The sequence below is a fragment of the Chionomys nivalis genome, chromosome 7, assembly GCF_950005125.1.
Source record: "Chionomys nivalis chromosome 7, mChiNiv1.1, whole genome shotgun sequence".
Lineage (NCBI taxonomy): Eukaryota > Metazoa > Chordata > Mammalia > Rodentia > Cricetidae > Chionomys > Chionomys nivalis.
This window is the reverse complement of record NC_080092.1, coordinates 6,195,636-6,266,308: the sequence shown is the minus strand read 5'-3', so window position 1 is coordinate 6,266,308 and position 70,673 is coordinate 6,195,636. Positions and strand designations below refer to the sequence as shown.

The window sequence follows — 70,673 nt, the reverse complement described above, 5'->3', positions numbered from 1 at the left end:
TGGGGACCTTACTGCCCATCCACATTAAGACCACGGTGGCTCACTCTCGGTGAGAGAACCTACACCAGTAATCTCAACATCTGGGGACGAAACAAAATAAAACAAAAAAACCTGGAAAGCTGGAGATGCCACTCAGTCAGCAGAGCGCCCCTGCTTAGCATCCAGGAAGCCCATGGTTTGACCTTCAGTACCGCAGAAACTCTACGTGGAGGCGCAGGCCTGTGATAGGTAGAGGCAGAAAGGGTCAGATGTTCCCGGTGAGCCTAGGAGACACACACCTTATCTCAACTTCCTCCCTGCCACAGAAAGCATCGGGGCCTCGGATGGAGCTCACATATCCTGGCTTCAGAGCCTGCGCTGAGGTTAGATCCCTGCGTCTGATCAGAAACCTACCTCGTACTTACTTCCTGAGTGACCTCAGGCAAGGGTTTCAACCGTTCTGAACCTCATCTCCCCACCTGCGATATCCAGACAATGCTTCGTTGGTGAATTGGTGAATGGGGACATGGTGAAAGGTGTTACCTGTTTGGCACACAGTGTGACCCTAAGCCATGTCACACTTCAGATCGCTAACACTTCTCCTATGGACAAGGAGGGCAGAAGTGGAGTTAGAAGGGTCTGAGTTCAAACCCTGGCCCCTCCACCTCTGTCTGTATAACTGTGGGCAACTCTGCTCCTGGCAGCAGTGCTTGCCATGTGGTGTGGTGGCTCCACATGGCAAGCATGGGCCCTTGCTTCTTCTCTTTTTCAGACTCTCGGAGTTCCAAGGAACCACCTCCTTCTTACTCTCAGGGCACAGAAGCACAGGAGTTATCCCAGGCATACCCTGTGTATGCCCAAGTTCCATACACGACCCCATCCAGTAAGTGTCTGTCTCTCCTCCTCATATCGGGCTCTGGCTACCAGAAGGCTGCTTACTAAGGCCAGTGCAGACAGCACCTTCTCTGGTGAGCCCTCCTCCCACAGCCCAAAAGCTGAAGTTCCAAGGTTGTCTGGGCCTCACATTGCCCACATGGGGTTGGTGCAGTGCCAAGGGCTTCTGGGGCACCTTTTCTACTGTGCATTTCTTTTCTTTTGTTTGTTTTGTTGAGACAGAGTTTCTCTGTGTAGCTTTGGAGCCTGAGCTGGAACTAGCTCTGTAGACCAGCCTGGCCTCGAACTCACAGAGATCCGCCTGCCTCTGCCTCCCAAGTGGTGGGTTTAAAGGGGTGCGCCACCACCACTGCCCAGCTTACTGTGGAATTCTTGGGGATGGAGCTGACATACAAGAGGTGCTCAAGCAGTATTTATGAAATGAATACTGGCAAGCATAAGCACTTAGTGCACAGATGAGGAGGATGTAGAGTCCCTAAGGTGAACCAGGCCTTTGAGATTCTAAACCAGTGTCCCAAGGAATTCCCGGGCACTCAAGATTGACAGGTTAGACTGTGTGGGTCAGTTTCACCTTGCTATAACAAACCTGAGGCCATCCAAACTGGACCCCAGACGCCCCTTTCAGATCCCCAAAGCACACAGCATGTTTCTGTTGCTGTCTGCACTTGTCTTATTTATTGTCTTGTTAATATGGCGCTGGTGAAGGGGACACACTAGGCGAGCGCTCTATCACTGGGTTATATACCCAGCTCCTTCCAGAATTCTGTTTACATTTTTTTTTATTTTTTTTTACATATATGAGTGTTATGCCTGCATGTCTGTCTATATACTATATGCATGCCTGGTACACAAGAGCTAGGGAGGGGTTGGAGAGAGATGACTTAGAAGTTAAGAGGCTGCTCTTCCAGGGGTCCTGGGTTCAATGCCAGGCAACTCACATTTGTCTGTAACTCCAGTTCCAGGGGATCTGACACTCTCACACAGACATGCATACAAGCAAAACACCAATGAACATTAAAAAAAAAAAAAAAAAAAAAAAAAAAAAAGCAGGCAAGCTGTGCCAAATGAGGCAGGAAAGGTGAAGCGTATGTGTGTGTGCTTATGTGCATATATGTTCATTCTTTTCTTCTTTTCTTTCATGCACCAGCTTTAAGGGTGTTTTAACCACAGGGCCTGGAAAGGAGCTAATGTAAGGAGTAAAAGACAATGGGCTGGCTGAGTCTGGAAGGCTGTGCTAGGAACTCCCCAAGTGGAAGGGGCCATGCTTAGAAGCAGAAGGGCTCCACGGTTCCTAGGCCTAGTCCTTACTTTGGCTGGCTGGTTTTAATTAGGACAGATCATATGGCCGACGGGCAGGTATGAGGTGGCTTTGGGTGCATAGATGAGCACGGGGAAGATGAGTCATGACAGAAGAGGGGTGTCCAGGCAGAGGGTGCTGGAGAAAGGAGGAAGAGGGTCTGATCTGACCCATCCCTTCCACAGACATGTTCACTTCTGGGCCGAGGGTGACAACTTCCATGCCAATGCAGACTGTATGTCCCTACTGTGGGAAACACATCATCACGGTGACAACCCCTGTCCCAGGCATCCTCTCCTGGCTGCTATGCGGTGGCCTCTTTATATTTGGGTAAGTAGTAGGGACGGGTGGGACTGAGGTGCAGGTGGAGGCAGCTAGAGTAACAGAGAGAAGTTTGAACAGAGGGAGGCCCCAGACTGCGCTTGGAGAAGATGGCCCTCTGCCTCCTAAGCAGAGGATGGGAATGGGGATGGGCAATGCCTGCCTACTAGGCAAGTGGCCAGACAGGTTGGCATCACCACTACTGTCAGGAAAGAGAAGGCAAAGTATGGCTCTCAGCCCTGCTCTGCAGAACCACCCCAAGGAACTGAGGCCCATCCAGAGGTGTGAGAAGGGTGCAGGGCAGCTCAGGGACCTCTGCTCAGGGGTGATGAGGGTGCAGGTCAGCTCAGGTGAGCACACTGCTTCTGGGGCTGCAGGGGCTTCCTGGGCTGCTGCTTCCTCCCCTTCTTTGTGAGGAGCCTCATGGACGTGAGTCACTCCTGTCCCGTGTGCCAGCAGGAACTCTTCCACCACCATCGCCTGAAACTTGCACTATAAACAGCAATGAAATATCAGTGCATGTGTGCCTCTGCACACTCATCCAGTGTGTATACTCATCAGTGTGTATGTGTGCTATTGTACACTCATCCATGTGTATGTGTGCCTCTGCACACTCATCCAGTGTGTATACTCATCAGTGTGTATGTGTGCCCCTGCACACTCATCCAGTGTGTATACTCATCAGTGTGTATGTGTGCCCCTGCATGCTCAACCAGTGGTGTGTACTCATCAGTGTGTATGTGTGCCCCTGAACACTCATCCAGTGTGTATACTCATCAGTGTGTATGTGTGCCTCTGCACACTCATCCAGTGTGTATACTCATCAGTGTGTATGTGTGCCCCTGCACACTCATCCAGTGTGTATACTCATCAGTGTGTATGTGTGCCCCTGCATGCTCAACCAGTGGTGTGTACTCATCAGTGTGTATGTGTGCCCCTGCACACTCATCCAGTGTGTATACTCATCAGTGTGTATGTGTGCCTCTGCACACTCATCCAGTGTGTATGCTCATCAGTGTGTATGTGTGCTACTGTACACTCATCCAGTGTGTATACTCATCAGTGTGTATGTGTGCCCCTGCATGCTCAACCAGTGGTGTGTACTCATCAGTGTGTATGTGTGCCCCTGCACACTCATCCAGTGTGTATACTCATCAGTGTGTATGTGTGCCTCTGCACACTCATCCAGTGTGTATACTCATCAGTGTGTATGTGTGCCCCTGCACACTCATCCAGTGTGTATACTCATCAGTGTGTGTGCCTCTGCACACTCATCCAGTGTGTATACTCATCAGTGCATGTGTGCCTCTGCACACTCATCCAGTGTGTATACTCATCAGTGTGTATGTGTGCCCCTGCACACTCATCCAGTGTGTATACTCATCAGTGTGTATGTGTGCCTCTGCACACTCATCCAGTGTGTATGCTCATCAGTGTGTATGTGTGCTACTGTACACTCATCCAGTGTGTATGCTCATCAGTGTGTATGTGTGCCCCTGCACACTCATCCAGTGTGTATGCTCATCAGTGTGTATGTGTGCTATTGTACACTCATCCATGTGTATGTGTGCCCCTGCATGCTCAGCCAGTGGTGTGTACTCATCAGTGTGTATATGTGCCCCTGCACACTCATCCAGTGTGTATGCTCATCAGTGTGTATGTGTGCCCCTGCATGCTCAGCCAGTGGTGTGTATGTGTGCCCCTGCACACTCATCCAGCGGGCGGTGGGAGGAGTGGAAACATCCTCCACCCTCCTCTGTTCTGTCCATGGGTGACGGATGGTACCCGTGCATGCCTGGGTCCCAGCATGTGCTGGTTGATATCTTCCTGGAAAAGGGTGGAGGGCATACCCACCCATCTCCAGGTTTAGCCTCCTCTGAGTACAGATGCCACACCCCACAGCCATCTCTTTCCAGGCCCTTCCCATCAGTTCCAGCTTCTACCTCTTTGGGAAAACCTGTCACCACACCCTCATCTATATAACACCCAACCCAATGCAGGTTCACACCTGCTCTCCCTTTCCCCAGGAATCAGTGTGCTCCATCCCTTACTGTAATAAAGAGAGCATTGTCCTTTCTTCCCTGTCTGCAGTGGGTCTCTGCAGTCTGGATCCTCTGTGCCCCGTGGGCTGCAGAGGTCCTCTGGCCGCCTTCCAGCATTTTTCCTCAGTTTGCTTTGTCCTCAGTTTTTGTTCAAGGCTCCTTACCTCATCTCTCTAGGCTTCTGTCCTCCCCTCTGGTATCCCACAACCTTCTCCCCTAGATGCCTGAGGCATCCAGCAAAACCAGCATCTTGGGCTGGGGAGATGGCCCCATAATGAATAGAATTTGCCTCACAAATATAAGCACCAGAGTTTAGGATGGGCAACATGGTTCACCTGTAATTCCAGCCTCAGAAGTCACAGACAGAGGACTCCCAGAACAAGCTGGCTAGTGAGACCAGCCTTATTAGAAGGCTCTGGGTTTGAGACACCCTGCCTAAATGATGTGGGAGTCCCCTCTGTGTGCTGTGATTACCATTAATGAATAAAGAAACTGCCTTGGCCTGTTGATAGGGCAGAAGTAGGCAGGGAGGACTGGACTGAATGCTGGGAGAAAGAAGGGCGGAGTCAGAGAGATACCACCAAAGTCAGACATGCCGAATCTTTCCTGGTGTACAGATTAATAGCAATGGGTTAAATTAATGTAAGAGTTAGCCAATAAGAAGCTAGAGCTAGGGACTGGGGGGATGGCTCAGAGGTTAAGAGCACTGGCTGCTCTTCCAGAGGTCCTGAGTTCAATTCCCAGCAACCACATGGTGGCTCACAACCATCTGTAAAGAGATCTGGTGCCTTCTTCTGCCCTGTGGGCATACATGGAGGCAGAATGTTGTATACACAATAAATAAATCTTAAAAAAAGAAAAAAAAAAGCCAGGCGGTGGTGGCGCACGCCTTTAATCCCAGCACTCGGGAGGCAGAGGCAGGCGGATCTCTGTGAGTTCGAGACCAGCCTGGTCTACAAGAGCTAGTTCCAGGACAGGTTCTAAAACCACAGAGAAACCCTGTCTCGAAAAACCAAAAAAAAAAAAAAGAAAGAAAAAAAAAGCTATAGCGAATGGGCCAAGCAGTGATTTAATTAATACAGTTTCTGTGTGGTTATTTCTGTTCTGGGTGGCTGGGACAAACAAGCGGGCCCTCCTACTACACCCGAATAAGTCAGGTAGGTTTGAGATGATCGCTCACATCAGCCTTGGGCCTCCATATGCATGTGCATACATGTGCATGACCACTCACACAGGTGTACCCACATATTGTAATTATACATACAAAAACGAGGGTGGGGACCCGCAGTAGGTCTTGGAGGGGGTACATGTAGAAGGCATGGCCACCTCCTCTCTCCCAGACACCTCAGAGGCAGCCCTTGTTCTCTATCCTTTCCACACACTCAAAATCTGTTCCCCTCCTTGTCTCCTACTTGGCTCTGGGTCCTACTGCTCCTTCCATTCCTCACCATGGCTAACAGAGCGAAGTAATTAACATGGGTAAGAACTCACCACTTACTTGGGAGGCTGAGTCAGGAGGATTGCCAGTCTTACATAGTAAATACCTGTCTCTTAAAATGGTGTCAACTTGACAAAATACAGAACTGTGTGGGAGATGAGCCTTGCCGTGGGGGTTACAGCTGTTACCTACTAAGGCGGGGAGGGCCTGCCCTCCGTGGGAGGCGCCATTCCCTGGCTGGGATCTTGCAGAGAGAACTGGGCTGCAGCACACATTTGTCTTTCTCTGCTTCTGGATTGTGGGGTCATGTGACTAGCTCTCTCAGGCCACCGCTGCTCCACCTCCTCACCAGGAACTGTGAAATAAGACAAACCTGTTCTCTTCCCCTCCTTCCTGTGCACAGTTCCATCCACTTACCCCATCCACCTGGAGTTCACCTGAGGCCATCTGTGAGTTGCTTCCTGCCCCCTCTTGACTCCAGCCCTGTGCACCCTGGGACAGCCCACTGACCTATCCTTCCAGCAGGCCCGCCTGTCCGTCCAGTCTTCATTCTCCATCCTGTCATTTTCCCAGGCAGACTCATGAGCTTGGTCCAGTTTGACACCCTGGTGACCCTGAGGCAGGGTTATAGAAACTGGGAAGGGATGGGTCTTGTTGGGCCATTTCTGGAGCGGGCTCCCCAGTGAGCTTTATTCCTCACAGTGCACAAGGGGCAACGGGAAGGAAGCAGCTGTTAAAAGACCTCAAACTGCCCTGTGGATAAGACTTCTGGGTAAAACAAGGCCCACTGGGCAAGATCACAAAGGTGGTGTAGGGCAACCCAGTACCAGAGAGTCGGTTTGTGTCTCTGCAGTCCATGCTGAGGACTGCATCCGGAGCTTCGTGTCTCATCAGCGAGAGCTCTACCACTGAGCTACACCCCCAGCTCCCCTTTCATTTTGAGACAGGGATTCTCGGAATCTTCAGCTTGCTGTGTTATCTCAGGCAGGCTGGACATCACTACCTCCTGACTCAGCCCCTTGACTGCTGGTTTGACAGGTGTGTACCACCACACTGGAGCTCCATTTAATTTGAAAAATAAAATATTGTCCTGCCTATCATTGTTCAGATAGACATAAGGGGACTTGAGGAAGCATTTGAAGAAAAAGGGGAAACCGGAAGCAACAGGCACATAAAGGACATGAGCTGTGCTGAGGTTCCCTGTAATGTCCACACTCACCACAAGAGGGCAGTGTTGCACCAACCGATAGCGGTAGCAACCCAGGCCCAGGTTGTTCTGGTGACTATAAACAGATGAGAGAAGTCTGTCTCCCGGTAGCCCCTGCATTAGCATGACGTGAAAAGGTATACATGTGTGAGTAGGTACGCTGAGTGTAGGCTGGAGGTTTGGTGGGATGTTGGCATCTCCTGCCATTTCGGGCGGCAATTCCTGAAAAGGACACTGCTCCAGGCAAGCATGTTTCTCTAGAGCACAGGGAGGCCCTGAACTCCCTGTTGATGGGAGACTGACTTCAGAAATAAAATATACTGCAGCTGCAAGTCATGACTGTGTGACAGGACTGACATCAGCCCACACTACCAGTGACCGTTTGACACATAGGCTTCTGAGACGGGCCTCAGGACAGAACTTGCCTTGAGAGGGAAGCATCTTTACCTTGAACTACTCAACTCCAACCTTCTTCGTTCAGATCCCTCCCCTCCCCACTTACAAAGTGGCAACTGATCACAGCCTAGACCCCTCAAATCATCTCCTTCCACAAAGTGGAAGAAACCCCACTGAAAATGAAGTGTTCAGCTTCAAGTCAGTCTGTAGGTGTCCGCCATTGACTCAACACCGAGGGCTGTGCTGGTGTTCAATGTGGTGCTGCAGAGGCCGGTGAGGACACTGTTGGAGGCTTCTGTCTCTGGTCAACCCACCCTCTGGGCCAGAGCCAAGAGGATTCTGTAAGTCTAACCGCACTCGGCCTTGGCCTTATCGCAGAAGCAGACGGTGGGTGTGGTGTGGTCGCAGGCATGGCTCTGCTATCGGCCATCACCAAGGACGGCTTCTGTGCCTAATCCCAGGCCACTGCTGTCAGCTCGGCCCAGAACAAGTCCACCGCCTTGGAAATCTGCTATCCAGCTAGTCTAGGGACAGTGAGCAGATACCAGGGCAAGGGAGCGGTTGGTCGGCTTTTGATATGCTCTTAGCTCTAGTCCACACCACCGAGCTGGAAGGTTGACACTGTCCCTTCAACAGGGATGAATCTCAATGCACTCCCCCAAATGACCTTAGAATGTCCAAGAGTCCAGTGTTCCTGGCTGAGGGAAGATGTGTGAGCTAACCTCAGAAGCGAAGGGACTCCACGGAGACTGCTCTCCAAAGGTACAAGCTGGACCCTGCCATTTACCCCAACATCCAGCCAACACCATGTCTGTGGACCCCCCGCCCCCCGCAGGGACAGACTATCTCTCTCTCATACCCACACAGCTTTCCCTCAGAGTTGGGGACCCCAACTTGCAGGCCCCACTCAGAGATGAACAGGGCACAACTACCCATGTCCACCAACAGGGAGACTCGGTCCTGACGCAGTCTGTCCACCCAGGAAATGAACTCTCCTGGGGCTGTGCCACTCAACCCCTTGAGAACTGAGCGCCATTTCTGATGCTTCGCAGCCAGACTACAGAGCAGAGTGGACACAAGGCCTCTGCGACAACTATCCCGGCAGGGACAGCCTGGCAGGCCCCATGAGGGCCCCACTCCTGGAGACAGCTCTAGTGCCTACAAAAGAACCAGCTTTGTCCCTGATCACTTTCTTCCCCCTTAAGAGGCCGCTAGAGCCTTTCCTCAACCACATATGCCAGGATATTTCCGTTCTACCCAGGGTGCTGGCAAGTCCTGCAGAGACCTGTGGCAAGAAATAGCTCTAGGAGCCAAAACCCAACCACTCAGAGTTGGGGTTTTGGCACTGAAAACCACAAAGACCTGTGGCTCAAAAAGGCACCAATATTAACCGCCAGGGTTTTTGGGGACTGCCAACTCAAAAATCAGTGCCACAAAACTTATCCTTGAGAAATGTCTCCACACATCTTATTTTGACAACTTCATACAGCTTGAAGGCGCTAGAGCTTCCTACACTGAGAGTGGGGGCAGGGGGTGAGTGCCCATTCTCAGTGAACTACTTCAGGCAGGCCACTGCAGGTGAGGGCCTGAATCACAAGCAGGGAGCTAACTTTGTTGGGCAGCATCAGCCTCCAGAGGCTCCCATCCCAGGGAGCCTTATCCCACTGTGGTACATACCGGGTCTCACATCTGGGATCACCGCCCTCCCCATACCCCTTGTAGAGACTAACCATTGCTTTGATCAATGTATCTGGTCATTTTTCCTAACAAAAAAAAAGGATCCTCACCTTACTCTTTGCCAGATGCACTGGTCACAAGGGCAGCTGGCTCGATGCTCTTGAAGACCTCGTTAAGTGTCAGAGCAGATTCCCCAAGGAGCCACAGGGAACCTGCTAACATTGCCTTAATGCCACAAGGCTAAGAGCCAACACGCACAGATCCGCCACTGAAGACAACCCTTGTGGACAATGTACCTTCTGGATTATGCTCCTGTATTTTCAGACTGGGTCTCAGGTAATTCAGGCTATCCCACAATCTGCTATGCAACCAAGAATGGCTTTGAACTCACCATCTTCCGGTTTGCACTTCTTTAGTGATGGGATTCAGCTTCACGGTCCTGAGCACCACACGGCCACCATGGCTGCAAGCCCTCACCAGGGTCACACCGGCTCCCACTACAGGTAAGGCCTCCCCTACCTCAACAGTCACACACCACAGAACAAAGGACCCGGCATCTTCAGAGGATTAAAGGGAGCAGGCTGAAGACAACTGTTTCATAAATTTTAAAATGTCTGCTTCTTCCTTCCCCCAAATCAGGTAAACGAACTCAAGATGGATGGGAAATGAATGCGGCACACAAGAAACACTACAAGAAGTTCTTTGAAAAATAGTCATTTAATATTTAAGGGGGAATAGAAATTGTGGGTACCTAAGACTGACCAGCCCCAACAAGCCCTCAAACAGGAACCTTGGAGTTCAAAGGCCGACACTGGGTGAGCAGTCCTCACTGCCTTGCCTATGACTGCCAGTAACTTCTCATTTGTAAAAGGCCAAAGGGCACAGCAGGATCAAGGCCTACGGGGTCCCCCATGATCTGCTCCTTATCCCATTGATCTGTACAACACAAGTTATTGGAAGGCACACAATTCATAGTGCAAAAGGAAAATGGAAGTCAGCGTGCAGGTGGCTCAGAACCAGGCCAGTGGTACCCTCCCATGGACAGCTCAGCCAGAGACCTCCAATCTCCCCAGTCCCAGTGAGGACTCTTGGGTTTTCCTTAGATCCTGGGGGGATGAAGCCCAGGGGCCTTGCATACACCAGGCAAATACTTCACCATCAGTTACATCCCGAACTCTAGACAGGAGCTATGGAGCACAGGTTGACTGATACTCCTACCTCTGCTTCCTGACTGTTAGAACTAGATACCTTAACAAAAACCTTGCTTCTCAAGCTCAAATGTTAAGAGGCCAAAACCAAACTGAAGCCAGGGGTGGTGGTGCACACCTTTGAGCCCAGCATTTGGGAGGCAGAGGCAGGTGGATCTCTGAGTTCAAGACCAGTCTGGTCTACAGAGCATGTTCTAGGCCTGCAGTGCAAGACAAAAAACTGCCACCCAAAGGAAAAATCCAATATCTGAGAAAAATCCATAGTGGTTGAACCCCTAACTCAATGCAAGGCTCCCAGGCCTGTTTCCAGGGAGAGGACACTCGTCCTCGGCTTCCACAGCACTCACTGGATTATAATTTTTATAGAAAATTTTATTCAACATACAACATTTTCCAGCAAAAAGGCAATATACAGGAGAGTTGGTGTACACTGCTGCTACAGAAACAAACGGAAGTACTGGGGGGGGACAAGAAGTGTGGCTTGCTGATTCTATCTGCACTCAAAACTAGACACGCAGCTGGCATTAGCTCCAACAAAAGGACAAAGAGAGGACTCAAATAAAGCTACACACAGAGTGTCCAAGTCGGCCAAGTTCACTTGCACTCACCCAACAGAAAAGACCTCCTCCCAGGGGCAAATTGTACAGGTTTCATTCATTAAATATACAATTTAATTTTCCTTTTTTTTCCTGTTTTTCTTTTATCTTTTTTACAAAGTCAACAGCTTACTAACCACTAGCGAGCATGCGCTCTTGCTAAAAGGCGCTCTCCTTTGCTGCTCATCCACTCCGTCCTCACAGAAACCTAGAGTGATTCTTTCACCTGCTCAGATCATTGTTTGCCAAGAGGCAACAGAGTAAACCTTAATTGTATCTGACAATGTTCTCCATGTATAAAAAGACCCCTAGCTGTCAGGACTGAACTCAGTGTATCCACTTTGCCAATGGCTGACGAAGTGGGATGTTTATTAAAAACACCCCAGGCAGCTGAGGAGAGGAACCCCAGAGAGGGCCAGCAGCACACACAGTGAAGCAGAGTGCTTTGCGCAGGGTGGTTTCTCTGGTTTGCCTTTACAGATGTGCACAGGTCACTCAAAGTCTAACTGAAGGAAGAGTCGGACGAGCCTACACATCGGCCTGACTAGCTCTAACTGCAGAGCTGTGCAGGACCCGGGCAGGGGGCCAGGCTGCCTGCACCAACCGGACGCCTCTGCCAGGGACTCGCATCCTAGGGATCTTCTCCCATGATGCTGATGGTTGCCTTGCATTGTGGTTACCATAAAATAACTCTCATTGGCATCCAAGCTTTATAAAAACACCTTCATTTTGCTCAAAAAGGGCAGTCAATAGATACAGAGAAGCCAAACTGAACAGCCTCAACAAAATAAAATTAACATCAGCAGCAAATCCTCTTGCTGGAGACTTCGGCTAGAGTGCACGTGTACCAAAGTTCTACGGCTGTTAAAAAGGGCACACACCCACGAGCTGTCCCTCGCCTTGGACATGGGAAGGAAGTCAGTTGTGGATTTTAATTGCCTTTTCAAGGTAAGTGTAGCGACTCCTCTTTGGGGCTTTGTTGAAGTGGTCGAGCCCTAGCCAAGGCCGAGGATGAGACATGTTACCTGCAGGGACAGAGAACAAACCATTAAGACCCTTGGCAACCACCAGATCCAGTCTTCACCTCAGACCCTACTCATTCAGCTGGAGTTGGGCTGCTCACAACACAAGTTGATGCAAATCAAATGCTAAAACACAGCCCCAGGGGGAACTTGAAGCAGAATCACCCACTCCTCAGCCCATTAATGCACAGCAAAAGCTCTCATCCTTGGAAATGCAGAGGCCTGAGCTGTGGGAAACTCACTCAAAGCCAAGGGTGCTGCTGACTCTCAATGGCTGCACATGGTTCCAAGACCTACAGGCCAAATGAAGGCCTCTGTTGAGAGCCTCTTACCAGGTTGTGGCTCAAAGTCCTTCAAATTCACTTCATATTCATCTTCATTGATGTACTGGTGCCGGCCCATCATGACAATTGCAAATTTAAACTGGAAAACAAAAGATAAACTTCTCCATTATCCCTGCTGTTTTGCCCAAGAGGCTCAGCGGCCTCACTCAGCTTCAAGTGCTAGCCACTAAAGCCTAGCCAGGTTCCAAAGAGCACACACCTTCTCAAACTCCTTTTCCTGGATATCCAGCAGGCTCTGAATTCGCTTCATCACTTCTCTGAAATGCTCGCCCTGGAAGACAAACAGGTGTGCTTAGGCAGAATATGCCATCACCCAGTGTACTGCCATGTTGCCTGCCCCATCAGCTGAGATCAATAGTACTTCAAAGGCCCAGAGTTCAGACAGGACTCTTACCTGGTGTATCCTCAGCAAAAATGGAATTCCAAAAGTCCCAAACACCTCTTTGTGGAAATGCGCCACTGTGATTAGCATCTCATTCTCCTTATCTATGTCTACCTGGTCCAAAGGTATTTCCTGGAGACACATTTTAAACACAAAGACTTCCTCTAAGTGTGGTTATTATTTAAACTCTAACCTGACTCAATGGGTAAACTCCCATTTAGATGCAGATGAACCCAGACCTCAGGTGGTGTAAACAGGTGGGTGGATGGGCGGGGGAAGGGCAGAGTGAAAGGGGCTTCTGTTAGAGAATGTACTGGCAAACAAGGCCACTGTGAGCATTGCAAACTGTTCTTCTATTTAAGCTCATAAGCCTCGGGCAGTTTGTAATGTATGCTGCTGGCAGACATTTCTACCAAAAGGCCACACTCAGTTAACTCAGTCAAGACAGTTCAGGTTTCTTGGAAGAAACCAAAACATTTATAACCAGTTACTGTAGAAATAGCATTAGCTCTATTTCCACTACTGACCCAGAGTTTCTGCCCGGACGTGCTTTGTGCCCACATATCGAGTTACACATTATCAATTGATTTGTGTGTGTGTGCACACATGCCTGCCATGGTAGGCACGTCAAATCGGGGGGTCAAAGGACAACCCGCAGGAGCCAGTTGTCTTCATCTACCATGTGAGTCTAGGAGATCAAATTCGGGCCACCAAGCTGGGGTGAGGGGTGCGCCTTCACCAGCTGAGTCATTCTGTCTGCGCCCAAACTAATTTTTTTACTTGTATGTTTGGCCTAACTACGTAGCTCTGATTGGCCCAGAACTTGGAATATAGATCAGTCTGGCCTGTCTTTGCCTCCTGAGTACTGGAATCAAAGCTCTCAGCCAACAGTGGAGCTGGAGAGATGACTCAGTAGTTAAGCTCTTCCAAAGGAGCTGGGTTTCATTACCAGAACCCACAGTGGTTCACAAGCACCTGTAACTCCAGCTCCAGCAGATTTAACACCACCTTTTCTGGGCTCTGCGTGCATGAGGTACAGATATGTACACGCAGGCAATAATACCAAAGGAAAAAAGTGTGTTTCACCACACCTGGCCCAAACTTATAAAGACTTCCCTCACAAGGACACAAAAGCAGACAGCAGTACTTTGGGATGAACAGCTCTGGATAGAGGATGCTTAGAAGGCAACTGTGCTCAACACCATCAAGTACACACTGAATGGTGGCTGCATTATCTTACACTGTGTGTATTTTTTTCATAGTGCAGCATTTTTAAAGCCGGGATGAAATTCTATACAGCCCACCACAGTGGCACTGGTTCTGAGGCCGGCAGGCCACAGCTACCTCTATTCGAAACGTCCGACTCGTCGCAGGGGACAGGCACTCTAACAGCTCATCTTCCTGATGCACACCGATAATTTTGTAGCTCACAATTTCTAGCAGCCTGAAAGAAGGAAAACGGGGCAGTGACATATTGGCACTCACGGAAAGACACAAGAAAGGGGCATGATGACATGTATGTATGCTCAGGAGAAGGAACTCTGAGTGAGCATGACCATACGCTTGGCTTAATTATGCTTTATGTATTGTACTTTTATTATTAATTTTTTATAGGAAGACTAGTCACTGAGTATAATACAAGAGGCCAGCAGGCTGAGCAGAGTACAAAGATAGGTTTCCTATCGGATCTTGGTGGTCATAAAGGAGGAAGAGCACACTGAAGCTAGCGCCATGGCAATGTAATGTGCTATAGAGCACTGGGTCAGATTTATTCATGCCCGAGTTCTTATAACTGGAGTAATATGAGAATTACAGATGCCTCCAGGAGTTGTAGCACTGTACTTGGGTTTCTTTAGTGATTTATTTTTTAAAGCCATGTGACGAGTGAAGGGGCCATCATTTAAGATCTGATCTACAGTTTGTTGGGGGCGGGGAGACAAGGACCATCCTGGAAGCATGCAGAAGCTTTTGCTAATACTTTCTGATTTAGCCAGGCTCTGCCAGGAGGGCGCACACTGGTCTACAGAGGTAATTCTAGGACTGACAGCAAAGGCTACACAGAGAAGCCTGTCTTGAAAAAAAAAAAAAACAAGTGAAATGTTTTGTGATTTAACGTGATTGGTTCAATAAAGACTTTAGAAAGTAAAATAAATAAATAAATAAATAAGGAAGGATAAGAAAGAAAGAAAGAAAGAAAGAAAGAAAGAAAGAAAGAAAGAAAGAAAGAAAGAAAGAAAGAAAGTATTTTAGGGAACCAAACAGCCCCAAAGCCACCTGTCTATGAGGCATCCATAAGGCAAAAAAAAGGACTCATGCTCAGACTCATAAAAGCAGAATTTGGGACCTCACTTTATATCTGCACAGAGGCTACACAAGAAACTTCTTACCCACTGAAGATGTATGGACCCCCCCCCCCACACACACACACACAAGCGTGCGCACACTCCAAGCACCTTGGAACACACTGTTCCTTTGCTACTGGCATCACAGACATTTACTATAGTTAACAGCAGAAGGGAAGAGAGGCTTGGCCTCTCCAAAACAGCAACCGCAGAAGAAAGGCTATTTGATTTCCATTCAGTTTCGGAAGAGGCTGGCTGTCCCAACCTCCTGCAGCTCCGGAGATACTTGCCTAAGTCTCCCTGATGCTTTATCACCAAGCTCCACGGCCTTTTTACATTCTTCTAACAGGTCCCGGACACAGCCATGCTTGTCTGGGTATAGTGTTATTTCCTAGGTGATGACAGAGTGTTACAAGTGCTTTAAAGGAAACAGATTTCTGCTACAACAAACCCAAGAACTCACTAGTTCAAGCCGGGAAGAGAGGTGAGGAGCTGTCACTCAAAGTCCCACCCTAGCAGCCCCAATTATGGACTCATTCATGGTAGTAGGACCACCTCCTCCAAACCGGGAAGGACTGTAGATCAGAACAGTATCTAAGAAAGCATCCCTGGGTCACCCTAAGAGCATTCCTGTTCTCAGCACAGGAATACAGAGAGCTGGTCCTCAGGAAAGGCACCAGTAACTCAGGGGTTAGAGCCTCATCAACAATACAGAAAACACAGTATTTAGGTCTCAAGTCTCTCAATTCTGGTGGAGTTGGGAGGTAAAATGGCCTGGTAACCAAGCAAGTATGCTCTTCTTTGATGGATATGGCATAGGGGCACAGCCTGGTTGTGAGCATATCCTGACGGGTGATGAGCTAAGCTAGGTAGGCCAAGGCTGAGGCAGCTTGTGGTGGCCTGGCTCTAGGCCAGGGGGCCACTCCAAGCTCTCATTTCAGCTCTGCTAGCTCAGCCATGCTCTATCACATCCAGCCTTTAAAGGCCTCACTCCATGCCCGCACTGAAGGAGTGAGTGCTCTCATGCGCTTTAGTGATAAAGCTCCAAAGAGTGCCACCAGTGACAATCAGAAGAAACACTTACCTCTTCCCTAAACTGGCTGTTTAACCATATACACTTAAAACTTCTCCTGTTCTCAAAGTCTGTGATTTTCATCTTCAGCTATTGAGAAAAAGAGACGCTTGCTTAGACAGACTCCAGAGAAAACTCAAAGCTTCCTTTTATCACCTAGTCACACTGACTTGGATTCATACCTGCTGATAATAAAGTTTCTTAGGTTGTCTTGGCTTGAAGAATTGTAGAAGATCTCTTAGAGTACCTTCGTAATTATGTCTAAGAGGGTTACCAGGGCCATCTCTGTAACTACAAGAAAAGAGCGCATAAGAAAACAATAAGCAAATTGTTTACTGGTCTACAATACACACCAAGTGAGAATAAACAAACACAAACAGCTGGTTGTGTACTGTCTGAAACCTTGCTTGCACCTACCTAGCCCACTTCTGTTGCCCAGACCTCAATCTCTCAGCTTGTGTGGGGATAGCATACAGCTGCACAGGACCCAAAGAAGCAGGGCGGGTCAACCATTATCAAATATAACAGTAGAGGAGGTAAACCTTCATCACCTCAAAGTCATGTGGCTGAGGTATAAGTAAGAACACACGTGTATTTCAAACTAAGAAGTAGATGCAGGTGACCCCCATTATATAGTCAAGTGTTCCCACGATGCCTGGAGGAACTCAGACAGTACACAAGGAAGAATATCAGTGAGCAGCAGAGTGAGCCTCGCTTACCCTTGAGACTTGAAAAACTGCAGCAGCATGGGATCTGTGTTGAGTCTCTGTGCAACTGTCTTTGCAACCTAGGAGGCAGAGAAGGACCAGAAAGAGGTTGGCACTCCGGGGAAAGGTTGGACATGTGTTTATTAAATTTGGGGCTAATTACTTACATTTCCACAGAATGTGATCTACATGGTTAGCCTGAATTAAAATTCCCCAGAAATTTATTTTACTATTGCCCATAACAAAACAGCATTCCTAATGGTGTCCTCATGGAAGTGACCAACTTGTCTTTCCTGCTTAACTAACTGTATACAGTTATACGGTACAATGTCGACTGTTAACTGTATATAGTTATACAGTACAATGCCGACTGCTAAAAAGTAAATATAATGCGATAGGTTATATCAAAATTAGTATTTATCTCTTTAGATATATTAATCTTTAATATATCTTCTAACTCAACCAATTTTAACTTTTCAGCACTTTGAGGCTTCATGCTGTGTGGCCCAGGCTAGTCTTAAATCTGCTGTGGAGCCCAGGGAAGCGGGGAACTTGAAACCTCTGTCTGAGCCAAGTCCATACCAAGCAAGGCACTGTCTTCCTTCTTATTAAGAGCATCATACAGTTTCTTTCACAAATATATAGTGTGTCTTCTAGGAAGGATAAATAAAAGTGGCAAAGAGCAAATGTTCAATACCTGAAAATAATTCATCCTATTTGATAACGTAACCACAAACCCAGGGTCATTGGGGATTGTTTTATCACAGAAGATGACATCGACACGGTGGTAGAGATCTCTGAAATATTCTTTTGCAGTGGGTAATTCACTGTTATCGTTTTCAGGGTCATCCCTGGGGAGAAAAAAATGTTTGTGGACTGAATCGGGGGTAGCAAAAGGTACCGACCGTCATCTAGACACCAGCGACACAGATGGAAAGCAGTATGATGGAAGACAGAGTGCTCTCACTGAAAGCTGGAACATGGCACAAGAAAGACAAGCCTGTGCCTGGAGAAGTGGCTCAGCCATTAAAAGCACTTCCAGAGGACCTGGGCTCCACCCACAACACCCATATGTGGCTTTTAACAATCTGTAATTCCAGTCCCACGGGATCTTAATCCCCACTACTGGCTTCCACTGGCAGCAGACACACATTCTCACACACACACACAAATAAAATCCAGAAAGGCATGTACTTATGGAGCTCTACAGGAGACACTCAGTCCTGGCTGCTTCCCCAGTGACTGCATGACCAAACCCTCCCTAAAATAGGCTCCTTTGCAGCTCACTGCGTCCAGCCTGGGCTCTGGCTAGCGCTCCACACCTGCAGCTCTTGTCCATTATCAGGTTGCTGGACATTAGAGCCCCAGGAAACGCCTGCAGGTGTGGATGTAGGCAGTGAAGTGAACTGCCAGAGGGAGACTCTGATAAGGCCAACCTCAAGTATTTTCCTCTATAAAGACATCCCACTTTGGTCCCTACAGACATCTGTAGGACATCAGAGAACTTGGGTTTGGGAAACAGGCTCTCACAGAGCCCTGGATAATCTCAAACTTGCTATGCAGCTCCTAGAGCCTCCTGCCTCTTCTTCCCAAATTCTAGGATTACAGTGCTCACCACCATATCACCAAGAGAACTTTAAATAAGGCTAATTTTTACTGCCCCTAATATCAAAACCTGTAATTAGCTACTGTTGAGGTTAAGGACACTCAACTGCAGCTCACAGCATAGCACACATGGTTACAAAACTTGATATGCATACAAAAGAGATGGAAAATATCAACGATACATACTTCTGAAACACTATAATGTCACCATCCATCAGCTCATCAAGGGCTTTATCAAGAGATACATCGTAGTCCTGAATTCTCTCTGTTAAGTTCGGCTTAACTTCCTACAGGGAAGAGACAGCAAATGGTTACATTTAAGAATGTTATGAGCAAATTTTTTGGTTATTTATGCTTTCTCTGTATTCAAATCTATTCGTCTATATGTTATGTGTTTTAATCTGAGACAGGGTCTCCTTATTTCTTTAGGTTGACCCTGGATTCTGTGCTCATGCAACCCTCCAAACAGCCAGACTCCAAGCTCATGACCACACATTCTTATTAAAATACAAGTGGGAAAAACAAACCTAAAAGTATCTAATGAGTACCAATCCTAAACAGGTAAAAGCGACCTATTCTTAAATGTGCAACAGGCATGGTGGGATATACTTGTAATAACAACACTTTGGGGAAGTAGAGGCAGTAAGATTAGGAGGCCAAAGAAGTTATATATAAGCAAGTCTGAATCCAGCTTGGCTTACATGAGACCCTGTCTCAATAAACCACAAAAACAAAAACTGTAATTTCCAACTAACGAGCAAGTTCTAGAACAGCCAGGGCTGCAGAGAGACACTGTCTCAACCTCCTCCCACCCCACCTCCACACACAGAGCAGAGGACCGAAATAAACTACAGACTAAGTAATAATACATTTTCAAAGCAAGCAGAACAACCTCACCCCAAGCAGAAACAATGCAGTGATTGATTGTAGAGAAATGAAGGGGGGGGGGGGGGGGGGGAGGCAAACCTCATAGAGGATAAGGCTAGTATCCTGGATAAATCCTGCTCTGTCACACATAACTGGGAGTAAGTCACCTAGGGTGAAAAAAAATCTGTTAAATATACAGCTGTAAAGCAACTAGCAAACCCTAGTCAGAAAGAAGTGCAGGCAGGACTTACGTATTTTACAGGATATGGGTGTGTAGATATGTCCACAGTAATTCAAGCTCCGTGTTTTAGGATCATACATCTTCAAAAATAACATTACATCATCTACAAGTTGATGGACAGGCTGTTAGGAGGATCTTAACCCTTAGTATGTCTGAGAATGCTAACAAGTAACCTTGGGGTAAGAGACTACCTAATGACACTGAGAAGTCCCCTAGAAATAACAATGACACGAGGCTTCAGGAGGTTGCTCCAGTGATAACAAAGGTGTGTCCCACAAATCACATCTGGGTAAACCACTACAGGAGACAGTGAAGAGGATACCCAATGCAGTGAACTGAGACCCAGTGCTGACTAGCTGGACCAGTATTCCAGGGGGTGGGGGTGCTATATCTAGCAGCTGAGTGTCCTAGTGTGCGAGGCAGCCACATATTTAGTGGCACAGCCCTGACTAATTACTTAGAACTCCTTCACACAACACAGGCTGTGTGGTCCTAAGGGTAGACATCTGATAAGTGACCCAGCGCATGCCTGCAACCCTACCCTCAGACCAGAGTGAGGAGCACAAGCCAGAAGCCAGGACACCACAGCCTCACTGCCATCTGCTCCCTCTTACAGGAGGATCAAGTTGAGCCAGTCCCCTGCGGCTTCCCTAGGAGCCCTCAACACGGAAGGGACTGAATGAGTTAACATGGAGACACCAGGAGATTTTTCTTCAAGGGAACAAGGCTCAGACCTCTGCTGAGATCAGTTGAGGACTCCAAGCCTAGCGACTGCTCTAAAAGTAGCAGGCACCTCATGGGCACTTACGATCTTTATCAAACTTGGGCAATGTTGCTCCACTAGCAGCCAGCTCAGGATCAACAGTTTCCAGGAATATTGTCCAAGGGTTTTCATTATCACTCAGTTCAATCATCTATTTCCAAAAGAGACGGTGATTTTAGAAGGTGGCAATGGCCTAGGTGACAGGGCGACAGCTACACTTGAGCAGTGCAGAACATGTCCAGCTTTACTGAATGCAACCCACAAGGACACATGGCTGCTAACTGCAGGACAAGAGCCTCCCGCAGAGTTCCACGAGATACCCGAGGATCTACCAACAATATTTACTGTTTTATTGCCGTCAGCTTCATTATCTAACATTGCTGGTCGCTTTGTTCCATTACTCCTTGCTTGCATAGGCCATAATCGAATTTGATCTTGTGGAAACCCCTGAGAAAAATTCAAAAGTTAATTAAAAATAAGCATATATTTCCATCTTTATCAATTTAAGGCTTTTGAGAGTAAAGGTTAAGGGGGTTTGACCCAAAATTAAACTTTTGTCCCATGGCTTGGAAAATTTGTGCCTCTGACCTCACGAGGACCACGCGAGGGTCCAGCTCAGGAGCCTGTTTTACCAACCCCTGGTGGTAGTGGAAGAGCAGTCCACAGCCCCTCTGAGGTCTCTTACAAGGCTAGCTTTGGGGACTGAGAGAAGCAGATTCTGAGATTCAGCCTCTTTGGGCCAGGTCAGAGGAGCTCAGCTCAACATCGCCCTCACTTTCATGCAGGGCCTAGACACACTGACCACCCAAGGGAGCAAGCAGTCTCTCATGGTATATCAGTAGCCTGGATGTGAGCAGAGGAACTATACCCACCATGGTCTGTGAGAGGCTCTGAACAAACTCTGCGAGGGAGGAGTTCTTCAAAACCTTGAACACGGTGTACTTTACTTTCTCCTCATCGTACATGTCATTTCCTTGGTGGCCACAAAACTGGTCCTCTGCGACTATCTGAAGGCACACAGAGCCAAGCTTACAACCTGTGAGACGTTACCCTGAGCACACTCAAATCTCCAAAGGCCTCAACCACTTGCCTCACTGCCCACAGTGAACCCTGCAGATAGACCATATGTCCAGAATGCTCAGAAGGGACAGCAGAGACCTGTGGCATGCAGAGCCCACAAGCAGTCTCCAAGCCTGAGGCTGACCTGCACTTGCATGTAGAGATGGGCTTCCTGCCGTTCCTTCCGCTTCTGGGCCTCGATCCTTTTCTCTTCTTGCAATCGTTCCACCAACTGCTGAGGGATATCATGGTCGGTGACAGCTTGTAAGACTTCACCTGCAGGACAAACAATCTTTCACCTGGTTGATTCTGCTTTCCCGCCTTATAAGAATCTCATGTTATGTCTTCATTAATAAAATAATCTAGGAATGTGGAAGGTCTTGAGACCATGTCCACTTTGATGCCACAATCTCAAAGTAGTTTGCTTTTGGGGATAGAATGATGGAGATAGAAAGAATAAGGGGGGAGGGGTGTTTGGCCAGACAACATGGCTAGGTGCACTGCCCTTTATAGTACTGTATTGTACAAAGAGAACACTGAGGCAGTGAGGGGTTCTTCATACAACTATACAAGTTTGCCATGGTACAAGGATAACACAAGCCACTGGTACTCACTTAGCTTTGATTCCCTGATGTACACTAACATATAGGCATTTGTGCAGTGTCGAACAGATAGGTCATCATCGTGACCCCCATAATTGTGCTCAATAGCTTCTTCTTTAGTACACCTGGATACAACGTCATCATCAAATTTACACCACTAGAAGGAAAAGCAGAAAGATTTAAGAGTAGAGACACACACCCTCCTACAACACCCAGAGTGCTTCTGTCTTTCTTGTTCAGAATTTGAAAGAGGCACTATGTGCTCACTGGTACTGTTTTGTTAACTATTCAAATAGCCTGCTTCTGACTCTAGACCAATCGTTAGCACAGAGCTAATCCTTTGAAGAATTAAAGGCACAGAGTACAATTAAATCATACATTTTAATAGATTAACTCCATAATAACGTAATAGGCTTCTGACTTAAAATTACTTAACCTCCAATTCATCACTTTAAATGCTGAAGTACCTCAAAAAAAAAAAAAAAAAAAAGACCTATTCTGAAAACCTTTGCCAAGTGGCATCACACCAGGGATCCTGGAGGATGAACGTGTGAACAGGCCTGATTCAATGAAGCCTCCCTAACCAGCCAACGAGAACCACTGTTTTCAGTATTTGTCAGTTCGTGAGACAGAGGGTCTGTGAGGTACAATTCTTAACACAGAATATACCATTCACCTTTGCATTGTTGAAAATTAGACAAGAAAACAGAGCTTCAGTTAAAAAAAAAAAACAAAAAACAAAACAAAACAAAAAAAACATACAAACATTCAAAGGCTGGGAAGGAATCCAGTAATTTCATGAAGCATGAACAGAAGAGGCAGGTTTTTTGAACATCAACATCCAAGGCTAACACTTACTTTGCCATCCCCTTTGGGGTTTAGGTAAACCACGTAATGTCCACCATGATTATCTCCGCTGTGAACTAGGACTGCATGGAGAATATAATTTGCAGGGTCCTTAGGGTCTGTTTTTTGCAAAAATTCATCAAGTGGTAATTGTTCTGGAAACTCAAACCTATTCAAAAATATTTAAAAAAGAAGCTATTGATTTATATGCAAAGCATGAGATCCATTAGAACTTTATTGTAAATTCTTACAATTAACTGTCCATCTTTAATCATGAATTACAATGATTCTGAAGGCTCTTGAAGTTAACTTCTGAAAGAGCTCTTACTAGAAAAATTATTTGTCACTTTAAAGTTGAGGGAATATTCTCGGAGAAAACTTGGGTAACTAACAGGCTCATGTTCAAAAGCTTCACCCAACTGTCTTATAGCAAACTGACACTGAAGTCAGTTCTAGGGTGTATGTAAGCCTAGGGTAATCAGAGAACAAGCTGGCCAAATGTGTGTAAAAAGAACCTTACCCTTCTATTATATGAACATACTGTATTTGACACAGCTCTAAATTATCAGCTTCCTAATTTGTGATTTGCTAAATCTTATCAATGATAAATTAACCTGTACTCAAGTCTGGAATGGCAACTCAGTTGGTAGTGCCTGCCTAGCATGCATAAGGCATTGGGCTCTATCACCAGCATGGTATAGATAACGTATGTTGGCTGAGCTCACGAGGGTGAAGGCAAGATGATCCAAGTTTATAGTTCTGGTGAGTTGATGGCCAGCCTGAATTTAAAGTGTCTCAAAATTAAATACAGCCTTCAGAGACAGGAAGGAAAGCAATGCAAGGTGGAACAGAGCCCCAAAGAGTGTGTGTTTAGTGGCCAAAGGCTGTTTGGATCCAGCCCCACTACCTTGGGACTATGGCCCTATCTGCTAAAATGTGTGATCTGGAAATTCAAGAAAAATCTCACACTTTAAAACAATGACAAGAATTCCAATAAAAAACAAAAATGGGGTGCTAGAACACAGGCAGGTAAGCACATACTCAGTTTGTGAAAATAATTCAGCTACACTCTCCCCTCAAACATGAATGACCATCACCTGTCCTGTTCTATGTCGATGTTCAAACTAATCAGGATAAAACTGCAGACCAACTCAGATAAGTACGCAACATCACTCTTACAAGGGTTCGTCGACAAAGGCCAGGCTGACCTCAAACTCACTATGCATCTAAGAATCCTGAATTTCTAATGTTGCTGTCTCCACCTGCCCTATGCTGGATTACAGACATGCAACACCATGCCTGGACGAAACCCGGGGCCTTGTGTATGCTAGGCAAGCACTGTACCAATGGAACCACATTCCGACATCCTTAAATCTGTTGTCTTAAAAATATGGAAAGTAAACTGAACTGGGGTAGACATACATCATCATCTTTAAATTCAAGCACATTCTGGAAGCTAAAACAAAACCACTAATTTAGCCGGGTGGCACGTGCCTTTAATCCCAGCACTTGAGAGGCAGAGGCAAGGCAGACAAATAATAAATGTGAGTTTGAGGCCAGCCTGGTCTACAGAGCCAGTTCCAGGACAACCAGGGCTACAGAGAAAACCTGCCTTGAAAATATTGAAACATAAACAAACATACACACACATTCAGTCAAAATCAAAACAAAAAACATCAAAAAAAATCTACATTTATTCAAAATCTAAGCATTAGAAAAGCTAAAAACAAACTCTGTGACCAATTCAGAAAACCCTGTCCTTTGCCTTCAGTGTGGCACAGTAGAGGCTGGGGTCAGGGCAGGATCACTGACAAGACAATCAACTAAAAACGAGCACCCATTAGACGACGCCTCCAAGGCCCCATACACACAGCAGAGGCCACCCAAATCCCCCCCCACCCTCTGTTACCTATCGTTGATTTTGATGTTTTGGTCCGTCTGAGGGTCATACATAAACCTCATCAGTTGCAGGTGTAACACTGGTGGCAAAGTTAGGAATTTCACACCTTTCTCTGCTTCCTGGAAGTTGGGAAGAAATGGTGATTTTAGTCAGAGTCTCACTTTGTAAACTTCAAACTTCCAGTGACCTCCTACCTCTGCCTCCTCAGTTACCACACCAGGCTTTATCCATCTTTTGGGTTTTATGTGTGTGTGTAACAAAGTTTCACTAGGTTACTCTAGCTGGCCTAGAACTCACTATGTAGATCAGGTGGGCATGGATCTCAGAGATTCACATGTCTCTGCCTATCAAATACTGGGACTAACGGTACACCTCACCACATCCAACTTTACCTGTTTCTGGCCAGAGACATAGTTCATAGTCCCACAAACCCACACCAATGAGTCCACAAAATTGCCCTCTGACATCTAAACATGTCCCCATACACATGCTTACACATGCATATCATGTATATACACACATTAAATTAAAATAAACAGTCTGAGCACTAAGGGAGCACACACTGGGCAACGTCTGGTGGTAAAAGTGAGGACATCTGCAGGCTTGTTTAGAGATCCTTAAGATCTTCTGTAATGTGTGGAAGGTTACACCCTAACCTAGATGTGACCAGCAGGGGTTGTTTTAAAATCCACTGCTACCTACAATTTTAGCACCCAAACAATGTGGAAAATACAGAACCAGCACAGGTCTGCAGCAGGAAGGACTCCAGCCAGTCGGCCTTCTTTCCTGAGTGCTGGGGCACAGGTTGGTGCTGACAATGCTCAGCCCTGCTTCTCAGCAGCACACCTCAACTCCACTACCGGGGTCTTCACTTCCAACCCCTCTCCAGTTCACAGCTAAAAACCTGGAAACCCTATTTGGCGACATTCTTTATAATATGGAGTGACTAACGAGGGCTCTCTCAAGAAAGACAAAGAAAGGCCCAGGCACCTAGTCCATACCAACCAAGAACGAAGAAAAACCAAATACTGCGTCTCCACCCCTTCCCAATCAAGAGAGCACTCTCTGCACGATATGCTGCACAACCAGATACTAACTCCTCCTCCAAGGGGCAAAATGTCAACCACCATGCCTCTTAAGCACTGCTCAACACAACCCTTACTCTCGTGTGCAGCAAAGTCTCTGGCCCTGTGTCTGACCCAGCAAAGCAGAGTTGTGGGACCCTGAGTTACAAACTGGCAGGCCTGGTAAGCATTGTGATAGGCTCTGATAAAGTCATTGAGCCAGTGAGAGCCCAGCAATAAGCCTGAAAACAAGACCCAAGATTACTGCATGCAGCTGGCCAGCCTGCAGCAAAGCCCATCTCTCACTGCATCATGGACAGGTCACTTGTTCCAGCTCAGAGTCCCTTGGGGCCACACCCTAGAGCTCGGAGAAGTAAAACAATGGGAGGAGACAAACTAGGCATCCACAAATATAAAAGCTGGGTGTGGTAGTGCATGCCTTTAGTTCCAGCCAATCCACCAGGGAGGCGGAAGCCAGCCTGGTCTACCGAGTGCTGCTTCTGCCTGTAAAACACTGCACCTCCTCAATAAAATCCTCCCACCTGAGCAGACCACTCAAGACAGAGCCTTTAGGCTACAAATCTCAAAAGCAGAAGAACACAGCAGTGTTGGGGAGTACTGAGCACACGAGGTTACCTGCAGGCCATGTTCCCCAGCATCGTATTTGTTGTCACCGTCTAGTTGTTCTACGGCCACATAATCCACAAATGATTCAAATACTTTAAAAAGAAATAAAAGATAGGTCAACTGTCATATCAATAAAGCTCAAATACATAAGAGGGTCAAGCTGTGTGTAAATTATGGATATTAATGTGTTTAGGGCACCCAGTAGAGTACATGATTGCAGCTATGAACAGCAACTTCACCATCCAATGAATGCAGAAGCATAGGCCACTGCACCTTCACTGGTGTTCTTCGGGGCAGTAAAATGGCAGCATGAAAGGGAAACTCAAGTCCTTCATTTCAATCTTGCTGAGATATTTATAAAGCTTAAGACAGCATGGACAAGCAATGGGCCTAGAAACAGGATATAAAACTGAAGAGGATGAAGACACCAAACCAGGAGACTGAGGGCACAATGGATCTGCATGGGTCAGGGTGAGGTCAGCCCTGGTGATCTGACAAGCACCTGTTCTGGTTGGATTAGACACAACTACAAAAGTGACAAAAATAGAAGAGCAAAAATTAATTCAATTATCTCGTTAAAATTATCGTGTGCCACTAAACAAATAGTAGCATGAGGAGTAAGTTCAGTCAGGATGAAGTAACACAACTGGACAACAGTAAGGCTCTGGGTCCCACCCTCACCACCACCACTACCACCTGACGTGCAATGCTTAAGAGAATATCCAAGTGTCAATAAGGATCTAAAAAGGAGATGGAAACACAAACAGGAACTAAGCCTAAAGTCAATTCCACACTGGCACCACTGGAGCAGCACACCTGCAACAATAGCACAGGCTAACTTTCCACGGCTTTAAAATGAAATACATAGAATCACGTTTTATATTGGTTTTGGTTCTGTGAAAAAGCATGGACACTGATCACTGATCTTAAATAAATAATAACTGAGTTTGAGCCTTGTCATAAATCCAAGGAAAAAACAAAAAACAAGAAACAATGGCCTGAACCTGTAGATGAGAAAAACGTCAAGAGAATGGTCACTAAAATGGAACAACTGGGAACCGCAGCTCCTGTGAGACATGATTCACACATGATCGTGATGCTGAACAAAACTCATCAGACTGCACTAGCCTACATCGTTCCATAAACACACACCAAGTGTAGCTCGAGTTGCTGAAAGCTCAGAATGGTTTCCTCTGAGTAGTGACGGGGAGTCAGTAACTGGGCAGGCCACGCTGGGCGGGATGGGAAAGTTCTGGACAGCTTGACATAGTGTTCTGAGTTGGACAAAGTAGAAGCATACTTAAGTCACTCCCTGCATCTATTCTTTATTATAAAACAATCACTGAGCTAGAGCAACAATGATTAAAGGTTTATGCCCATCAAAATCCTTCAAAGACCTTGAAAGAACGGTATTCAACTTCATATGGAAAAGCAAAAAAACCCAGGATAGCCTAAACACTCCTGTACAATAAAAGAACTTCTGGAGGCATCACAATCCCTGACTTCAAACTCTACTACAGAGCTACAGTACTGAAAACAGCCTAGTATTGGCATAAGAACAGACAGGAGGACCAATGGAACCGAAAAGAAGACCTGGTTATCAATCCACACATCGAACACCTGATCTTTGATAAAGAAGCAGAAGATATCAAATGGAAAAAAGAAAGCATATTTAACAAGTGATGCTGGCATCAACATGTAGGTGCTGGTTATCAACATGTAGAAGAATGAAAATAGACCGATATCTATCACCATGCACAAAACTCAGTCCAAATGGATCAAAGACCTCAACATAAAGCCAGGCACACTGAACCTTATAGAAGAGAAAGTGGGAAGTACATTTGAACGCATCATCGGCACAGGGAACCACTTTCTAAACCACTTCAGCACAGACACTGAGAGAAACAATTAATAAATGGGACCTCCTGAAACTGAAAAGCATCTGTAAAGCAAAGGACACGGTCAACAAGACAAAATGTCAGCCTACAGAATAGGAAAAGATCTTCATTAACCCCACATCAGATAGAGGTCTGATCTCCAAAATATACAAAGAACCCAAGAAATTGGACACCAAAAGTCACATAATCCAATTAAAAAAAAAAAAAAAATGGAGTACAGACCTAACCAGAGAACTCTCAATAGAGGATTCTAAAATGGATGAAAAACACTTAAATGTTCAACATCCTAAGTCATCAGAGAAATGCAAATCAAAACAACTCTGAGATTCCATCTTACACCTGTAAGAATGGCCAAGATCAAAAACACTGATGACAACTTATGCTGGAGAGGTTGTGGGGGAAAAGGGAACACTTCTGCATTGCTGGTGGGAATGCAAGCTGGTACAGCCCCTTTGGATGTCAGTGTGGCGATTTCTCAGAAAATTAGGAAACAACCTTCCTCAAAACCCAGTAATACCATTTTTGGGTATATATTCAAAGGATGCTCAATCGTGCCACAAGGACATGTGCTCAACTATGTTCATAGCAACTTTGTCATAGCTAGAACCTGGAAACAACCTAAATGCTCCTTGATCGAAGAATGGATAAAGAAGATGTGGTGCATTTACACAATGTAGTACTACACAGCAGAAAAAAAATAACGACAGCTTGAATTTTGCAGGAAAATGGATGGAGCTAGAAAACATTTTGAGAGTCCAGCCTGGTCTACAAGAGCTAGTTCCAAGACAGGCTCCAAAACTACAGAGAAACCCTGTCTCGAACCCCCCCCCCCCCCCCAAAAAAAACCCAAAACCAAACAAATTATTTTGAGTGAGGTGACCCAGACACAGAAAGACAATTAACACATGTACTCATTCATAGAGCAAAGAAAACCAGCCTACAAACACAATCCCAGAGGATTTACAACATTGAGGACACTAAGAGAGACTTACATAGATCTAATCTACATGGGAAATAGAAAAAGATAAAATCTCCTGAGTAAATTGGGAGCATGGGGACCTTGGGGGAGGACAGAAGGGGGAAGGGGAGGGACAGGGAAGGGAGCAGAGAAAAATGTAGAGCTCAATAAATATCAATAAAAAAAGGAAACAAAAAAAAAAGAACAAAAACAAAAAGCTTATGAAGTATGTATGGAGACAAGACTTACTATTTTTCTTTCCTTTTATACTTAGCTGGATATCATAATAATCTTCTCTCCTATCGGAACGGTAGTCTACTTCTTTGCACTGAATGTAAGACTGTAAATAAACAGAAGGCAGCGTCAGCACTGGCCGTCAAATCTCCACTTATAAATCTTTCAAAACCACCCTTTAAAGCCAGTGCTCACATACCACCATTTTGCCTCTGAATAATTTTGGAATGGTGCCTTCTACACACGTGCCTTTCATCTTGTTTTCCACGTTATCGAGCAGCTGAAAGAGAAGGTTTGGGCATTAAAAACAAAACAAAAAAAAAACACCATTATACTTGACAATTTACGTGGAAGTACCAAGAGTCAAAGAATTTCTAAACTATAAAAATAATACCTTTGGCATGCAGTTATCCAAAACACATAAATTTTTCTTGGCTGGATTTTGTGGCTTTTACCAAAAAAATATCTACATGCAACAGTTGAGGTTAACCTCTTATACAGTCTTTGGAATGAATTAGTAGTCTGTAGTGCCTTTAGAAGCATTTTTTTATATCTATTTTACCTCTGTGGAAAAGCATGTAAACTGATCACTAAACTTAACTCATATTGGTCCACACCAAAGGTTAATGAGGTTGAGCCTGTCAACAGGATTGACTGGTTTGTCCATGGATATTTAATGAACTGATTCAATCCAGCTAGTGCTGCAAAAAAGAAAACACACCTTGCCCAGCCAATCACCTTGAACAACCATTCCACTTCTCCGTTACAGGAATCTGTCTTTCCTCAACCAGGAAGGAGAATGTACCAAGTGACTAATGAGCTTGAGGGGGTGGGTGCGGAGGATTTCTGACAGTAAATGCAGCTCCCTCGGCCAATATGCTTGTCCCTTGCTTTGTGACTCCTGTGCCACTCATCTGCTCAGTTCACTAGCAAGAAACCCACTCACTGCTCTATCTGTCCAGCCTTTCCCAACAAGTCGCCTTCTACTGAGTAGCACAATTCTTCCCACTGTTTAGAACTAGATGGGCCCTGAATTTACCAGGCACATGGTGCACATCTGGAATCCCAGCACTCTCTGCTCTGGCCTAAAACCTCAGTCCTAGATCAGTGTCAGTGGTCTGATTAGCTGTGAGGCTTTACTCATGAAGAACTCTAGCACTGCCTCAAACATTCACTCTAAGACCCCCAACAGTTACTGCTTGAAACTTACCACTCGACAAAGCTCTTGAACGTCGTGTTGCATGAAGCTATCTAACGTTTCCCACCTTTCAAGAGAAAATGAGTTTCTATATATCAAGGGAGCCAATTAAGAAGCAACCTAGATTATAAACTAAATTGAATCAGCCACTAGCCTCAAGTTTGGTGCTTTTTTTAAATTTGATTTTTATTGAGCTCTTTATTTTTCTCTGCTCTCCTCTCTGCCTTTCCCCTCCCGCCTTTGGTGCTTTTTTTGCGTGTAAAAGATTATCTTGGTGATTGTTGTAATTCAAAGAATTTTACCAGCAATCAGCAAAAAAAGTTAATATTTTCTAAAATCTTACCTAGAAGAGGTGGTATACAAGATAAATGTACATATACTTCAAAGCTACACACACGCTTTGCTGAAAAGCAAAGTGGTGACATTTAAGAAAAATCGGAAACAAAGCCTATTTCCTAAAAGGGAAGACAGTGCACAAATGCAGAGACAACTGTAAGCCTGCCTGAGTTGACTCGCACTTGACACGCGTCACAAGCCTCCACTCTTATCCCTTACACCGAAAGCAGAAGGGAGGTGGATTGCTGGTACACACCCGAATGACTTGGTGAGCTTCTTTGTTCCAACGGGCTTGTCGCTGTGCTGCAGCTCATAGAACACTCTCTGCAGAGCCAAGGGGACGCTTTTGGAGGAGTCATCACCCTCCGTCGGCATCATGTACACAGCCTGCAAGAAAACAGCTGTCAGCCAGGCGGTGGTGGTGTACACCTTTAATCCCAGCACTCGAGAGGCAAAGGCAGGTGGATCTCTGTGAGTTCGAGGCCAACCTAGTCTATAAGAGCTAGTTCCAGGACAGACTTCAAAGCTACAGAGAAACCCTGTCTCAAAATAAAACGAACAAAGAAAACAGTTGTCAGCTCTATTATGATAAGGAGAAAAGCAATGTGTTAGGGGGCTCTTAGCTATGTTGAGCTTTGAAAACCATCCAATTATCTGTAGAGACAATTTAGAAAACACAAAGGAAAATGAGAAAGTCACCTATAGCTTACCAACCAGGCAAAAAAAACTCGTTCATTTTACAGTACAAATTTAAATTTTCAATTATTTATGAACAACAACAACAAAGAGATGAAATGTAGATGACATACAAGCTACCACACACACAAACCCATCTCAGTCACCTGCCTGGCAGAGTGCAAATGAGATCCAGGAAGTCCCATCCAGAAGAGCCTTCTCCCTGTACTACTCCATGCTGTCTGCACGAACTCTCCCCATCAGAAAGCACCACCCCCCATCATTAGAGTCAGACTGCTCATTAGTCCATGTAAGCATAAGGTGCAGACCTACTTACTCCTGGTGATCCCAGCTATTATGAAGCTGAGGCAGGAGGATCTAAAGTCAGTCTAAGCAACTTGAGTAAGACCCTCCCCCTCCCCGGATGAGGCCCGGAGTGGTGTCACAATCTTTAATCCCAGCACTTTCTCCACAGCCCAGGCAGGGGAAGCTCTGGAAACAAACCGGTTCCAGGACAGCTAGTACTATACATAGAAGTCTCACCTCCAAATACATGGATAAGAGAGGGTATGGGGGGACCTGGGAATACAATTTAGATGTAGAAATATTAGTTCTAGGATCAATTCACTATTATTATTACGGTGTTTATATTTTTAAAGCTGATGGCACTAGGTCGGCTTCAACAGCAGGTGTCCCTGACTAGAGACTATAAAGGCAGCCTGGCAGGGCCTCCTCCCTCCCTGTGGAGAAAGGTCCGCAGTCCAGCGAGGGAGAACTTCTGCTGATGACTCTACTGGGCCTCTGACAGACCTCACAGAACAGAAGGCAGAAAGCTGGAGAGGAATAGATTTATTTACCTTTCTTAGTTGATTTGTGAAAAACAAAGTCTGCAGCAGGCTGTTCATGTAACACGTAGCCCCCTGATTCTTTAAGCCGACATAGCCCGTGTGCTTCTTTGAGTCCCACCTGAAAGAAGTCAAAGCTTGAAGGTCCACTGCACAGGACAGTTGGTTTCTAGTCACTGTGTCATGCCTCCACACAGCATTCCTCTAGCGCTACACTGTAAAACTGAGGCCTGACTTCACGTCACACATGTCTGTTCACTGACATGGCTATTTCAGCATTTGCCTGTCTGCTAACAGGACAGAGCACACTGGTAAAGATGAGCACTGACAAGACACTGGGGGTACCCTTTTACAATTATATCAAATGTGATTTCAGAGTTAGCTTATCTCACACACACATTAGGAATTCATATATGATCATCAGCAGGACATGTTAAGAGCTGAACACCCCACCCCATCCCTGCTGCCAATTCTGTAGAAACACATATGCAGGAGGAAGACAGGAATATATATTCTGAAGTTTTAGAATGCACTTCTAAGCACTGAGGACTTTTCCTTTTTAATAAGCTATTTTGGTGGCTACTTGGAGAAACTGGTCTGAGTTACGCCCCAGGTATCCTGGACCCATGCGGTAATGGAGCCAGAGGGGAAAAAAAAAATCTATCATACAACTTCCTTTAGCCAATCTAATCTCCCTCTTCCATACTAACAAGGAACGTGAACCACACTGTCAGTAAGAATGACAGCTACAGTGCAGTCCAAGAGCCCAGCCAATGGCTCACGTTCCCTGATTCCCCGCGACAAGTTTAGACATCTGTACACTCTTCAAAATAAAGGCAAATCCCCACTGCAGTGGCCATGGATGTAAGGACCTAGGGCTTCTCTGCTTGTTAAGACTGTGCCCTTACTAAGATTGCAAAACCATCTATCTAGTCTGCTGGCTGATTAAATTCAGAAAACTCACTGGTGAGCACAAAGGAACTGCCAACCAATCTGTTAAGAGAGGGTGTGAAGCAGGCAGCTATGATGTGTTGGGGCTTACTGGCTGAGCACACCTCTTCAACATATATATACCAATATAAATTCTCACTCAATACAGTACAGCAGTACCCAATTGAACAAAACTTACGCAACTCCATGGGGAGCATCCGCTTGTACAAAAACTTCAAAGGTGACTTTATCATCGTCTATAAATCCTTTCTCAGGATCAGTCACTTCCTATAAAATAAAAATATCCAACTTACATAAGAACATATATATTGAGTACTCTGCACTCAATAAAGCACTACTTCAGAACTGAATGGAGTACTTTAAAGTTCCCGCACAGTTGTGCTCCTGTGTGGAAGTGGTCCATTTTGTGTTAAGCATGAACCCAGGGAGCTCTGCAGGTGTTCAGGGTTAAGTGCCATGGCCTGGGTAAGATACCACCCACTGGCCACCACCACTGCAGAAAGGGGCCCTACCAAGGAAGGTCTTCCCTAGGAAGGTCAGGAAAAACTTCCATGTGCAATTACAAGTTCACACTTAGTGGACTGGACAAGCAGTGTAGTGCTCAGCAGGTCTGCTTACTCTATCACGAGAGCCAGAGTTTGGAGCCTAGTACCCACAACTCACAAATTCTCATCACTCTGACAGCCTAGCCAGGCCTCTGTGGGCACCCTCACACACACATACCCACATACACAGAGACATACACAGTTTTTTAAAGATATCTTAAAAGTTAATACTTGATGCTGCCAGGTGGTGGTGGCACACACCTTTAATCCCAGTACGTGGGAGGCAGAGGCAGGCGGATGAGAGTTCCAGGACAGCCATAGCTGTCCCCCCACACAATTACCCCCCCCAAAAGAAAAACAAAACAAAAGCATCTCATGCTTAAGTGGCCAGTGAGATGACAGTGCGTAGAGATACTTGTCATCTAAACTTGACTCGTGGACCTGAGTTCAATCCATGGAACACAGAGATTTGCCACACCATGGTTATGTGTGTGCCTACTCAGTATTTGCACACACAGATAATTAAGTTTGCATATATCAAACACACACAAGACAGTAAGTAAAATTTTAAGGGTTGCAACTTGAATGCCGAATGCCAGAAAGCCACAACTTCAGATACCTGCTCGACTCGAAAGCAAGATTTTTGAGAAATGAAAGAACAAGACTAGCAATAACAGTTGGGACGCTGAGACTAAATACTCTGTCACTTACACTCCATGCCATAAAATTAGAAAATCCCCAGTCATTCTCCTTGTGGAAGAACAAGTGACTGATTCGACGGCTGAATGATTTGTCATCGTCCCTGTAATTTATTATCTTCAACACTGCTTGTGCATGACAGGACCACGACCTATTGGAAGGGGAGGGAAAAAAATTCACCCAAGCTTTAGTTGACACATTTAACTGAAAGTCACACATTTTTAAAACATCAAAATCAGCAAACGAAAATCTACCTTGGATAGAGAAGAGGGATCTGAGGACACAGCTGCAGCGGCTAACTCAGATTTTATTATTTGGTGACAGTGCCTCACCATGTGACTCTAGCTGGGCTAGAACTCAGGGATTCCGCACCATGACGCCTGGCTTGTGATTTTATCTTTTAACCCGTAAAATGTTACAACTAAGTATAAAACACAAGTTCCTAGCTGGGCAGAGGTGGTGCATGCCTTTAATCCCAGCACTTGAAAGGCAGGGGCAGGCAGATCTGAGTTTGAATACAGCCTGGTCTACAAAGCAGGTCCCGGGACACATTCCAAAGCTATGGGAAAACTCTGTCTCAAAAATCAAAACACAAACAAGTTCCTGAGCTTTTAAGTATATTTTATAAAACTGTGGCTGGGCGAGGGGGTAACTCAGCAGTAGTGGTTTCATGGCATATACAAAAGCCCTGTGACAGGGGACACAAGAATAAAAAAAAGAGTTGATGAGCAAAATATGATAGCACACACACATAATCTCTAGCACAGGAAGCTGAGGCAAGAGGATTATTTCAAAGCTAGCCTGGACAACAAAGCCAACAAAAGTAGATACACCTCTGGGTTCTACCCCACAATGCACTTCTGTTCAGTAGAGCCTGTGCCTGTACCTTGGGGTTCCTGCACACTTGCCCTATGGATCAGGAAAAATCAGGCCAATGGGCACGCGAGAGGGTAACACCATAACTTCCAGTTATGCGGTCCAACCTAAGCACCAATTTACTGCCAGAGACAAGCTCAGTTGAAGGGAGAATGTACTCCATACTCTCTCATCAATTAGGCTCCTGGTGTAAACAAAGGGACAATGTACTCCATACTCCCTGCCAACCCTGTCCAGACTGTCCTTCTGGTGTGCGTGAGTTTAACACTGGCAATGCAGAATATGGGTTGAAGGGAGAGCTACAAACCTCTGAGAACAAAACACAGAGGTCAAGTTTGAAAGACCCATAGACTATGATACCTCTCTCTCTTTCATATCAATTGAAGGACCTCCAAGATTTTTCTTTGTTTCTTAGTTACTGGAATCCAGGCTGGCCTTGACCTGAATCTCCTGCCTCCACTTCCCAAATACAGGTATTAAAACAATTTTACAATAAACCTCCTTTTAAAAAGTTATGACCAAAACTTTCCCCCTAAAAAGGCCCAATCCATCTAAAGCGCTAACTAATTGCTGTTGACTTGTACTTTCCAAATAGGCACAGGCTATCAGGAGCAGACGGCTGTCAGGGTGACAGACACACTTAAGGCGTCTATCTGCTTACAGGGAGAATGATTACTCAGTGGCTGGCAGAGTCCAAGTGGCCCCAGCCTCTCCAGGCCCTGGGCTCTAGCACAAAGCCTAGTTTTACGGTACAGAATTACTGGCTTTAACCCAGTAATAGGTGATTATGTAACAAGACCCTAGGTTTCACCCCAGAGCAAAAGGAAAAGGGACTGCATAGAGTTATGGAGAAGCTGAAAATAAAATCGAGTAAGATGATGGAATTTGGCTTCCAGAAATCTGTGCATTTGTAGTTGCATCATTTAAACTCTTACGTGGAGTCAGATTCAGCATTGCACTGGAGAAAGAATCCTACGCTTTTTTGGTGAGGTCTGTCTGGATAAAAGCGTGGCATCACCATAATCTTCCATGGCAGATTTCGCACAAAACACGGAGGGCTAAGGACCGACTCACTCAGTCTGCTGAAGCGCTCGACAGTGAACTGAAAAGTTGCCTCGGAGCGCCAACTGGTGTCTGCAAGAAAACACGCCATCAATCACAGAGCCAGGGCATTAACCATAAGCGCACGAACACTGTAGTAAACTGCTCTACAATATCTCAGTCCAAGTGCTTCTGAAGCCTCTGGGGGAAATGATAGTGTCGTTTCCAATTTATGAAAAGGCTAATAAGGACAGTTTCTGCATGGCTGGACTCCTAACAGAGGAGCTCACTCACACACATCTGCCTTCCCTTGGAGAACCAAAGTTTAGGGGGTTGAACATCTACTTCAGTGTTCACTGGGCATCGAGGGGACAGAAAGGAAAGGAAAGGAGGGCGGGCTTGTATTTCTGTATATAAGCAATACTCAAGAAAAACGGAAGATATGAGCCTTGGACTGAGACCTGGGAGGAGGGCAGCGGAAGAGACCAGCCACTGTGCTAGGAGCACACAGCACATGGAGACAGCTAATACTGTCCCTCAGCTTTGACTTTTGTGAACATGCTGGATCCCTTATGGTAGCAATTTACTTATAAAGTAAAGTTCTTCCCAACATTAGAAAAGGAATAAAGGTTTCTGCCCTACAGTACCTCTGGTCAGGGGTTCAGTGTGTCAATCAAAAATGTATCAACTAAAATAAAGGCATCATTGACCCATCACTGGCCAGAAAGTTGATGCAGCCCCAGTAATGTCTGACTGTTTGCTTCCCGGGCTACAGCGAGGGAGCAGTCTTTCACAGCCCCTCTGCCAGTTGCTACTGACAAGCATCAGTGAAGCAAAACAAAAGCCACAGAAGACCAAGGGACTGCAGAAGTGTCTGAAGGCATCACTTTCTGTGCTTGCCTTTCTGTGGAGCGGGAACAGCTCCCCTCTCCAACCAATAGAATCAGATATTGACATCCCTGACTGCTGGGTCCCGGAGCATGACCACACTAGACTCATGAGGAGCATGTTAATCAACAGGGACACCCTGCCCCCTTACCTCCCAGATTGCTGAAGACCACCATAACAAAGTCCCACAACCCTTCCATCTCCAAACTGCACACAAAATGAGTTTGTGGAATCATCTACTTCTAGATACAGTTGCTAGAAGTTTGCAACTACCTGGGTCTGTTCTTAAGAAAACATGTCCATCAGTCCTCACAGAGGGTATTCTTTACAAAGGCTGTCAAGAGTCCACACTCTGCTTTCCCCACCCATTTGCACTATGCACATCCCGGCTCCCTCAGTCAGGGCAGGAGCACTAAAGCAAGAAGGGCGGCTACAGGAAGCTGCAACAGGGTGCTGATGACTGGCCTAAAACTACTGAGTCAGGTATTCCTACACCTCCTTGAAGGGGGAAGAATTCTGCCCATGACAATGCCTAAAAAAAACTCAGCAAAAAGTTTGCCACATGCTTTAGTGGACATACAAGGTGTACCTGAGCTGCATTAATTTCCACTTTATGGGTAAGGATACTGAGGCCTAGTGACATGAAGCATGTTACAAAGTGGCAGTGAGTCCTCAATAATGTCCACCACCTATGGCAACACCAAGGACCATGACAGTGCACTCTACAATAAAGCTAGCTAGCCTATTTCTGCAATTTAGACATATAGGGTTACACTCTATAGCCAGAAAAACTGAAACATACTGTGATTTGCATTTTGTTCTTCCATCCCACACATTTAAGTAAAATTTAAACAGTGGTGAAATTTACACTGACATGTTAATTCTTCTGACAAGGCAGCACCTGGCACCCACTTCACTAGTCTGCTTCATTGCATGCCACACTGGATTTCTGCATTATACTGAAGGCACATTCTTAGAACAGGCTAAGGAAGTTGAAACTTCTTATGAATAACTTGAAGGCTGGGGTACGGTCCAATTGTAGAGCATACAGCTGACACGGGCAAGCCCCTCGGTATTCACACCAACACACAAATGAGAATTTATACAAATGCCAAATGAGAAGCCTAAAAGAAATATGAAACCTATCTATGACAATAAGTCTGATTGCCCATCTATAGGGAATTATATGAGACTGATCGACAAAGGTCTTTACCCAACAATGGATGAAGTAGTATGTGGGTTCCAGATAATTTAAAAACAAAAACCAAGTCTGTGTGAGTCTAAGCATTTCAAAGTTTGTTTTTCACTGTTGTTTTAACACAAGGGATAATCAGCATAAAGGACATAATATTGGGTCCTATATGATCATTCAAACGGAGACAGCTGGTCTGCGTCCACTGTGTCCCTTTGATCACAGCTACAGCTTCCCTTTTCTCTTGAGCACACCAGACTCCTTGACAACCCACTAGCATCAACCCTGCCCCAGAAACTGGGGGTGCCGGATCCACTGCCTGTCCCAAAGCTCCATGCTCACCACTATCTTATCTGCCCAGAGCAAATGGCAATGGATTAGACTGGGCTTCAATTCTGCAGAGAAAGCAAGACAGGACATTTCAAGTTTTTAAAGGGACTAATTTCTCCAAAAGGTGGCTCTAAAGTGATGTTTTCTCAAACCTCTTACATATATCAGTCATTCTCATAAATGTTGTACATCAGCTCATCTGATGAAATGAGCTGTTTCCAGATACGTACAATTTAATCTAAGCTCCACAGAAATCTTCAGAGCCCACATTTGCTCTAGAACTTCTTAGTCATTTAAGGAAAACCATACTTGAGGGAGTAAGAATAGATAAGATGAAAAAGAACTTGACCATCTCATTGTTCTCTTCCTCACCTAAACCTGTTCTCTGCGTAGAAGTCTGAATGCCCAAGTCGCCGAAGTTCTTGCACAAGAGATGTCTCTTACTAAGAAGGACCCTCAGCACAGGGAAGTCAATCATTTGGTTACAAATTGGCCTAATTAAACCCAGTATTCTCTAAATCATATATCCTAGTTTGATGTGCTTTTAAAAGATTTAAGTGAAGGGGTTCAAAGCCAGAGTCTGCACTAAGAAACCCCCCTGTAGAAGCCAACTTAGGCCTGGGTGGCTGAGGCACGCATAATGCAGAGCTCCTCAAGGTTCTGACCCTTGCCACATGACATGTACAACTCTATCAGTATCACTTTACCTCCAGAAAAGGTCACCAGATGCAGAGCCCAACCCTCCTATGCCTTTGCCATGCTGTGAACAGGTTTAGGCCCTGAGTCATCCCTGAAGACAATTTCAACTCCAAGCCAAGAGGGCTGCTCTGCTTTCTCCATCTGAGACCCCAGACTCGGGGCTTCTACTTTCTGGTCTTTGTGAAACAGCCTGGGTATTTAGTGCTAAGAATCCAGTACTATTTGCCCCAAAGTAAGAGAATTCTGACTCATAACTTCTTAACCATGATTTTCAACCTAGGCCACCCCGGCCCCCAGGAGACACTTGGTTGTGTGTTTTGACTGCAGGTAGGAGGAAGGCAGTGTTCAGAGGTTAACTGTCCTCTTCTACTACACAGGATAACCCCATAGCTGCGTCTGTGTCTCCCAGACACTCCAAGTAAGAGAGGAATTGCTTAAAACAAATTGCACTGGGAGAGCTGATGGAGAGGGCTTGCTACTGGTCTACATACAACTCAAATTGACCCCAAATGCACACCTGGCGCCTCTGCCTGGCCACCTTCCCAAATGCACTCTCTGAACCACTCTTGGCATCTATGGTGTCCAAAGTGAAATCACCAAACGCCCAATAACCAATGAGACCACACCCACACCGTTGCCCTTCATCTACAGTGGAAAGCGCACTCCACGGGGAACAAAGCAGCGGGGTGTAGCCCACGCCTCTTTACCTTCCTCAGAAATTGCCTCAGCCAGCTGCCAGGGGTAAACCGCACTGTGAGAGAACTCTCAACTGCGGCTGCAGTTTCGCATGGAGGCTGAACTTTTGGCAGGAGGTCTGAACAGCAGTCCTTCTGGTGGTGCAGCCCGTGCCTGATGGTTTCTTTCAACTGCCCCGTTACTCCCCTGGGAAGGACACAACCCTCATGAGGATTGATGGACATGCTTGTACAGAACATGGTTTCAAATTACACTGCAAGATTCCAGGGGCTGCATAAAGCAATTACTGGCTGCTCCCTTCTCAGGACTTTGACTTGCAAATGTTACATCTCTTAAGATGATATAAAGAATTCTCAAAGAAAAAAGCAATTCCCTGACACAAAATGCCCATGCATATACATACGCATATGCTTTTCCACAGGGAAGCTACAGAGAAAAGTGAGTGGAAGAAGTATAGGGCCCAACGCTTGGCTCTCACTTCGCCTAACAGGAGTTGGGAGGTGTTCTCAATCGTAGTCGAATGATAAGACACTAAGGTGGGGATGCAGTAGAAAACCAAATCCCAATGCTGAAAAGTATCTTGCTGCAAACAAAGGGAAAGGAAAATACAGTCTACCTGGCACCCTGGATGCTAACAGTGGCTGGAAACCTGTGGGGATGAGCAGACACCCATTCACTATGATCCTCTGGATGTGAACCCCCTTGCCTAGGCTGAGAAGCAACTTACCTTGAAATTTTACACAATCTTGAAACCCAAAATAAAAAAAGATCCTAATTGCCCTCAGATGTAACTTCCTGAAAACTAACTACTCTAAAGACTAAAGTACTCAAGAAAAAAAATACAGATGGCTTGTGTTTCTGATAGCGCTCCACGGCTGTGAGTAAGTGAGCAGTACTTACCGTCCTCCATGTCTTCCTCCGCATTGCTGTGCCCATCACTCAGGGCTACATTCCCATTGATGACCGGGTTCTGAGTGATTCTTGGTGGGTCATCTGTATCTCCAGCTTTAAGAAAAATAAAAAATCTCATGAGTTGATCTACATAGTAGAACAAGATGTACAATATATTTACATTTTCGATAATTTATAATCAATAAATTCTAATTATAATGTAAATTTTCAAAGTGTGAAGACTGGCCACGTCACATGATACTCTGCTCCATCTGTGATTAATGGAAGGACTATTCTGTACACATAAAATGCTTATTTGCAGTGTTTCTTATTTACTCTTATTCTGTAATGACTAATGGCTTAGATTTAAGAACCTTTACATAATTGATATGAAGTCATTTTGCAGTAAGCTTCCTACTAATTAAAACTTAATCCTCTAGGGTAGGACTGTAGTTCTTTAGAATTCTTTCCTTGCATGCAAAACTTCCTGGATCCCATACTTAACACAAAAAATAAATAAAATAAAACAAAATTTTACCCAGGAATGTAGAGATGGCTCAGAGGTCCAGAGTATTCACTATTTTTGCAGAGGACCTGAGTTCAGTTCCCAAAACTAACATGGCAGCTCACAACTGCCTATAACTCTTAGTTCCTGGGGATACAATGTCTTCTAACTTTGTAGGTACCTGTACCCACATGTACACATATAACCCTGTCTATACACACACACAATAAAACACATTTTTGAATATAAACCTTAATCCCTACACAGACTACTTTCTTGGGTTCACTAAGGAGTAGGAAAACGATGAGCTGCTTTCAGGTTTGTCATCATCCTACCTCGTAAATGTTAAGACTACAGCTGGCACCACTGGTGGCCTACCGCAGGGTTAAAGCAGCCCATGTACACCATCCCAAAACAGACTGCAGAAGCAGCTCAGGTCCACAAAGGCTGCCCCAGGTTATCCAGGAGCTTGGAATTTTCCCTAAAACAGCAAATACCCCAGCAGGAAATGTACCTTACTACACGCAGGAGGCATGCTTTTCTGAACACCTAGGTAGCTGTGTGCTGGTTTAGACATGATTAAGACATGATCCCGAGTCTTAATGTTACTGGGATGGGCGACACCCCCCCCCCCCCGCACTGGTTCAGGACCACGGACAGAGCTGAAGTAGGTTTTGTTTGTTTTCCCCCAATTTGGCTCTCAAACTGCAATTCTCCATATGGAGCATGAAAATTCTCCAACTCCTGCATTAAATGATAACTCCCTGTCTCTGCATCTCAGAACTCAAAAACAAAAACTCAAAATAGAAAAAATAAATAAAACAAAAGAAACAAGCATTCCCGCCTACATTTGGACAAATTTGAGATCACCTCCAGAAAGCTAGTTCTAAAAACAAGCACTTAGGGGGCTGGAGAGATGGCTCAGAGGTTAAGAGCACTGCCTGCTCTTCGAAAGGTTCTGAGTTCAATTCCCAGCAACCACATGGTGGTTCACAACCATCTGTAATGGGGTCTGGTGCTCTCTTCTGCCCTGCAGGCATACGCACAGACAGAATATTGTATACAAAATAAATAAATATTAAAAAAAATAAAAACAAGCACTTAAAACCAGCCCTTTAATCTCTAAAATCCGCAATCCCTTGGACACGGGTTTATCTGGGGGTGCGGAACACTGGGAGTAAATAAAGGAGGTCTCCTGGCCAGCCTGGAGCTCACAGTCACTCCTGCCTTGACCCAACTGACAGGCTATAAAGCAATGAGGTTCTGAATGACCAAGTCTAACAAAGGCTGTGTGTGAGATACAGGGGAGGGGGTAAGATTCTTTTTCTGATTTTCCACTGAAGGCAAAAGTAATTCTGGGTAATTCAGAATTTTTCACCTACATTTATTCCCTTCATATGACAACAAACTACCCTTCAAAGTTTTATGGGGTAAACCATGACCAAGGCCTATAAGGTTTGACACCATAACTTTTCTGCATATACAGTTTATTAAAAAGTCAAAACCATCTGCTTTCCATGCAAATCTCTATAACTAAGCTGCGGCCAGTATGATGGCTCAGCACTGGTTAAAGTGTTTGCCACATGAGCCTCACAGTCTGAGTTCTGAGCTCCAGATACACATAGGCACACCCACTCAAGGTCTCCACTCCACCTGTCCCCTCAACCCCTCACAAAACAAAGTGCAAATTTGGCATGGTGGTATATGCTTTTAATCTCAGCAAGTGGATCTGAGGTCAGCCAGAGCTATATGTAGTGAGATCCTGTCTCAGAAATGAACATCAGCTATAAATGCTGGAAGAGTTGTGTGTTGGACTGGGCAGAGTGTGTCATTCACTTCTTTCACAAATTCTCGAGTGTGGGAGGACCTATTCCCATTGATTCTGTTCATCTTGGAGCCTCAGAAGGTTTAGGACAGACAGTGGCCAGTCTGTTGCACACACAAGTTTGGAAGTATCAGATCCTAAAGAAATTCTCTTCAATTACACCTGGCAGTAGGCCTGGCGCTATCACAAATGCCTTTGAACATGTTTTGTGTTAAAATGCCAAACCACTCTCAAAACATCCTTCTAAGCAATCATTCTCTCAACATTAGTAACTGAGAATGACAAAGGTTCTGCCTTTATTAGTTCCACTGAAATCCAAGTAAGAATCAAGTAAATTCAGACTGCAACTGAAAAAAGGAGTTTCCGTTTTGTGTTTGCTGGGATCAAGGTTGATGTTTGTTTATAAGTTGTACTAGGAAGAGTGCTTTTCCAGCAAAAGTTATGTTGATTATAAAAACTGAGTTCACAAGGTGATGGTGGTGCACACCTTTAATCCCAACACTCAGGAATCAAAGACAGGCAAATCTCTGAGTTCGAGGCCAGCCTGGTCTACAGAGTTAGTTACAGGATAGGCTCCAAAGCTACAAAGAAATCTTGTTTCAAAAAACCAAAAAGAAAAAAATGAACTCAAGTTCAAGAGAGCTATGGCCCCACACTCACACATCTTCTACATTGTCGGAATAAAAGTAAACCCGGGCCACGCAGCTTTTCAGCAGGAGAGTTTAACTGCAACGGTCTGACTGAGGAGAGGCATTTGTTCCACCAATAATGAAAGCTAGCGATCTACAGTTGACAGTTCTAAGAGGAAAAACGAGTAGAACCCTTCAGTTGAAACATTCTCCAGAGTTAACAGCCAAACTCTCACACCCAAATTAAGCCACCACACAGGTACAGAGCTGATGCTGGCTGCTATAAAATGTCACAAGGTCACAAGGACGAGTGCCAGAAATTCAACCATGAGAAGCTCCCAAACAACTGCCTGGGCAGCTCAAGTCTCCCAAAGGACAGAATATCAAGTTTGCAATGTTCTTCAAAAAAACAAGCTTATCTGCAAAGCATTTAAACCATAAGATGCAGTAGATTCCTAGGCCAGAGTAAGGACTGCACCAGAAGACGTCCCTTTATTGTCAAAGGCACACTGGAGGAACTGGTTTATGGCTTCATAAAAGCGGTTTAGCTCCTGGGGCTTTCTGTCCTACTGGGGGAGGTAGAAGCGTGAGAGTAGTCAGTCATTCATGTGTGTATAATGTAAAAGTAGACGCTGGTTCTCCTCTCACTGTCCACTTTGTATTTTCTGAGATGGGGACATAACTCTCACCTATTCCACTAGAACAGCTGGCCAAAGAGCCTGCAGGATCCACCTGCCCCAATTCACAGCCCTAAGCACTGGGGTTACAGAGGTGGGCTCCAAACTCAGATTCTCATGCTTGCTCAGCAAACAATTTACCTGCTGAGCTCTCTCCCCAGCCCCAGGTGGGAATTCTGTAAGTAATTTAGTTTGGCCAAACACAAACCCCAGTATTAACTTTCTGACGCATAGCTATCTCAAATAATGAAGACTCATCTAGCCAATAATGACAGTGTGCAATGGCTACAGTGGCTAGTTAAAAAGATGTCCCTGGGACTGGAAGTGTTGCTCAATGATCGAGCACTAGCCTAGCATGAGTGAAGGACTAGTTCAACTCTGAGCACTCCGTACCATCAACCTCTAAAAACTCAATCTTCAGATGCTCAGCATCTGTAGAAAATAAAGCAATCATCATTCTAATGTATGTCACTCAGATAAGGGTATCAGTTTTCGTTATGAGTATCAGAGGTATGATTTTATGTGTTTGGATGAAAAGGTTTAAAACCATCACAGCTGGTTGATCTAAACTTCCTCCTCCTCACTGAGGAGGCCTGTGCTTCCTCCCATCGACCTCCATTTGTGATGTCATAACAAGACTACCCAAGAACACTTGTCAATTGCTATGGAAATTGGTAGCACTAATTCATCACCTCAGTCTCAACTCTGGACAAGAGAAAAGAAAGCATCTCTTGCTGTAACCCCCACTATGGACTCAACTTGTGCTTACAACCTATTAACAACCACCCAATAGTATAAAGCAGAATACAGGGGCCAATTCTTGCGGTCTGGGCATATCATACAACACCTTAGAGCTGGGCATCTTCATCCCCATCTCCAATCAGGTCCAACCCCAACTCCAAGAGTATTATCAACATGGTTCCTTCTTACTCTTAACCCACTTTAAAGTCAATTCAGAATATTACTTAATACAGAGACTATATGTAACAAAGGAGTTGGGACAGAGCTGAGTGTTAGAGCCCTTGCCTAGAACATTCATGAGGCCTATGTTCAATCTCCAGTACCACAAAAAGGAGGAGAAGGAAGGTAGACGAGTGTGTGTGTGTGGGGGGGGGGACAGAAATAAAAGAGGGAGAAGAAAGAAGGGAGGAAGGGTATAGATCTATTGTTCTGCATATATATAATCTTAGACTGATACTACTTAAATCAACAACCCCAAATCATTTGAGGAGTAACTGAGCTATGCAGGTACTGGTCTAGAAGTCTTGAATCACCTTCTTGCCCAAGCCTGTAGTTCCCAGCCATGTCTCATGGCAGTGGCCCAGCAGTCTGGGGAACTGGAGAGGGAAGGTTCTGTTGTCCACAGCAGAGTGAATGCATAGAATCTCCGGGAGCTAGACACCTCAACATTCCTTTTTTTTTTTTTTTTTTTTTTAAGCATCCCGCAAAATTCCTGTTTTTACGACAAGAAGTCCTCAAATCTAAGGAGCAAGGCAAGAACTGATAGAAAAGTTTACCACCATGTGTTATACAGGGTATGTCTTTAGATCTCCAACAACTAAAGATTAAGGGTTAAAAGGGTTTTTAATATATAATTTTTATTAGTTATTTGTGTGTGGGTAGGTGGCACAAGCCATGTCAAACACATTTACAGTTCAGAGAACAACTTAAATGAGTTGATTCTCTCCTTTACACTGTGTGGAACTCCAGGATATAAGCAGGTCACATCTGGTAGCAAGGCCTACACCCACTGACACAGTGTGAGGATCCCCGAAACAAAGTTTCCCACACCAAGCAACAAGTACACAACAAGGGAGCAGGAACTGGGTGGGGATACGAACAGCAGGAGACATCTCGGAAGTGTGTGAAGTCCCAAGTGAATGTGTGTTGACGTGAGGGCCACATCGAGACTTCAGGCTCATGGGAACAAATGGCAAGCCACACACACACACATATGTAGTGAGGCTCAGATGGCAATGTGTGGTCCATGTGTGGATGTTATATATAGGATATGCAGACAAATGTCTAAAATACCCCACTTACAGCCTGAAGACAGCTCCCTTACCAAGATTAGCTAAGCCAGCCTCCTTGAGGCATTCAGCTTGTGTATACTTGTCTATACCCTGCCTCTCTGTATACAATAAACAGTATGTAACTTGGTGAGCTTCTGGGTCCGTGCATTATCTTTCCCTCCTTCCCTCACCACTCCATTCAGGTATGTGCCCAGCTGTACTGGATATGGTGGTGGGAGAGCATGTGTCTGGACTGGAGCAGGGGAAGGAAAATTCACAAGCATTTCACTAATCAAGATCACGGTGAAGCACCATGATGGCACTGGGGAGCAGAACAAACAAAACTCCAACTGAGACGGGCTGTGACTGAGCAGGCAAACACCAGCCTAGTATGAGCAAGGTTGAACTATTACGTCTCGGGCATGTAGGTTCTCAGTAACAATCACCAACCTCCAGAGTAATAAGCCCTTGTTTGCTGACAAAACTGTGGGCTGATGAAAGTCACTCTTGGACTAGTGAGGGGTGATGTCAGTCCTGATCAACAGGATAATCAGAAAAGGCTAATGAAGTGCTCTAAACAGGTATAAGTGCTTTGAAAATTGTGTACTGGACTGGGGCTCAGTTGGTAGAGTGCTTACCAAACATACATGGAGGCCTGGGTTCCACAACAGGAATCACATAACATGGTGTTGGGTGGTGGCCAGCACGGGGGAGGAGGGAGGGCATGCACAGACAAAGGAAGATGAGGGATCTTAGGCCAGCCTGGACTGTGAGATTTCCATCTCAAAAATAAACAATACAGAGAGACTATGTACTCTTCCTGGCTCTTTTTACTGCAAACAGCAAAACTAGGTCCTGTTCTATCTAGTCCAGAAATAATCCCACACAAGTCTCAGGATTTATGTCTACTATAGATGATGTGAACGTGCGTCTACTCTAGAGAAAGCAGAGAGTCCTTTAAATATATATATGTATATGTATATGTATATATGTATATACACATACACACACACACATATATATTTGTAGTATGTACTCCCTTCCCCCAGTCAGGACAGAATAGAAACGGCAGGCATATTCAGGTCCTCTGGAGAAGGAGCAAACCTCCATCAACTCCATCCTATATGTTGCCCTTTTACAAACACAACCCGGCACCACAATCCCTGGCAACCACAATCTCCTTCAATTTTAGGCCGGGCAAGGGAGTGCAGAGCTTTAATCCCAGCACTCAGGAGGCAGAGGCAGAAGGATGACTGAGTTCAAGGCCAGCCTGATGTACCTAGTGAGTTCCAGGACAGCCAGAGTTACATAGTGAGAGTTCTCTCTGTCGTTTCAACAAGACTGCATAAGTGCTACATACAGAATGTAACAATTTTTTTTACTGCCACACCAGGGGAAATGGGGAACACTGTGTGCCCATTCATCAGATCTATGGGAGTTTTTATAAATAAAGCTTCTGAGCATTTGAGATCTACTGTTTATTTTGGGATTTTGAAAGATGAATTCTTAGAAGTCAATATTAAGTTAGCAAGGCAACCAATGCTATCTGAAAAGGGATGTTCAATCCTAAGGTCAACAGCTACTGCTGGACCAGGTGCCCTCCAATAGCAGCTGTCCTTCAAGCTTTCTCAATGTTTGGTGAAATGAGCACTTTGATTGTTTTTTGTTTCTTTGTGACAGGGTTTCTCTGTGTATCTCTGGCTGTCCTGGAACTCACTACGTAGATCAAGCTGGCCTCAAACTCAGAGATCCGCCTGTCTCTGCTTCCGAGTGCTGAGAAGAAAGGTGTGCGCCACCACCGCCCGGTGTGTACTTTTTCTTAACATTCTCACACCATAGGTGAGTCACAGCTATCGGACATAGATGCAGGCAAGGACTCACTCTGAGGACAAGGGTATTGGCTTTTCTGGGTTGTATGCTTATAGTATCTGTTTTGTTTCTTTGGCCATGACTTGGAATGACGCAGCACACAGCCTGGTCGTGTGCTTTAGTCCTGTAGCACTCTAATGTTTCAATGCCAGCCAGTCTTTCTGGCTTCCAGAATCAGCCTTTTTCCAGTGGCACAACCGACCACACTGATATCCAGGACCAGAACTATAACCAAAAGGCTTGAACATTGACCACAGGACCACCCCTCCAGCACAAAAGTGACAAACGGCAATGGAGAACTTTGGGTTTAAAGTTATAGGACCTGGACTTAGCATATACTATCCAAAGCAAAGATCATGGGGAGATCACAAAATATGCAAACCCTGGTGAGAATATTCACAACAGGTGGATGGAGTAAACCACAAAAGGAACAAGAACAAGGGCTGTGCGAAAAAGCATCACAACATGGTGATGCAAAAGGCGGAAGGGAAACAGGACCACAGCCATGGCAGCCTTGACAACCAAGGTGTACTCAGTCCTCTGGTAGGCAGACCACTATGGACCTGACAGAGGAACCAACAGTCGAGAATGAAGTAGTGCCCAGTGTTTGGACTGTTGTCTGTCTTAGCCATCATAGGCAAGAGGATTCCTTCCAATCTACTAGTTCTGCAAAAGTCTTGATGAAGGGCTGGAGAGTTGACTCAGAAGTTAAGAGCACTAACTGCTTTTTTTTAGGTCCTGAGTTCAATTACCAGCAACCACGTGATGGCTCACAGATTATTATAAGAGACTTGAAGCCTTCTTCTGGCAACCAAGTATACAAACAGGCAGAACACTGTATACATAATAAAGATTTTTAAAAATATCTTGATGAATATTGACTAGCTTGCCTCTCCCTCTGTCAAGGTGAATCTATTTGATATAGACCCCAGTCATATGAATTCCTTTGATCATCTCACTGGCAGTAAGACTGTCTCTACTGATCTCATGAAGCTAAACTTGTCCTCCTGGGGCTTTTGCACTGGGTATGTAGCTCCAGACAGCTGGCCGATAAAGCAGGAAGCCCGCTTCAGGGACCAGTGCCCACACAGGTTTAAAGGCAGTGGAGCCTGAGAGCTAGAAATAGACCCCATTTTACAGAACAGATCTAAGGTCTAAAAGAACCCTGATTTACATTAGTTACATGAAAATGAAGCCCCAAGGAAAGACACACGCAATTTGCACTCCTTAAATAAAGCTGGGGCTTTCAGTTTAGCTTTATCATGTAAAAATATGTTCCCTGGAGATCCTCATTGTTGTAATCTGCATCTTCCAAACTCTGGTCTAAATGCTGCAATGGAAACTGAGGTGTATAAAATACTAAGGAGCTGTTTGGTGACCACATCTGCACTGCTTTCTCATTCATAACTATTCGCTTCCACAAAACCAAAAAAAAAAAAAATCTGCTCAATTGTGGTATGTAATCAACGGCTATGGGGAAAAAAAATCATAGCATGCACAGCAAACAGGGACACAGGAGCTTGACATCACCCACGGCAAGCAGTGGTCAAAGGAACAGTTTGCAGAGAAACATAAACTGACCTTGCAAAGACCGGGGGGGGGGGGGGGGGGGAGATAGACTGAAGGACCAAATTGCACTCTTGGCTCCCCGCTCTGGGCATTTTCAGTGAGTTCACAGTGCATCACTAAAAGCACAACTAAAATATTAGCTGAGGGCTGGAGAGATGGCTCAGAGGTTAAGAGCATTGCCTGCTCTTCCAAAGGTCCTGAGTTCAATTCACAGCAACCACATGGTGGCTCACAACCATCTGTAATGGGGTCTAGTGCCCTCTTCTGGCCTGCATGTATTACACACAGACAGAATATTGTATACATAATAAATAAATATTAAAAAAAATAAAAATAAAATAAAATATTAGCTGAAGCAAGACCCAGCTTGGGCAGCCTTTACAAACCGTATGAGGGACAGGGGCACAGCTGACATCCAGAGCTACCTGTAGCCTAGGTCTATTGACACCTTAGAAACAGCAACCTCCTTCCTTCAGTAGCGTTTCACGTCAAAGTCCCTCACAGATAGGCCCATGTGAGGATAGTGGTTGGTGGTCAGAGTAAGGTGGATATACATGAAACCTCCCCCAAAAGGACCTATAATGTGGATACTCATGAGGCTGAAGCAGAAGGGTAAATGATTCCAGACAATCATGAACCACACAGAGAAACCTGTCTCCAGAAGCAGCTTTCAGTCTGCTATAGTGGAACACTCCTTTAACCCCAGCACTCCATAGGACAGAGGCAAGCAGGTCTCTGTGAGTTCGAGGCCAGCCTGGTCTATAAATCACCAGAGCTTTTACCTATATAAACCCATCTCAAAAAACCAAAGCAAATAAAAATAAAAAAAATAAATGTTTCAAGTTATTTGGCTAAGACTCTTAACAGGAATTCTAAGTTCATTTCTTTCTTAACACTTTCATCACAGCACAGGATGCCTGTCCCATCTTTAGCCACCCAAATAGAACACTATGCCAGGTTACTCTCCTTAGAGACCCACCCAGCATCCTGTCTTTCACTTAAGGGCTGAAAACCTAGTGCCCAGAGGTACTGTGAAAATTTTACAGCAAAAGAAACCTGATTTTATTGTACAGTCAAAGAAGGCTATTTTGGGTAGCAATGACTGAACATACAAAAGCAATGGTGAACATATCACTGGCTGCCTCAGAACACATGAATATTGGACATACTTTTATAGCTTACTATTTTTATTTTATATGCATTGGTATTTTGCCTGCATGTATATCTGTATGAGGGCATTGGGTCCCGTAGAACTGAAGTTACAGTTATGGGTGTTTGAAATTGAACTCAGGTCCTCTGGAAAAGCAGCCAGTGCTCTTAACCACTGAGTCATCCCATCTCTCCACTCCGAACACTGGTCATTCTTGAGGTCAAATCACTATCACTGAGGAAAGTTTAAGTGCTCACAAATAGGAAGACTCAACATGGCAAACATGGTCTCCCAAATTAGATTTAAGCAGTGAGGACAACAAAGACTACATACACATTCTGTGAACAATGAATGTTGGGGCTCCTGTAATCTCAGCATGTGGGACAGAGGCAGGAGAACAAAGCTGTAGGCTGACCCGTGCTATGTGAAAGGCAGAAAAAAAAGACATCTAAGAATCTAGGCACTCTAATCCCAGTTTTCACATGGGGAGGAGACAAAAAGTTCACCAGCGCTTCATAGCTTGGAGCATCCATGAGAACATGCAAGAGCAGGTTCAAGGAGATGATGCCTCAACGGAAGAGACAGGATTATATATGCCCAAATAATACCACATAAAACCACAAAGTAGCAGGGCGATGGTGGCGCACGCCTTTAATCCCAGCACTCGGGAGGCAGAGGCAGGCGGATCTCTGTGAGTTCGAGACCAGCCTGGTCTACAGAGCTAGTTCCAGGACAGGCTCCAAAGCCAGAGAAACCCTGTCTTGAAAAACCAAAAAAAAAAAAAAAAAAAGTAATTCAAAAGTACACTTGAAAGAAAAAAAATGACTTTGCAACACAAACCCTGTCAAATTGGTTGGTGACTATTTCTACAGCTACAGGAAGCTGATTCTAATAGTCATATATAGCAAGCAGTAAAAACAGATAAGCAAAACTCCTTCACCCATTGCCAGGTTAACTGAGCAGCTGCAATAAGCAAGATGCATTGTTGACAAAGGGGGACCCTCGGTCCTGGAGAACATCAAGAACAGAAGGGAATCCAGATGCAGTCAGGACCACTGGGCTCTGACAAAGGCTCAACAACAAAGCACAGTGATGCATACCTGTGATCCTAACAGGTAAGATTCTGTTTGCAATTAACTAAAAGGGATAGATAGGTGGATGGAAGGATGGATGGTCAGAGACACTCAGCAAACAGAACTAAAAAAGAACAATCTCTTTAATGAATGATACAGAACAAGTGTTCTGTAGGTAGGTAAAGAAGATGGCTCAGCGGGCAAAGCCCTAGTATACAAAGTATAACTACCTCAGTTCAGATCCCCAAAACCGTGTGATGTTAGCTAAGCTCAGGAGCCCATCTGTAATTATGGTACTCGAGAGAGATGAGAAGATACAAGTAATACCCCAGACTTCCCAGGCCAGCTTGCCTGAAGTGGGCAAGGTGGCTGGAATAGAAACCACTTCTGGGTGTGGTGCTGCACACTTTAATCCCAGCACTAGGGAGACATAGTAGTGGATTCCAGAAGAGCCAAGGTCATAGGGAAACCCTGTCTGTAATTGGGACATGGGTGGAAACGGGACACCAACTCCCTATTATCAATCATCTCAACTCCACACATGTGCTGTGAATAGACTTTCTCTTTGGACCACAAAATGTTAATTTTCTAACATTTACACGTTTGTTGTGTTTGGGGTGCAGTATAGGTGGTTAAGGCATGGGGGTAGAGATCAGAGAAAACCTGCAGAAATTACTCTCTCCTGGGGGCAGGTAAGATAGCTCAGGTTGAGAGCACTGACTGTTCTTCCAGAGGTTCTGAGTTCAATTCCCAGCAACCACATGGTGGCTCAGAACCACCTATGATGAGATCTGATGCCCTCTTCTGGTATGCAGGGCAAAATGTAGACAGAACACTGTATACACAATAAATAAATTTTTTTAAAGATTTATTTATTGGGGCTGGAGAGATGGCTCAGAGGTTAAGAGCATTGCTTGCTCTTCCAAAGGTCCTGAGTTCAATTCCCAGCAACCACATGGTGGCTCACAACCATCTGTAATTGGGGTCTGGTGCCCTCTTCTGGCCTGCAGACATACACACAGACAGAATATTGTATACATAATAAATAAATTTTTAAAAAAAGATTTATTTATTATGTATACAACATTCTGCCTTGATGTATGCCCACACGTCAGAGGAGGGTGCCAGATCTCAGTACAGATGGTTGTGAGCCACCATGTGGTTGCTGGGAATTGAACTCAGGACCTCTGGAAGAGCAGCCAGTGCTCTTAACCTCTGAGCTATCTCTCCAGCCCCTAAATAAATTTTATTTTTTTTAAATTATTCTCTCCTTCCACCATGTGGGTCCTGAAGATCAAACTCATAATCTTCCTTGGTGGCTGTTAACAAGCCAGCCCCATAACGTTTTTAAAAATTTTTTGAGGGCTGGAGAGATGGCTCAGAGGTTAAGAGCATTGCTTGCTCTTCCAAAGGTCCTGAGTTCAATTCCCTGCAACCAATGGTAGCTCACAACTATCTGTAATGGGGTCTGGTGCCCTCTTCTGGCCTGCATGCATACACAGACAGAATATTGTATACATAATAAATATGAAAAAATAATAAAAATTTTTGAGGTAATGTCTTGCTATATAACACTGGCTAGCCTGGTCAAGAACTTGCTATACAGACCAAGTTATCGTCGAAAGCAAAGGTTTTCAAGATTTATTTTGTATTTTATGTGTATGGGTGTTTTGCCTGAATACATGTATTGCACCACACGAGTGATGGTGACCAGGGAGGCCAGAAACGGAGGAGAAATCCCCTGGAACTGGAGTCACAGATGTTTATGAGTTGTCATGTAGGTTCTAGACCCAAACCCAGGTCTTCTAGAAGAGCAAGTGTTCTTAACCACTTAGCCATATTTCTCTAGCCCCAGCAGTAAGTTTTTTAAAATATAACTAGAAATTTTTCCAATGGAGCTCATTCTCAGGAGTTCTTTCTCACGTTTCCTCTGCTCGCTCCCCCCCATCTCCTCCCCCCCCACACACACAGGCAGAAGTGTAGGCCAAATCTCACAGCACAGGAGACAGAAATATTCAGATCTCTTCGAGTTCCAGATCAGCCTGAACTATAATAGTGATTTGCAGACTAGCAAAGGGCTATGAAGTGGGACTGCCTCCAAAGAAAGAAAATGACGGAGAAATGAGAATGCATGGTCAATCACAGTGCAAATCCACAGATCTATTCTCTACTCAAAAGAACTAGGCGCCAACACCGTGCGGACACGATGCTAAGAAAAACTGACAAGAAGTCAAACTCCACGGCCCCATTTACTTGGAATGTTCAGCACAGGCAGGTCAGAATCCAATTGATGAACACTGAGGGCTAGGTGCATTGAGCAAGTGCTGAGTGCACAGTGTTTTCTGGAGATGAATGACACCCTAAAATTACGCTGCTATACCAGGTTGGGCAGTGGTGATGCACTTCCTTAATCCCAGCACTCAGAAAGCAGAGCTAGGAGGATCAAATCTCTGTGAGTTCCAGGACAGTCAAGGTTACACAAGAGAAACACAGTTTCAAAAGGGAGGGGTTTTGGGGGGCCCATTCAGTAAACTGTTTGCTATGTAGGTATGAATTCCAACCCTCAGCAACTACACGAATGGGCATTTTGGCATGTGCCTACAATCCTAAAATTGAAGACACAGAGACAGTATAATCCCTGAGGGTCCTGGCCAGCCAGTCTGGCTGGACCTGGGCTCGAGTTTAAGATTCTGCACCAAAAATGGAGGTGGGGGAATGAGTGTGTGACAGAAGACACCTGATGTCCTGCCTCTAAACACACATCCACAAGCACATGTACACAGACAGAGAAGCTGGTTTTTCTGAAATACTGACCACAACATATGTCCTTCAAAGAATATCTCCATATACAGCTACATAGATTCAGAATGGTTTCCTTTGGGGATGATTTATTTCCAATCAAAATCATATTCAAACACGTTTCTGATTACCAAAGAGTGATCAGACCATGGAAATGGCTCACTGGGTAAAGCATCCACAAGAGAAAACTGATTTGTAAAATTTGTTCTTTGACCGCCACATGTGTCATGGCGCACACATCACAGACAATAATGATAAAAAGCGATCTATCACAGTTTTGTGCTGTGCTTGGTATCTTTTGTTATCAGTGATCAAATTCCACCTGCTTCATTACAAGGATGGCCCAGGCCAATTTTGACATGAGCTAAATATTCAAGGTATGAAGTAAGTCATACAAAGTCAGCAAGTAGAAGAAAGGCTCATTGCAGTTTACCATTTTGGGGGTAATGAGGTAAGAAATCCAAGCAAAAGCCAAAGGGGTGTTTAAATGTAAGGCTATACTGACTACATATATGGCCAATGGTGTCTTGTGCCCAGCATGAATGGCAAATGGTCTAAATAACAACCCCACATCGTCTCCTGTGCTAGCTGAGGAACATTCTTTTACTTGCTCATTGCTGGGTTTTGTTATTTGTTTGGTACATGTGTGTGTCCATGCAGAGGTGAACATACAGATATGCACACATACAAGTGGAGGCCAGAAGTCAATACTTTCCTTTATCATTATCCATTTTATTTGTATTTTTATTCTGTATGTGCACATGATATTGTGGGAAGACATGAAGAAGGCAACTTTATAGAGTTTGTTCACTTCGTCCACCTTAACAAGGTTTATGATCAATCCAAGCCAACAAAATTGGGAAGCAAGTGCCTTTTGCCTTCTGGGCTATTCTCACTGTCCCAATTTTATTTTATTTTTATTTTTTGAGATAGGATTTGAATCTCTTGCTGAACCCAGAGCTTGCCAATTCAACAGAACTAATTGGCCTGGAAGTGCCTATGTCTACCTTCCCTGTACTGGGATCACAAGTGTACACAGCTGCAGTGAGCTTTTCAATTGGGTACTGGGGTGTGAACACAGATCCTCACTGCTTTGGGGACAAAAAGTGATGGAGTCCATCTCCCCAAACCCTCAGCCCCGATTTCTGTGTGATGCTTCACATGGGGAAAAGAGTACCTAATTTTCAGAGCTGTATGAGTGACTTTGCGTCCTCTGACCTACCACTGGTAGTATCCGGACTGTTCACGACACTGCGCTCAGTAAGCCTCAGAGAGCATTGTAGTCTCCAGGAATTGTATCCACTCAACATCCATGTACTGCTGCTGAGCCATCTAAGAACTTGCTAGTCTCCTTTCTGATGAACTAACTGCCCAAACTCCTAGGCCGTGTGCCTGCCTTTTCCAGCTTCCTAGAGCCACCTACACAGGGATATCTCTAAAGCTAGCAGAGTTGGTCACATTTCTTCCATCAGGTCAAATCAGTTCCACCACTCCTTTTGCATGCCAAGGACCCTGACAATCACACTGTCCACTGTGGACCCTGAATTTAATTACATCTGCAGAAGAAGTTTTGCCACATTGACAAGCTCACTCATTGGCTCTGTGGATTAAAATAGGAACATCTTTGGGGCTAGAGAAATAGCACAACAGTTAAGAGCACTGGGACTTCTTTGAGAATGGAAACATCTTGCTTATTATGAACTCTGAGCCCTAATGAGAGACTGGGAAATATGAATGCCTCCCATCTCTAGTCACATTAGCCCTTCTTTTTTAGAGTCATCTGTGCCACCACCAAACATGCCTGGTGGGGGGTGGGGTCCTTCCCTCTGAGGCTATCAAAGAGAGAAGGGGACACAACCAGCAGCTAGCACTGTGCCTGCCACCTATAATCATTCCCTCTAAACACATACTTTCTGTATTTGTTAATTATTTGAAGCAGTGTCTCTCTACATCCTGGATCTCACTATGAAGACCAGGCAGGCCTTGAGTTCACAGATCCTCATGCATTTGCCTCCCAAGTGATGGGATTAAATGCTGCACCACCATGCCCAACCTCATTTCTATATTTTTCCCAATTTGCTCATCCTGAATAAATGCTAAAGTATAATCTTAAATTTGCTTAACTTGTTAATAAACTGAAATTTTTATGTCTATGACCATTTTATTTACTGGCTGCATTATGTTCTAGACAGTATTATCCACAACAATGGCAAATAAACAAATCTTGACCCTTCACATTCTGATACACCATGTTCTACAAGATTCAGGAGAGAACCATTTGTCCATGAAATCCCATTGCTTTCATTCATTTTGTTTTTCTGGAATACAATGTATCTTTCTCAACATTCACTGTGTGTGACTTCAATGTCATCAGAAACACCTAAGCAAGAAACCAAACTCACCAAGTTGATTGTTTTGAAACTGGGCAATAAAGCTGTGTTAATAGTGTGTTCTGTATCTGCGTTCTCCATTACTCTGACACAGGTTGCCAACAGTTGGAAATCTCTAACTTTGATCACCATAAGGACTGCGCATAGCTGCCAGGTGTGTGGTTAGATTCTCAGTCTTTTTAGCCTTTAAGTCACATTCCCTTTGTCACCATATAAAATTGCAAACTGGGCGCTGTGGTGAATGTTTGTCCCAGATAAGTACCACAGGTTCAAGGCCTGCTTGGTCTACACAACAAGACCTGGTTTCAAAATTTAAAATGCACAGGCGGATCTCTGTGAGTTTGAGACCAGCCTGGTCTACAAGAGCTAGTTCCAGGACAGGCTCCAAAGCCACAGGGAAACCCTGTCTCGAAAAACCAAAAAAAAAAAAAATTAAAAAAAAAAAATTAAAATGCAAAGCCGAGTTTGTTTTCATCATTGGCAGCAACAAGGTGTAGAGCCAGCTAAGACCACTGCAATCCCCACTTTACTATCTACAAAAGGGCATTTTCAAGGTCAGCACCTAAACTTATTTCCTTTTACAAGGAAACAAGGGAGAAACTCCACATACCTAAGAAGGCTGTGCACCTACGGTGACACTGGTGTTGGTACAACCCTGTCATCTCAGCACTGAAGGCCCAAGTGGGAGGCTACTTCTACAGCCACTCTAATATGCTTGCCCCCAACATGATGCACACACAAAATAAAAATGTTAAAACATTAAATCAAGGCCAGCAAGGCAGCTCAATGGGTAAAGGCAAGTGCTACTACATACAAGCCTGGCATCCCAAGTTCCACCCACGTGAATGTGGGAAGAGAACCAATTCCATACATTTGTTCCCTGACATCATATGTGTGCCACAGTAAGCACACACATACTAGTTTTCAAATTCAAAAAACCAAACAAACAAACAAACAAAACAACAGGCATAGTGGCTTTAATCCCATAAGGCAGAAAGAAACAGGTAGGTCTCTCTCTCTCTCTCTCCTCTGTGTGTGTGTGTGCGCACGCGCGTGTGTGTGCGTGCGCGCACAAGCTTTAGGCCCATCTGGTCCACACAGCAAGTTTCAGGCCAGTCAGAGGCTACAGTGAAACTATGCCTAGGTGGGCAGTAGTAGTGCACGCCTTTAATCCCAGCACTCAGGAGGCAGAGGCAGGTGGCTCTCTGTGGGTTCGAGACCAGCCTGGTCTACAGAGTGAGTTCCAAGACTGACTCCACAGCCACTGAAAAATCCTGTCTCAAAAAACCAACCAAACAGGAAACTATGCCTAGATAGATAGGTAAGTAGGTCGATAGCAGCAGCAGCAGCTACACACACCCACACCCAGAGAGAGAGAGAGAGACAGAGACAGAGGCAGAGACAGAGAGCGCGCACAGCAATATGGACTTAGGAATTGTTTCCACTACCTCGGTTGGCTTTATGAAACAAGATTCCACTGTGAACTTTTGTGACCCAACAACTAGACTTAAGGACTTTCAAAGGAGACCCCCATACTCTAGAGGGGTGCTTGCCTAAGCTGGCAAACACATGCCAACCGCTACATGTTGTTTTAAAACAGAAATTGCTGGGATCAATTAAGAGTCTTCAAATGTTCCCCAAAGTGATACTGATGAAACATACTTGCAATCCAGGCAGTGGCCCACAGCCAATTTCTGGGGGCTGTAGGTTTGCTCAGTATACAGTACCATCACTGTTTTCAGTGATGCCCCCTTAACTGTTTCTGACAGAAGGGTCAGCTCACTATCCAAACACCTGTGGCTACATCTGGGGTGTATTATTATAGGAGAAGGAAGCCACCCTATAGAATTCATTCAGTACTCGTGAAGCAATGTGCCAGTTCATCAAAAACAGACCTTCCCAACTGTCCCAGGTAGAATATTCTGGGGCTGACACCTAATATAAGGCTCTGTCTTCCAGCACAGGATGTCAGAGAACCTCAGCCACTGGTAAGAGAACAAAACCAAGGACCCAGGTTTTACTATCTGCAGAAGTGTCTCACAGAACTGTCCTGCTTTCCACAAGGATGCTCCTTGATCTTTTACATTCTCATCACCCAAAAGAATTGAGACGAGAACCACATACAGGCTGGTTCCCAGGTTTCAAAAACCAGTGAATTTGAAGCACCTGTTAATTAGACAGCACAAGCTGTTGACAAGACACCTGGGCGTCTATCAACAACTGTGACTCGGCAGTCATCTCCACCCTTGGTACGCTGATCTAAGGATCTATTCACAAACTCAGAGAAAGCCCAGCTGAGACCCAGGCTGTTTTGGCAAGAGCTCACCTTGGCTTCAGCTATGCACTGGCCTTTTAGTACACATACTCTTATTTCTCAGGGCTTCTCTGAGACATCCATCCCTCTTCCCATCCCATTTGGGTAGCTGCTAGTCTCGCTGAGTGTCCATCACCTTGTTCCAGCCCCAAGGCAATGTACTGTCTTAACTTAGAAACTCTGTAGTAACTTTCCAGTAAACCTTCAGGCCTCAACCTTCTGCACACAGGTCTGCTTATCTTCCAACAATTTCAATTCCCCTGACTTCGGTTAGCCAAGAAATGCATCATTTCTAGAAAAACGGTAGGACTGCCCAGCCCCTGCATTGACACTTGAAAACTTTCTGCCAACTTTCTGAAGTCCAAATTAGTTCAGAACAAGTACTTTATGAAGCAGTGACATTCGATATTTGCCACTGGAAAGAAATACCCTGTTACAACCATGGGCTCTTTCTTCCCCTGCTTGGAGAATTAGCAGCAATATCCAGGTAAGTATTACTCTTCTAAAAACAACTGGAAACAGTAACTAAAGTAAACTTAGGAGGCACTCAACAGCAGCCTTCAGTAGACATTATGATGGTCTAGAAAAGCCCTGGTGGACCACTAACAGTGGCAGGAAAGGCCTGTTTCTTCTCTATGTACGTTCTAATAAAAGGCAGTAAGTGGAATCAGCAGCTAGCTATCACAGCATTATTGCTTACGACTCCAGCTCCCTCTTTCACAAGACCAGTGGCCAGCCCTCCACTTTTTTTTTTTTTTTTTTTTTTTTTTTTGGTTTTTCGAGACAGGGTTTCTCTGTGGCTTTGGAGCCTGTCCTGGAACTAGCTCTTGTAGACCAGGCTGGTCTCGAACTCACAGAGAGATCCGCCTGCCTCTGCCTCCCGAGTGCTGGGATTAAAGGCATGCGCCACCACCGCCCGGCGTCCACTTTCTGCACTACTGTCTAGCCTGAGTTCCTTGAAAACTGTAGTTCCTGTCCATATCCCATAACACAAGAAACAACACAGTGGTGCACAAATGGTTAATGAAGGCAGATAGAAGAAAAGGTCCCTGTAGCTCCTTTCCAAGGATGTGACAGAGATGACCTGCAAAGCTTTTAGGAACAATGACATCTAAATGGCTTGCGGTCTTGCTTGGTATTATATGGGAGACCAAGTGGAAATTTCAATGTGTAGCCCACGACTGCCTAGAACTTGTGGTTCTTCTACCTCTGCCTCCTAAGTGCTAGGTAGGATTACAAGAGCCACCTGCCCAGCGCTGATTTGTATTATTGGCTACTTTCCTGGAGTACCTATCCTTTCTTTCTTCTCTTAGAGCAGGGCAAACAATCCCATAGGTAGCCAGTTTTTGCAATAACAGACCAGAAAGAGAGCTACTCTAAAAGTCCCAACAAGGACCAATTTAAGATGCTGAGTGGGCTGGGTGGTGTTGGTGCGCACCTTTAATCCCAGCACTCAGGAGACAGAGACAGGCAGATCTCTGTGAGTTTGAGGCCAGCCTGGTGAGTTCCAGGACAGAGTGAGTTCCAGGACAGCCAGGGCCATAACAAAAAAATCCTGTCTTGAAAATGGGGGAAAAAAAAAAACTGATTGAAAAACCTGGTAACAGTATGTGGGGCCTACAAAACACGTAAGCCGGGAGGCCTGACGACTGTCTTCTTACCGCCACTGCCACCGCCCAGAGCTTACTCACTAAGAATGACACAAAAGTCAATCTGCGCACCTGTAAGGAGGCAGCCACAGATGACCAGGACATTCAGACCGAGCCTGTGCTGCCATTGGACCCTGACTCCAAGCAATGAAAAAGACACATAAATGGCCATCCAGCTGCTGGAGCTTCAAAATTCCAAAACAAATGTCCCCAGACACACCACATCTGCTCAGCTCCTGTCATTCTTTCAGTTTTCTCCTAATTTTTTACCATTAACTCTATATCCCTATTATGGGATATCAAAACCAGGAATTAACTGATCAAGGAGTCACACTCAGTAAGAATGGGACTGATCCATTCAGGGGTTCAGGAATAACAAAATCTGACTAAACTGATATTGGGTCATCACCGTCCCCCATTCTGCCAAGATATAATCACAAGCAGGCATTTCTGCACACTTTGCCTGTGGTGTTCTCACCCCCGCTGCAAAAGTCTGCCCACATAACTACAACATTGAGTGCACATCTGTGCCTCTATCTGGTGCCTGTCCGTGACATGACTGGTGACATGACTGGTTTCAGCACAACCTTGATATATATGGATGACCTTTTTCCTAGGATTCAGAAACTTGAGGCATTGATAGCTTAAGAACAAATTCTCAATAAAACCCTAGTCAATTCTGCCATGGTACTTCCCAACTGTGAACTAACTTAATGACTTCCCTGACCGAAGAACTAATTCAGAAGAAAGAACAGTAAAAGCAGCAAGGGAAAGATTCACGTTCTTTCCTGTCTATGCTGTTATCCTTGGACTGGGGAGGAGACACTAACCAACAGGCTGGCAGGCTGAGAAGACAGGCAGCTCGACATGCAAACCTGACTACCTGGCATCAAAGGGACAGGCTCTGGCTGCAGCCAATCTCACCTCTCCTGTAAGCTCCACCTGGAGATGGCTCAGCAGATAAGAGCTGCACTGGCAGCTCTTCCGGAGGACCTGGGTCAAATTCCAGCACCCACAAATCAACTCACAACTGTCCCTAACTCCAGTCCCAGAGGATCTGGCACCCTCACACAAACATACATGCAGGCAAAACACCATGTACATAAAATAAAAAAATGAAACTTTAAAACCTGCATAAGGAAGATACTAACCTCACTGGATCAGTCCACTGGCATACCCTTCTGCAAGGAACCTTACTTTAGGTATAAAGTCGCATAGCCAGTCTATGCTGGTGGGCACTGTGCAAGAACTCACCTTCTTACAAACTTGAAAGGCATGGTCAAGGCAAAAAAAAAAAAAAAAAAAGATGCCTTGAAGCTCTATCTATGCATACAAATGTGAAAGGGGCCCTCCACTACCAAAGCCCTCAGGATCAGCTCAAGATTTGCTCCCGACAAGAATCTACTGACCACTTACTTGACTCAGATATTACATTCCGAAAACAGTGCCAGTGGGGCATAACTGCCACCCCAGGGAACAGCACATTCTCCCGATAGCTAGCTACTAGGAGGCACAGGCAAAGCCTCAGAATTGCTTTTGTCCCCTCAACAGGAAGAATTGTCACCAATCTTATATGTAAGGCACCTCTTCAGATCATGGGCCTTATTAGCCACAGCAAACTAGACAGTAAATAAACTGTCAAATAAATCCATCCCTAGTCGGATCTAGTAGGTAGGGGGCCTAGCTCCTCCCAGCACAAAGCAGGACAAGCTGCTTTTCCGGCCTGTGGTTACAACACAGGTAAACTGTCCCTCATTCTCTTTCCCTATACTTTCCTCACCACTCATAATAGGACATTTTAAAAATAACCAATTCTCTAGCGGATGTACACACACTGTGCAGAGGTCAGTGAAAAACAAACCTAACTCCAACAGGGTAAGGCAGGAGGACAGCAAACCAGCCCTGATCTGATAGTAGGGAAAAAACAACCAACAGAACCAGTCTCCCAGCCTCCCTTTCCACTAAAAGCACCCTGTCCCAGAGGGCGGACAGACAGGACGATCCTCACAAAGCCTCCCTTCCCAAGCTGGTCAGAACCCTAATACCCTCTCCAGCTTCTGGCTCTGCAGATTCCAGGCCAAGACTGGTGCAAGCCATTAACTCCCTCCAGATCCTTCCCACAGCCTGACTTGTGAGACCTACTAGAACTGGTAACTCAGCTCCACTAGTCGGGATTCTGGAAGTACTCTACTCTTCCGATCCTAACTGACCACAACTGGCACAGCATTCTATTTAAGGAGAGGGAACACTAAAATAGACTGCCTAAAACACACACACAACCTGTGGGCACCCCACACACACACCAAGACACTACTAGCTTACACGATCACAGCCCTACTAAGACTGCATTTTTAGAGAATTAGAGCCTTAATGGGAGAATTGAAAGCCATAGCATCCATTAACCACTAAACTGTGCTAACTCAAAATGCAAACTTTGATAGGAAAAGAAAGCTTCATGGGAAAAATTATGGAAGAACACGTAAAGTCCAGACTGTAGAGTGAAAACTTGTGACAATCTTCCTTCACCCTGGTCTCTTAGCAAAGTCTCTGAAACTTTTGCATAGATATTTTCCACGTATAGTCTGTGTCTGAAATCCAATGTCCAGCAATATCCAATTTTATTATCACCATTTACAAAAACGGTTATGCCCACAATACCAGATTTTTTTATTCCATCTGACGCTATTTGAAATGGAAACAAGTGTAAATACTTTCGATGTCTATGAAATATAGCTTAAAGGGAATACACAATTTTCTCAGCAATGAGTTCCATCAGCCATTGATAAGACCCACTAAAAGGGCCTTTTCCATCTTCAGCACGGTCACGCAATTGTTTCATAGACACCCACTAACCAGCATCAGGAGTCATGGGTCAGTATTCTCATCCTGAAGCATCAGCACCCCGCAAAATATTGTTTCACCCTAACTTCCTTAGAAACTCCATTTAAGAAACCCACCATCTCTTGCTCAAAATAAAAAAGAACAAGCCACTCGGTCCTCACTGGGATTCCTGCCTGCCTGACGCCTCAAGGCATTAAGGCATGTAGTAAGGAACGAACTGTTGACTTTGTCCAAAGTACCAATTCAAAAAAGAAAGTGCTAGCCAATGACCACAACCCAGCGTGGGATCGGCAACTGAGACCCTTGCCTTGACTGTGCTTTACACCAAACCCTGATGGCCAAGCTCCTCTCATCTGCAAACCGTATTACAATCCTGAACCAAGATAAACTCCTGCCGCTCAGGTAGACAGACGACTTAGTTACCTCCAGAGTCTGTTGGAAGCAGCCATGTGCGACGGAACTTTCACAATTGCCAGCACACACTTAACAGGATGTGCACGGCACCACCTACAGCCAGGTACCCAAACTCCTCCACAAGCAGAGGTAACTTATAAACTAGGCGGCCCTCAGTGCGCACTCCGAGTGAGTCCAAAGGCTGAGGCCAGCGGCGCGCCTTGCAGGTGTCTCCGCAATTAAGCGAGACGCAGGGCAGCGCAGTTCAGGTTATTTGGAGGCTCTCCGGGGCCGCGCTCCGAAGCAGGTGCAGGTGAACCTGGCGCACCCGCCCCCCCCACCGCCACCCCAGAGCTCAGAGGCCGGGGAGCTGGCCCAACCAGCCAGGCCAGAGCCACACACCCCGGAAAGGGGACGGTCCCCGGGGCCCGCCTCCCGACCTGGGTGCACGGGGCCAGCACACCTCAGTCTTAATTTACGACCCCAGCGCTTTGTGCCCAGCAGGCCGGGCGCTGCACAATGCGCTTAGCTCGGGGCCGGAGCCACCCCCTGCCGGGCCGCATGACTGTGCAGCCCGGCCGGGCAAGGAGCGCCCGCCCGGCTCGGGCCGAGCGGGAGCCCGGCCTGGTTAAAGATGGCGAGGCCCTCGCGTGGCTCCCGTGGCCACCCGGGCCACGATGAAAGCGCCAGCCCCGCCGCGGACCTCACCTTCCATCTCCATGTCCTCGGGCTCGCTCAGCTGCTGCTCGCCCGCTTTCTGCTGCTGCTGCTGCTGTTGGTGGTTCATGTCGGCCGCGGCCTGGGCCTCGCCTGCGGCCGGAGGCCCGGGCTGCGGGCCCGGCAGGCGGGCGGCTGCGAGCCGAGGCGGCGGCGGCGGCGGCGGCGGCGGGGCGGCCTCCTCCTCCTCCTCCCGCGCGTCGTCGGCGGCGGCCCCGGGGCGGCCCGCGGCGGGCGGCGGCGGCGGCGGCGGCAGGGAGACGCGCACGTACTTGCTCGCGATTCGCCCAATCTCGGCGCCGAGGAGGGCGTGCGGCCGGCGGGCCGGGCCGGGCGGCCTCCTCGCTCGCTGCGGCCGCCGCTGCCGCCGCCGCCGCCGCAGGGCCCGCCTCCCGCCGCCGGGGCCGGGGCTGCGGGGCCGCGGGCCGGCCGGGGGCGGAGGGCGGCCGGGCGGGGGCCGCGGAGTCAGCCCCGCCTCGGGCCGGGCGCGGAAGACTGGAGGCCCGGCGGGCCGCGGCGAGCCTGCGGGCCCGGGTGCCGGCTGCGGCGGCGGCTGCTGAGGCTGCGCGGGCAGGCGACGGGCCGGCCGCGCTCGGGGCGCTGTGGCCTCCGCCTCCTCGGCGTCGTCGTCGGAGCTCCGGCAGCGGATGCGGCGCCCGGCGACTCGGCTCGGCTCGGCTCGTTCTCAAAATGGCGGCGGCGTGAAATGTCACATCCGCATGGGGGGCGAGAGCGGGGCGAGCGAGACGAGGGCGGGCGGCGGGCGGAGCGGGAGGCGGAGCGGGAGGCGGAGCAGGGAGCGGCCCGCCCGCCGCCGCCGAGGAGCGCCCGCCCTCCGCTGTGCTGCGGCTACGCGCGCCGTGCGGCCGGTCCGCCCCGCTGGAGGCGGGCGCCCCGATCTCCCCAGGACGGCCCCAGGGGAGGCGTCCCCGTGGGAACCAGGCCCGACCCAAAACCTAAGGCTCGCCGCCTTCTTACCTCCCTTAGCCGGTCCCTTGTTTCTCCCCGGGCGAGTACGTGGGAAAACTTAACTATTTTGCACCCCAAATCCAATAAGGCGAAGTCTAGTTCTTCGGATCTCACCTACTCCATCGTTCATTTATATCCTTGTTAGCATCCCAGGTTGGCCATGATCGTCCACTCAGAAAGACTTCTCTCTCCTTTTGTCGTTTTGAAACCGAGTCTCGGGTACTCGGCTGGCCTGGAACTTGCTATTTAGTACCTGAAAATGGTCTTGAACTTCTGATCATCCTGCTTCTACATTTCAGGAGTCAAATGTTACGAAACGACCTTTTAAGTACTAGAGATCTGAAGAAGAGACAATTTGATTTAAGGCTGAAGTCCCAACTGACTTCAGGTATGGTGGCTTTTTTAAAAAATAGATTTTAAAAAGAAAAAGATTGCCACGTGTGGTGGTGTACGCCTTTAATTCCAGATCTTGAGAAGCAGTGGCAGGAGAATCTCTGTGAGTTGGAGGCAAAGGCAGTTCCAAGCCAGTCAGGACTACATAAAGACCCTGTCTGAAACAAAAACATCTCAGAGGCTTGAAGGTTTCCCGTTAAGGAACTTCCGATGGCAAGATCACATAAGTAGCACCTGACTCACCAGGAATCAGCCCCTTTCCTGGTTGCCCTTAGTTGGAAGTGGAGGGAACTAATCACTCCAAATTCTCAAAAATACTATTGATCAACTTGCACTGGAAAAGAGAGGTGGGGGGGAGAAAAGGAACTTTTCTGGAAGTTTGTGACTTGCAAGAAAATGCCCAGCCCGTCAAGGAAAAAAGTGTAAGAACTTGCTACCCTGCCCAAGGACACACGCTAACCCTGATCCCTCTGCTGAATTTAAAATCTAAGCAGAAGCCAGCAAAATGGCTGAGTGGACAAAGGTGCTTGTCACCAAGTCCTATGACCTGAATTCCATCCCCAGCACTCACAGAATAGAACTGAATGTTGTCCTCTGAATTCTACTCTCTTCCCATGACACAGGTGGGTGTGCCTGCAAAAGCACACACTCAAACATGTAAATTGAAAAAAGAAAAAAAGAAAGAAAACAAGGTCGTTAATAAAAGATGTGGTTCTGTTTGAATACTCCTTATCTAATGTGCTTGGGACCAGAAGTGTTTCTCATTTCAGTTTGGGGAATTTTTGACTGTACGTAAGCTATCTTTGAGATGGAACCCAAGCCAAGGCAAAACTCATATATTTATATTTCCGACGCACCTTATAACAGTCACAGCTTGAAGATAATCTTATACAGTATTTTGTATTTTGACTGCAACCCCACATGAGATCAGGTATAAAATTTCTCATTCCTTAGAAGACACAGAGGGTAAAGGCTATTGCCACAAAGCTTGACCAATCAGATCCTTAAGCCCCAGGTGGCAGGAGCTAGATAAGTGACTCAAGAAAGTTGTTCTCTGACTCACACTTATGTGTCATAGAACATGCGGGCACAAATGCATGAACACACACAGAATTAAGTTCCACTTCTGGCATCGTGTTGGTGTTCAGAAAATTCTAGATTCTGTAACGTTTTAGACATAGGATTCTCTTACTACAGATAGTTAACCTGTATATAAACACACATGGTGAAATGCTGTGCAGCAGTGCAAAAGAATGAAATACCAATACATGCTACCAATAAAAGGGATGACTTGAGACAGACCAAAGGCTACACACTAGATGATTCTAACTCCATCAAGATCCTTTACAGGCAAATCGTTACCAAGGGAAAAAAAACAAGACAGAGATTGGGGATTACAGGATGAATGGCGTAAGGTCAGTAAAATGAAAACACTCTCAAATTAAATCATTGTCATAGACAACTCTGTCTATACCAGAAACCATTTCACTGTACACTTTGTACTTACTATGTGTACATGTGTGTGCCTGTGCATGCTGTGTGCCCTACTGGGAAGGTTAGGAGAGGGCATCAGTGCCTGTGGAGCCATTGGAAGCCAGCCAGTGGGGGTGCAAGGAACTGAACTCAGGTCCCCTGAAAGAGCAGCAAGTGCTCTTAACCACTGAACCATCTCTCCAGCCCTACCTATACATTTTAGCCTTTTTTAAAATTGCTTCAAGACTATGATTTAACCCTTTAAGAGCCTTTTGTCTTGTTAGCCTCTATAAGTCACTGCTTTCTTTCTCTCAGGTATAGTGTGACTGTGTGTTTTTGTGTTCGTTCACATGTGTGGGCATGTATGTGCAAGTTCAAATGCACATGCAGAGGGTGGCCTTGGATTGACTTCAGAAGTCCCTCATTTACGTTCCACTCCTTTCATTTAACCCAGAGCTTAGCAGTTCAGTTAGTCTAGGGAGCCAGCCGAACTAGGCAGCTTGCTCTGGAGCTCCCTTTCCTCCTTCCCAGCGCTGGATCATAGGCTGTGCACTTGAAACGGGGAAACTGTATGGCACATGAATTATTACATCAGCAAGCCTTCTACACTTCCTCCACATGGCAACATTCCTAGAGAACCGTGAAGATGCTTCATCTCTCTCTCAACCCAGAAAACATACATCAAACAAATCAGGAGGGTCGAATCCTCCTATCCATTTCATAAACACACAGGAAACTGCCCAAGCCATCAAGAGCATGCTTACCCGAAATGCCACCAAGTATCAGAAAGATGTCACTTTCAAGAAGCCCTGTGTGCCCTTCTGGGAATATGATGGTGGAGTTGGTAGATGTGCCCAGCCCACAGCGGGGCTGGACACAGGGCAGTAACCTAAAAGGTGCAGAATTTTTGCTGCACATGCTTAAAACTGCAGAGAGCAATGCCGGACATAAGGGTTTAGATGTGGATTCGCTTGTCATTGAACATCATTTGGGTGAAGAAAGCACCCCAAATGCACCATTGAGTTTACAGAGCTCATGACCAGGATCACCCACACATTGTCACACTGAAATGATCCATGCTGAGGTACCCTACTGGCATCTAGTTAGAAGTAACAATTAGTTCAGCAAGAATCTGGGGTAAAAACCGGGCAGTAGTGGTGCACACCTTTAATCCCAACACTTGGGAGGCAGAGGCAGGCGGATCTCTGTGAGTTCAAGGTCAGCCTGGTCTACAAGAACTAGTTCCAGGACAGCTAGGGCTGTTGCACAGAGAAACCTTGTCTCGAAAAACAAAAGGCACTCATTGTTGACCCAGGTCCCATTCCTACAACCCACTCAGGAGACAACCAACTCCCACAGGTCGGCCTCTGACCTCCACTGGCCTGCCAATCACCCCAAGCCTTCACACCACACATGTAAAAAGAGAATCTGGACTGAAGACATGCCAGGAGTGTGTAAGCTTGAAAGCTATACGTCTGGAGGCCACAATGGCCGGTAGACACAGGTCCAAGGGCTACTGAAGATTCTCCTAGAACCTCTCTTCCCCCTCACCAACCATCTGCTCACTCCCTGCATTACCTTTCATACAGTTACACTGTTTGCTATTGTACTATATACTCCTTGGCCTGGTGTGGTATTATACAATAGAACTGGGGGTGGGCGGGACTTAAACTCCAAAAGCACTGTTAGTTCTGTGATTAACCTATAGAGCAGGACTAGGGTGCAGCTCAATAGTAGAGCACTTGCTTGACTTGGTGAGGCCCTGGGTTCAAGCCCAGCAGTGCAATTATAAATTACATAGCAGGATTTGGGTTACTGTCATTACAGTTAATAAATTGACTTCAAGGAGGGTTAGTCAGTCTTAACCCAGCTGTATACAACCCCGTGAGCTACAGAATGACTGGTCTGCTGGAACGCACCCCAGCGTAAGAGTGAGGGGAAGGTGGTGGGTGTCATCGATGGTCTGCTAGAGCACA

General features: G+C 45.9%; 2 protein-coding genes across 3 annotated transcripts; one reads left to right on the top strand and one right to left on the bottom strand.

The window, feature by feature from the left end:
* Positions 1 to 2,384: 2,384 nt before the first annotated feature.
* Litafd (LITAF domain containing) lies at positions 2,385 to 2,989 on the top strand. Its single transcript, XM_057773396.1, has 2 exons — positions 2,385 to 2,500; positions 2,869 to 2,989. Exons 1-2 carry the CDS (start codon positions 2,391 to 2,393, stop codon positions 2,987 to 2,989), a joined length of 231 nt encoding a protein of 76 aa, XP_057629379.1. The 5' UTR covers positions 2,385 to 2,390.
* A 6,985-nt stretch (positions 2,990 to 9,974) lies between these two features.
* Positions 9,975 to 66,189, bottom strand: Usp7 (ubiquitin specific peptidase 7). Of its 2 annotated transcripts, XM_057774327.1 has the most exons (31): positions 65,854 to 66,189; positions 41,460 to 41,564; positions 36,649 to 36,847; positions 34,850 to 34,988; positions 33,772 to 33,860; positions 32,655 to 32,763; positions 31,379 to 31,509; positions 30,799 to 30,853; positions 29,788 to 29,868; positions 29,604 to 29,694; positions 26,508 to 26,590; positions 24,817 to 24,926; positions 22,920 to 23,076; positions 22,074 to 22,218; positions 21,605 to 21,735; positions 21,273 to 21,407; positions 20,746 to 20,847; positions 20,446 to 20,551; positions 19,648 to 19,740; positions 19,496 to 19,563; positions 18,716 to 18,816; positions 17,622 to 17,775; positions 16,937 to 17,004; positions 16,400 to 16,508; positions 16,230 to 16,307; positions 15,436 to 15,536; positions 14,148 to 14,247; positions 12,816 to 12,935; positions 12,621 to 12,692; positions 12,410 to 12,500; positions 9,975 to 12,080 (listed from the first exon to the last, which is right to left on the bottom strand). In XM_057774327.1, exons 1-31 carry the CDS (start codon positions 65,930 to 65,932, stop codon positions 11,974 to 11,976), a joined length of 3,309 nt encoding a protein of 1,102 aa, XP_057630310.1. In that variant the 5' UTR covers positions 65,933 to 66,189; the 3' UTR covers positions 9,975 to 11,973. The 2 variants fall into 2 exon arrangements, with proteins under 2 accessions (XP_057630310.1, XP_057630312.1); XM_057774329.1 differs by lacking the exons at positions 41,460 to 41,564; positions 65,854 to 66,189 and adding an exon at positions 40,571 to 40,726.
* Between the last annotated feature and the right edge of the window lie 4,484 nt (positions 66,190 to 70,673).

Excerpts from the sequence above, each read along its gene's own strand:
- Usp7 (XM_057774327.1), bottom strand. The coding sequence starts at position 65,932 with ATGAACCACCAACAGCAGCAGCAGCAGCAGAAAGCGGGCGAGCAGCAG. Across the intron at positions 16,308-16,399 it reads AGAAACTTTATTATCAGCAG|CTGAAGATGAAAATCACAGA; the intron begins GTATGAATCCAA and ends TTTTCTCAATAG. Across the intron at positions 12,936-14,147 it reads GTCGGACGTTTCGAATAGAG|GAAATACCTTTGGACCAGGT; the intron begins GTAGCTGTGGCC and ends ATGTGTCTCCAG.
- Litafd (XM_057773396.1), top strand. The coding sequence starts at position 2,391 with ATGCCAATGCAGACTGTATGTCCCTACTGTGGGAAACACATCATCACG. Across the intron at positions 2,501-2,868 it reads GGTGGCCTCTTTATATTTGG|GGGCTTCCTGGGCTGCTGCT; the intron begins GTAAGTAGTAGG and ends CTGGGGCTGCAG.